Here is a 55,415-nt window from a genome sequence, read left to right on the forward strand (position 1 = left end):
TCATTACTTAACTGTGAGAAATTTTCTTCCTTTTTTCTGTTGCACAAACCAACAATATTGCTCCATGACATACCTTTCATTTCACTACTCATTGTAATGATGCATATGAACTCTTGTCCTCCAGTGAACTGGACTGCAGATCTACGTAAGCCTCGGGAGACCGCACACTCCCAGAGCTGAAACATTCTGCAAATGTCCAGGGGAGTGAAGTTCTAGATCAGTCTGATGATTAATTTAACTTGGTCCTGTTTACACAGTTAATTTCATAATGTGTCTCATATTAAGCTCTAGATTAGGATATATGTTTTCTGTTGTTCTTGTGGAGGACAAATCTTGTGTTCTAAAAGAAAATTGCTGACACACAGAATATTATCTAAAAATCACTTTATTTATTGTCATTAACAAAAAAAAGTCAGAAAAGATTACTTAATATGAATCAAAGCACAGTCAGATGATAGATGTGTAGCTAACAATCAAGATTACTGAATATTTTAGTATCATTGCAATAGACTGAATAGTAAGTAAATCGATCAGATGTGAGAAATATTCAGCCTGGCCCTGCCATTAGATCAGACATATCCTGGTCTCACCACAAAGCGGTAGATGTACTGTTCAGTAGGACAGGGATAGGCAACAACTTCAGTCCCATTCACAGTGATGTGAGCCAGCTGGTCCTTGAAGTCTTGAACGTGGCAGATGTACTTGCCTTGGCATATCAGCAGGACCTGGTTATGGAAGAGGATGTCGCTCCTCTGACCAAGATTGGTTTGGGGAACCAGCCTCGCCATAGGTAACGAATCAGACCTGCATGACAGACCTCGGTTTGAACACTGATGTTGGCGATGGAAGACATAGGCCACCCAGGAAATTCTGTTGTCCTTGAAGACCAGGCTGTTGTGGAAAGGTGTGCTGAACGACTGATAGCAGCCATAACTATACTCCTCGGATCGGACTGGATCAATAGCAGAGCTCCATGGGTCAGCGGTGTAGATCCTGGGCTGGTAATCATCATCTGCTTTGTTGAACTTTGGGTTGGATGGAAGATTGCTGAACAGCAGAACATTAAACTGGAATGCTTTCAACATATTTTCGTTATACATATTCTTATGAGTTTTGTAGAGAGAAGAGTTGGAGTCCAGATCATACAGTTTTATCATTGGGATCATGGGGAAACGAATGCGGCTCAAGAGGTCAACCTGGGCTTCCAAACTGGTCAAGTTACCCTTCTCTGTGATCCAGCTCTCCACAGTCTGAAGCACAAAATATTCATCTGGCACCACCAGATCTGAGCGGGACAGAAGGGCTTTGAGGAGCTCAACGGAGAGGCTGGTCCAAGCAGGGGACTTGGTCAGATTTTGGTAGTTCCAGGCCAGATACTGAATACAGTTCTCCTGAAGGACCAAATCACCAGTCTCCACTGCATATTTGTGAAGTGACAACGGGTTGTGAAACAAAGCGTCCTCTGGGAGGATTTTAGAGAACAGCCGGCCTACATCCTCCATCAGCTGCTTCACCCCAAACTCAGAAGCCATCCAGTGGAGGCACTGCGCAGAGGAGAAGGTCACGTCCATCTTGCGGGTGTACATGTACCTATAGAGAACAAGATTGTAGATTATTTTTGTCTATTTTTACAGATGATTTCCTTTTGCTTCCTCTTTATATGCTCAATGTGAGTTAAAGTAGATTCAGTTTACCTGATGAAGGAGGTGAAATGTGGTAGGCAAGACTGGCTGATGGTGACCGTGATGTTAGTGGTCTCCTCTGAAGCACTGAAGAAGGGGAATCGTGAGAGGATCAATTTGTGCGCGCAAATCCTTGTCTCAACCATCTCCAGGGTCCCATCCTCCTGTCTGTTTCCAGTTGGACTCTGGACTAGGATCAGGAAGTCACAGCCATCCCCACTGTCAAAGATTTGGCCGAGCTCATCAGACAGACTGATGCTGTGGTCAAGTGAGTGTGGAGAATCATCTTTGGTCAGATTTGTTCCTGGAATCACAAATCAGTGGGATAAACATAAGACAGAAAATGAGAATAAAGAGTGATGAGCAGCAAATCTATTTATTTTTTGCAGAATCAGATTTCATCATGCGTTCATTATAAAGGAGTCTTTGCTTTGGAAGAAGTTAGATACACACCGGCTGGTTCACAAATGACTCCAACGTCCTCTTTGTGGGAGCAGTCAGTTAATCCCCAGCCTCGGAAACCACAAGTGGACAGATAGTTCTCTGTGCCTTTACAGTTCATATCATCCAGCCAAATAGGTCCAGATGCTATGAGGGAAAATTAAAAGAAATAAACGTGTTATTTCTGACTTATTTGATGACTCTGTTTGTGGTGTTAGTATGTAAAACCTCAAGTCACAACTCCTCAGTCATTACAATAACTGCCCTGCCCTCTGGTGGGGGATAAATGGAAGTCACCTTCTCCGTAGTCCCTCCCAAAGACAACAGATTTGGCTCCGGGGAAGTGGAGCTGACGACACACCACCTGGGCCTCAGCCATGTCCCAGTTGTCATCACACACAGTTCCCCATTTTCCTTCATGGTAGATTTCCACCCGACCCTCTGAAACACTCCCAGAGCCAAACAGCCTCACGTCACCTTCCTGCAGCTCAGGGTTTCTCCCTGTGTAGCAAGGAATATTAACCAAGGCCATGACAGCAGAGAGGATAATTGAATGAGCATGGTCAGAATATATTTGTAAAAGCACATAAAATCATTTCAGGACTATATCAAAAACTGGCTATTTTTTTATTTAGACCTTTCCATTAATTATTTTCAAAGTAGAATTCTATTTTATCAGTTTTCACACAGATATGCCTCGGATTACTTACTGAATAGGTTCCACTTTCTACTTGCAGCAACATGGAAAAGTAGAAGAAGCCACAAGGTGCACACATTTAGTTGTGTGAGCATTTCCAACCATAGGTGTGTAGGACTCTGATAAAGACAAAAGATGCAAAAGAAAAAGCAGTGTCAGAAATATGCTTATTCTACTTACTTTTATAATTTAAGATAATGCCTAGAATGATTTTTAGAGTACCGAGAGTAGAAATGTTGTGTTGTTTTTTCATCATTGCTTCAAATATAAAACACTGAAGCTTTTGCCTGCACTTAATATGTTTTCATTGTAACAGAATGTAATTTATTTTAATATCTATTCAAATTGAAACTGAGAATTAATTAATTGATATGAAATCATTACCTTCTGGTTACAAAATGCTGTGTCGTCCTCAAATCTGCTTCTCTGTCTTGAAGTCCGTGACACAAGTCTCACTCCTTTTAAGGTCCTGCAAGAAACAGGTGGGGTTAAATGTACGGGGCTCCTTCTCCACTCTCCACTTGTGCTGCAGTCCCTAAGTTTCATTTCCCATTACAAGCAGAGAATCTGGGTATTGCACAACAGTTTCTGGCCCAGTCTCAACTTCTTTGATCTAGACTTGTTGAAAGACGTCCCATGTGAATTAACTGGTAAGAGTCCAACATTACATTCAATCCCAATTCATACATATATTCTCAATGGGAGACAGATCTGGACTGCAGGCAGGTCAGTTTAGTGCTCAAAAGTCTTTTACTATGAAGCCACACTGTTATAACACATGCAGAATGTGTCTCAGCATTGTCTTGCTAAAATAATCAGGAACAGAGGTCACGAGGTCTATGATTTCCAAAAGCAATCTGAAATGTGGACTCGTCAGACCACAACACACTTCTCCACTGAAAACATTTGTAAAGTTTTGCCAAGCCTATGTAGTATCCTTTACCCAATCTTGTGGGTTTTTAATGCAATGTCCCCTGAGGGGTCAGGGGTCACTGGCATTCAGTGTTGTTTTCAGCCTTGCCCCAGTTTACCTGTGAAATCCTCCAAACAGGTGCTTGGTGTCCTTTGTTGCAGCTGTGGCAACTTATTTTGGAACATGTTGCAGGCATTAAATTAAGAATGAGTGTATATTTGCAGAGAACAAGTTTATCAGTTTGAACATTAAATCTCTTGTCCTTGTACTGTATTCAGCTGAATGCAAGTTGAAAATGAGCTAATCTAATAATAAGCTATTATTTCAATAACATTTAGCAGAGTAACTTCATGATCCAACACCTAACTCTAACTGTGCAAGTACATAATATTGCTTCCTGACGGAACATTTATATCACTACATATATTAATGATATATGCATGTGAACCCTTCTCCTTCAGTAAACCAGACAGCAGCAAAATGGTTGCGGTCATGACAGCAGCAGATATAGACAAACATCAGCAGAATACACATTTCTACATTACAGCATTTATTTGGCTTTCTGCAAACTGAAACAGTCTGTACACGTACAGGGGAAGGAAGCAACACTTCTCATTTCATATACAAACCCCAATTCCAAAATATTTCAGACACTGCAAAACATGAAGAAAAACAGAATGCAACAATTTGCAAATCCTTTTCGACTTATATTAATCGAATACAGCACAAAGACAAGATATTTAACATTCAAAAACAGATACATTTTTTGTATAACTTTTGTATATAGAATATAACTATATGGTCTTAGGAACACTTCAGAAAGCTGTTGTCGATAAACACAATTTGAAAGGGGGGTTAAATGTTCAGGGTCACTCTCCGTTTCTGCTGCAGTCTCTAAGTTTCATTTCCCATTAAAAGCAGACAATCTGGGTCTTGCACAACAGCGTCTTGTCCAGTCTCAACTTGTCTGAGCTAGTTTTGTAGAAAGACCACCCATGTCAATTAAATGGCAAAACTTAGAAAATAGGAATCAAGATTTTACTCATCCAAACAAAAACATTACATTCCACTTGCCATTAGTCCATCTCAGATAAAAATGGGCCCCTGAGAAGTCGGAAGTATTTTGGGGTGTTACATATGGATATATGGCTTTAACATGCATGGTAGAGCCTTAACTTGAATTTGTAGATGCAGCCTCAAACTGTGTTCACCAACAAGGGTTTTCCAAAGTTTTTTAAGTTAATGTTTTTGATGTACTTTTTAGTGCAATGCCACAACACACAACTACAATGAATTCAGGGTTTTCAGCATCTACAAGTCATGATATCATTAAAACATTCATAACATCCTGAGAAATGTCTGCATGTAAGGGGTAAACCTACATTATATTCCCATGACCTTTGAACCCTCAGGGAGTAGTGCATTAAAAACCCAATTGATTGTATAAAGGACATAACTACACAGTCTCAGGAAAACTTCAGAAAGCTGTTGCCAGTAAACACAGCTTGTTGCGACATCTACAAAGGCAAGTTAAGAAAAAGTGAAAGCTACATATCCACAAAACCCAGATGTACAACTGAGTTTTCTGGGCTTAAGCTTATCCGAGATGGTCTGACACAAAGTGGAAAAGTGTGCAGCGGTCTGACAAATGAACATTTCAAATTGTTTTTGGAAATCATGAATGCCATCCAAACAAGGCCTTTTCAGAAACGTCCCTGCTTATTTCAGCAAGACAGTGCCAAGACACATTATGACTGTGTTATAACAGTGTGGGTTCGTAATAAAAGAGTTCAGATACTGGACTGGCCTGCCTGCAGTCCAGGCTCGTTTCCCTTTGAAAGTGTGCGGTGCATTATGAGGCAAAAAAAAAATAACACCACAGAGACCCTGGACTGTTGAGCAACTGAAGCTGTTTATCAAGCAAGATTAAGAAAGAATTTCACTTCAAGTTTAGTGTCAGTCTGGGTTCTTTAAAACTGGCAGAATAAAAGACAACATGACGTATCACAGAGTTAAACATGCCTCTCATGCATCAAATTCAGAATGAGTGTATTTTTACAAAAAACAATAAAGTTTATCATTTTGAACATTGAGTATCTTGTCTTTGTACTGTACTGAACTGTATACAAGTCAAAAAAGTGTTGCAAATCATCAATTTCTGACTTTATTCATGTTTTATGTGTCCCAACTATTTTGGAATTGGGGTTGTACGTGTCTCATGTAAACTCCAGATTATCTATATGATATATTATATTTCCCATTGCTCTTGTGAAGGAGAAACCTTGTAAGTCTTGTAAAAGAAAATTGCAAAGACACATGAAATTATCTAGAATTTGCTTTATTTGGCAAAAAACAACTTGATATTAATTAAAGCACAGGCAGGTGATAGATCTGTAGTTAATCAACAGAGATTAATTAAAAATATCACTTAGATAATATTTTAGTATAATTGCAATAAATCAAATTATAAGCAAACAAATTGATCAGATGCAAGAAATATTCATCCTAGCCCTGCCATGGGTTCAGATATACTCTGGTCTCACCACAAAGCGGTAGATGTACTGTTCAGTAGGACAGGGATAGGCAACAACTTCAGTCCCATTCACAGTGATACGAGACAGGTTGTCCTTGAAGTCCTGAACATGACAGATGTGCTTCCCTTTGCATATCAGCAGGAGTCGGTTACGAAAGACGATGTTGCTGTACTGGGAGAGCTGGCTTTGGGGAGACAGCCTGGCCACATTGAACAAGTTGCATGTCCGATCTCGGTTTGTACATTCACGTTGGTTCTTCGAGATGTTTGTGTCCCAGTAAATCTTGTTGTTCTTAAAGATCAGGCTGTTGTGGACAGGCGTGCTGAACGACGTCATGCTTTGATGGTATGGACTACCAGGGGAATAACGACGGTCATATCTAGAATTGTACATTTGGACTGAAGGGTCAATAGCAGAGCTCCATGGGTCAGTGGTGTAGATCCTGGGCTGGTAATCATCATCTGCTTTGTTGAACTTTGGATTGGATGGAAGATTGCTGAACAGGAGAACATTAAACTGGAATGCTTTCAACACATATTCGTTAAACACATTCTTATGAGTTTTGTAGAGAGAAGAGCTGGACTCCAGCTCATACAGTTTCTCAGCGGGGATCATAGGGAAACGAATGCGACTCAAGAGGTCAACCTGGGTTTCCAAACTGGTCAAGTTACCCTTCTTTGTGATCCAGCTCTCCACAGTCTGAAGCACAAAATATTCATCTGGCGCCACCAGATCTGAGCGGGACAGAAGAGCTCTGAGGAGCTCAACAGAGAGGCTGGTCCAAGCAGGGGACTTGGTCAGATTTTGGTAGTTCCAGGCCAGATACTGAATACAGTTCTCCTGAAGGACCAAATCACCAGTCTCCACTGCATATTCATAAAGGGACACTTGAGTGTGAAACAAAGTGTCCTCAGGGAGGATTTTAGAGAACAGCCGGCCTACATCCTCCATCAGCTGCTTCACCCCAAACTCAGAAGCCATCCAGTGGAGGCACTGCGCAGAGGAGAAGGTCACGTCCATCTTGCGAGTGTACATGTACCTATAGAGAAGAAGATTGTAGATAATTTATTTGATTTTTAAAGATGTTTGAAGATGTAATTTCTTCTTTCTATTGACACGCTCAAAAGCCATGGCTGGATTACTGAACAGGTCTACTGGGCCCAGGGTCCCTTGAGTCAGAGCATCTGTCTGAAGAGACTTAATATTTCTTTGAGAAAATAAATCATAATTGTTGGAAGTTTTGAGAGTAACCAATCACTGATGTGTTACCAGTGTAGAGCTTTGCACAATGCACAGCAGCCATTAATAACTTTATAAATTAAAAAAATAATCAATGTGAGTCAAAGTAGATTCAGTTTACCTGATGAAGGAGGTGAAATGCGGTAGGCAAAACTGGCTGATGGTGACCGTGATGTTAGTGGTCTCCTCTGAAGCACTAAAGAATGGGAATCGTGAGAGGATCAATTTGTGCGCGCAAATCCTTGTCTCAACCATCTCCAGGGTCCCATCCTCCTGTCTGTTTCCAGTTGCACTCTGGACTAAGATCAGGAAGTCACAGCCATCCCCACTGTCAAAGATTTGGCCGAGCTCATCAGACAGACTGATGCTGTGGTCAAGCGAGTGTGGAGAATCATCTTTGGTCAGATTTGTTCCTGGAATCACAAATCAGTGGGATAAACATAAGACAGAAAATGAGAATAAAGAGTGATGAGCAGCAAATCTATTTATTTTTTGCAGAATCAGATTTCATCATGCGTTCATTATAAAGGAGTCTTTGCTTTGGAAGAAGTTAGATACACACCGGCTGGTTCACAAATGACTCCAACGTCCTCTTTGTGGGAGCAGTCAGTTAATCCCCAGCCTTGGAAACCGCAAGTGGACAGATAGTTCTCTGTGCCTTTACAGTTCATATCATCCAGCCAAATAGGTCCAGATGCTATGAGGGAAAATTAAAAGAAATAAACATGTTACTTGTGACTTATTTGATGACTCTGTTTATGGTGTTAGTATGTAAAACCTCAAGTCACAACTCCTCAGTCATTACAATAACTGCCCTGCCCTCTGGTGGGGGATAAATGGAAGTCACCTTCTCCGTAGTTCCTCCCAATGACAACAGATTTGGCTCCGGGGAAGTGGAGCTGACGACACACCACCTGGGCCTCAGCCATGTCCCAGTTGTCATCACACACAGTTCCCCATTTTCCTTCATGGTAGATTTCCACCCGACCCTCTGAAACACTCCCAGAGCCAAACAGCCTCACGTCACCTTCCCGCGGCTCAGGGTTTCTCCCTGTGTAGCAAGGAATATTAACCAAGGCCATGACAGCAGAGAGGATAATTGAATGAGCATGGTCAGAATATATTTGTAAAAGCACCTAATATAGACATTCAGTACTTTATAGATCTATATCAAAAAGTAGTACAGTATTAAGACCTTTCCACTAATCACTTTCAAGGTACAATTCTGAATAATTTATCTATTACTCACCATACAGGTTCAATTTGAGTGCACTTCCAGAGACATGGAAAAGTAGAAGAAGCCACAGAGTGCACACATTTTGCTGTGTGAGCATTTTTAAACCACCAGTGTAGGACTCTGACACAGAAAGACGAGGACACAGAAGAAGCAATTTGAGAAATATGCTAATTCTACTTAACAACTTAAGATTATGCCTTGAGAGCACCAAGGGTAGAACTGTATTGTTGTTTTTGGTCTTTTTTTTGCATAGAAATCATTACATCTATTGTTTCAAAAGCTGAATATAAAACCACAGGAACCTTTTGCCTGTACTTAAAAATGTTTTCATTATTAAGATTAAGTACATGCTTTAATATCTATTCAAATTGAAACTGGAAATTAAAAGTCTTCAAAGCTTAAATGTGCTAAATCCATATCAGAAAACTTCACATTACCTTCTGGTTCTCAGAAAATGCTGTCGTCCTCTAAAGTGCCGCTGTCTTTTTAAGTCTGTGACACAAATCTAGCTCCTTTTAAAGTCCTGCCAAAAATAGGGGTGTCAAACGTCCAGGTTCACTTCCCTGATCCTGCTGCTTTCCCTAAGTTTCGTTTCACATTAAAAGCGGAAAAAGAGGGGGGATTTGCACAACAGTGTCTGATCCAGTAGCAACTTGTTTGAGGGCAAGGTCTAATTCTTGTTGAACTAGTCTAGTAGAGACACCCAAAAGTGAATTAAATGGCAAGACACAGAAAATAGGAATCAAGGTTTTACTCATCCCACCAAAAACATTACAATTAATTAATTTTTCACCAAAATATCCTTCAAATGTTGAGTATTATGAAGAATAAAAACAGGTCTTTAGTTATTCCACAGAAAATAACATGTTTGGTGTGTACAGAATGACGCAGTTTAACATGGAGCAAAGGGGACAAAAACCTTTGACCTTTTCAGAGTGTACAGTATGTGCATGAAAATGTTTGCTTTAGGAAAAACCCATCACAGTCTGATAAATCAATCTTTTGTACATTCATTGTATGAAAGGCTACAGTGCTGTTGAGGCCCACATTTGGCCTCGGAAGGAGACGACCCACCACGAGACATGCTGGCATTGTCTGTTTCGACCGGCACTTTCTCAAAACCCAAAACAGGACCATGTTGTACAGTCTCATCCCATAGCTGTTCTACTCACTAAAGATGATCCTTAAAGGGTTGGAGTTGTGTCTCTTAAAAACTCAATGAGGAAACAGCGAGTACAGTTACTTCAACAGTGACAGGATTGTAAACAAAATAGAACAACAGTGCAGTGGCCTCCAGAGCGAGTCTCTCAGTCTATATGAACTCCAAGCCCTCATATTTAACATCCCCGATCTTGGTTTCTGGTAAAAGGATGCGTCCGTCAAGTGTGAAGGCCATGATGTAAGTAGCGATCTTTCCAGCGTCTTCCTCCGATTTAAGAGCCAGAATGATCTGGTCGTCCGTGTTGGGGACAAACTTGAAGGAGGAGAAACCATGAGTGGGGATAAGAGGACCCACTCGACTAACAATGATGTCCTTAAAGTCTGGTGAGCAGCTGAGGACGAGGTTCGTGCCACGACGCTCGTCTGCCGTCTCCTCGTAGCGCTCCTTGCTGGCGCGGCGAGGGAGGAAAAACCAGCGCTGCAGGGTGTCGCTCCACGCTGCTGACTCATGGATAAGATACCCTGCAAGAGATTTGGGAGAAGACAGCAAAGAATGAACAAAGAGAAAGACAGTGAAGTGATCGCAAGTAGGACCGGACTTAAATCCTCACCTGGAGCCTCTATCCCTGCAGCAGACTTCAGAGAGTGGTACTTGGGGACCCAGTTCTCATGTTGTACATCCCCTCTGAAACCCACTACTTTCACCCACTCTGGGTTGTTGTTAACGAACTCGCCCTCGATGGTGGTCCACTCTTTCCCCAAACCGCCAACGTACAGGTGCTTGTCCTTCACTGCGAGCCACTCAGCTTTAAACCCTAGAAGAAGAAAGCACATTTCACTAAAAGTATGAATTAAGCGCATAAAAATACAAATAAGAGTCCTGCATACAAAACCCTGTCAGTTAAAGCACTTATAATGCAGAAACATGGCAGCTGTGACTGATGGATTATTATATGTTAACATTATTAAATGTTAACACTGATGCATTCATGTAGAAGTAGAATTTCACTATTGTAGCTTGTCAAGGTGAAGCTAGTTTCATCTACTTTATATACTATTAATTAGTTGTAATACACAAATTTATATTCATTTTTTTGGACTGATCCAGCCTCTTTTGGGCCTTAAACTGCTATTCAAATGAACACGTGAAAAGATTAAAGGGGAAACCTCTCTTGGGTGGACAGACATCTGAAAACTGGAGTTTGAGGAGGTGTCACACGCCTAAAAGGTTGTAAGTATCTCAAGACAATGAGTAACCCTCTCAGAATGAGTTAATATTTCAAAATGATGACTTTGTATTTCTAAGTAATGAGAAACATTATCAAAATAATGAGTTAATATTTCAAAAAGACTTCGTATCTCAAAATAACGGAGAATCTTTTTCAAAACAACCAGAAACTTCAAGAAAGTTTCTCATTATTTTGAGATAATTATTCATTATTTTTCAAAGGTTTTATGAGCAACTTTCTCAAAATAACGACTTAGTATCTCAAAATAATGAGACTCTTTGAGAAAGTCTATCATTTTGAGAAAGTTTTCATTATAATGACTTACAGGATCGTCTTTTTCTGTTTGTTTGTTTGTTTTTCTTCACATTGGCGGATAAGGGGTTCAATTAAAGAAAGCTGTCAGAAAAGCTGTAAGGTAAAAAATCAACATTTCCCTCTTAATGTAGGGGAGTAGAAGTAAAGTAAAGCAGCATAAAATGGAGAAACCCAAGTAATGTATTGAATTACAGGATGTAAAAGACCAGGGTAATGCAGACCTTTGGCTACGTTGCCATCACCGTCAGTTAAGATGACCCAGGGTACAGCCTTGTCACCGTCAATGTGGTAGACGACACCCGTCCTGTCATCAACGCTGTACAGCTTTCCATTGAACACCACCAACTCTGACAGCTCCATACCCCTGCCCTTCTCAGACAGGTGGCTTTCCAGCACCACCTTGTCCGCGTCCCATTCAACTGCTACCTTGTCACCACTTTGGGACACCAACAGGTACCCTCGCCGCATGTAGCTGAACCATGTCAGCTTCTTGTCACTACGAGAGCTAGTGTCCAGGTCAGCGATGACCCCAATGCGGTAGCGGGTGCCCTGCGGCGTGTGCTCGGGCGGACTGAGAGGGTAGGTGTCGTTATAGCGGGTCTCAGACTCGTGGGTGAATCTCCAGCCGGGTGAGCCGTGGGAGTGGGAACGCATGCCCGAGTTCAAGTGCATGAAGAGTAGCAGAAGCAGGGCCAGGGAGACGGCCACCGCCGCGATGGGCTTCCACTTCAGGCGGAAACGAGGATCAGAGGTGTTGGCCATGGAAGCCAACATGGGGAGGCCTCCTACAGAGATACGCAGATTGTTCATAGGTTCATTCTGCTCCAGTCGAGTGTAGCCTGGGGGAGCAGGCATGGGGGACGGAGGCCTGGAGTGACCTGAAGAAAAACAGAGACAGATGGTTAAGTCCAGTTTTACGACACAAACACAGCAGCAGACTGCCAAAAAAGGAAAGATGAGGCCTCTGATGTATTCAGTCATGTATTGACTCACTCACATGATGGATTACAGTTTATACCTAATGTATAGTATCTTACATTTAAGATCCCATTATAGCAGGTATATACAGTTGAAATATTTTGTTCTTGTGTTAACACGTCAAAACCATTCCAATTTGTGTTAAAAAGATGTCACACAGTTCCTTACAAAGCGTTTTCTGGAGTCAAATTCACACTTTTAAAGACACAATGACATTTTTCAAGTTCTAATCCTGTGTCCTTATGTTGTATTTTTCAAATTGGACCCTATTTTTTCAGGTTTTTGTGTTAAAGCGACTAATGGGAGTCAACACTTTTTGAAACTGGCCCGCTAGCAGGAGCACAACTGAGCTGCAACGTAATCCCTCCTGGAAAAAGAGTCGGCCTGGGTTGGCCTCAGTCTTACTGACTTTATTAGGCCTAGTATTCTTTTAGTAGTGTGCTTCTCTGTGACCATCAGCTGGGCGCCTCTCTCCAGATGTCTGATCTGGATTTTCGCCCTCCTTGTATACATGTTGTCCTTGTCTCCATCTCTCTCGGTGCGTGTTTGTCCTTTTTTCTCCCATCTGTGTGACTCGTGTGCTTCAGCTTTGCGTCTTATGTGTTTGTGTTGTCTGTCTTCTTCCCCGGTGTCCACGGAGGAGAGGAGTTCATGTGGCTCAGGTCCTCTGAGGACCTGACCTTTTGGTGACACCTGGAAGTTGCTCGACATCCATAACTTTGTCATCCTGAGTGCAATTTTACTATTATTGATCCCTCCTCCTCAACAGCGTAATTTGACAGTAATAAGCAACAACGAGTCCTACACTGTAAGATGATCAGCTGTTCAGAACTGTCAGTTGTCTGTCTGTGTAAAGTTAAGCCCGTTATCCTAAAAAGAAAAGCCCACTGCTCTGAAAATACACACACACTTCAGTGACTCCACTAAGAGATAGTTCAATTTAACAGTTATAAACATCTGCTTCTTCTAAAAGATTATAAAAGATTTCATATGACTCATAAACAGACACTAAATCATTCAGCGAACAGTTAACATTAATTTGAACTCTAATTAATTTGAAACTGACAACAAAAACAGGCATTCAGGCCCTGAATAGAACAATGATAATAAAAATGATTATGATTTATCGCAGTAAATATATTACAGATTTCTCCTTTAACTTCTGTTTTTCTGGCCACTGTTGCCTCAAGTATTGGGCTAATTGCAAATGCTGAACAACAGCAAAGTGGAAAACAGTCATAAAGTCAGCAATAGAGGTTTGCTAACATTAGCAACATTTAGCAATGAAAACTACTGGTCATACCAGACCAAGTAAGGCTGTGGCAACAAAACCCTTGAGCATATTAAACTGAGCAGTGGTGTGTTTTATTGCTTATGAATTCAACTTCTCATTTGTAAGATGAAGAATAACACAGGATCATCATTCAGGTTATACAGGGTCATTTATATCAGGCGGTTCCAGACCAGCTGATCAGAATTAGTTCAAGCAGCTGAGTATGTTCACTCTGAGTTAAGTGTGTGCATGAATGTCATCATCAACAGAGCACTGATATTATGATTCACATTCAATAAAAAAAAACAGGAGAGGAAAAAAGGACATAGCACATAAATATTCAAATTATTTAAATCATCTCCAACGTGATAGAATAGGAATGTTCCATTGGTGGGATCAATCACAGTATGACAGATGATTTATCACTGATCATTGTTTTACACAAATACCACAGTAATGTGGAGTAAAAGTTTCTGTGCTGGGAACAGGTCGTCAGCCTGACAGCTGCCTTCGTGTCCACAGTCACAGCATCTCAAGAAGGATGAGGTATAGATTTTATTCGGCGCTAAGAATGAATCTATGATGTCATAGATCACTGTCTCCGTCTTTACACTGATGACTGATCGAATATAAAAGCGTCCTTGGGTAACAAACTAATATCTAACCAGAATTTCGTGTTTTTAAAAACGTATTCAAATTAATGAATTCCAATATGTGCTTTGATATATAAAATATCTGACTCTAAGAATGAGAAAATGAAAAAGGAGGAGTGTCAGACAGCTACTTCAGAGACTGTTGAAGAAAACCTGCCGGTGAGCAGGTTAGTTTCACAGTGACAGAACCAGTGTTAAAATTATCTCTCTTTGTGAAACAGAAAACACAGAGTTTCACTCATCTCAGGTTTAACAAACTCAGAGTTTTCACTAAAGCTTTCTGAAATAAGGCCCTGATTTACTCTGGAAAACAAAAAAGTTCTAAATGTTCCTTAACCCTGTATAATACTCCCTCATGAGCTAAACATTAGGGAGGGGCTGATCTGTAAAAGAAAAGTAAACTAATGGAATTGCAAATAAATCTTTAAACAATTCCAAGTTATCTGAAGACAAACACATTTCTTTCAAACATTACTCTGACCCAGCTTACAATACGACAGCGCCAATGAAAGACAGATAATATAATAGAACTCAGTCTAGTCGTACTCACATGGACTACTCTCCATAAGCAGACTGCTTTCGCCTCAAACTGAATCAAACCTTTAGTCCCGACGGCAGGCAGATCATTTGATTCATATATTCTTTTAAGAGCAATTTAAAAATCTGGTGAGTCACACAAGTGAGCGTATGCTGGGTTACATAATGACAAGAAGCAGGAAGTGACCCGGCTGTGGCTCGGGTGAATATCAGGTGGCCACATTGTCAAGGTGGAGGCTGGGAGGGGCCATTCAGTGACGATGAAAGGACGGCTGCTGTGAACAGGTCAATCAGGTAAAACACAACCAGCAAGCTGATGTGGCACTTGAGCACATTACTGATTTGTTAATTGACATTAAAAAAATAAATTCCCAGCCACTCCTTAAGAGAAAACAGTTAATTACTGAATCAAAAGATAATAATGAGATTAAAATAATCGTTCAGTTTATCAACAGAAAATGGATCTGCAATTATTCTGAAATATTTTCAAGCAAAAGTGTCCAAATTTTGTTTCTTTTCTTTGCCTTACATAACAGTATACAGAATATCTTTAGATTTTTCTGGACTGTTTGGAGGAAAAAACATAAGACATTTTCACTATTTACTGATATTTGATAGACCAAATGATTAATTGATTAATCAAGAAAATAAAATAAAGATTAATGGTTCAGTTAAATAAAGTAATTTAGATTTAACTTAACATAACTGGTAAAGAGCCAGTTAAAGGACGACTCCATAATCTCTGACAACAATGCTACAGATGCAGTGTTTCACGTGACTGAGAGTTAAAATTAATGCCGAATGTTTGCTGAATGAGTAAGTGCCTGTTTCTGAGTCCTAAAAAAATCTTTAATAATCGTTAAGAAGAGGTAAATGTTAATTGCAGTTAAATTGAACAAAATGTTAATGGAGTTTGGCTGGCAGCCACTAAACTCAAACTCCAGACAGCGTATTTTCAGAGCAGTGGGTTTTTGTTTTCATGATAACAGACTTCCCTTTACATCGACAGTTATAAACAGCTGATCATGTTGCGCTTGTCTTGAGCTCCTGCAGTGTTTCTGCAGCTTGTCTTCCTGAAGTCTGTGGAGGAGAGGGCAGAAGGAAACAACTCGCTTCAACCATATATCGTATAGTAAATAGGGATTCAACCTATTAAATATATCGCCCATGGTTCCAACTCGCAACTTGAATTGCAGTACTCATTTCTGAAATAAATGACCTTATTTAGAAAGAACCTTTTCAAGAGCAGAACATCACAAAGTGCTTCATAAAAGAAATAAGGCAGCTGACATAAATACTGGCCCAGGAAGAATAAAACACAAGGGCAAGTCTGAACAGGTGGGTCTTAAGCTTCTTTTTAAAGGTGTCAACAGAAGTAGAGCAGATACTCAACTTTAGCACCCAAAAAGAAACATTTTACAAGCTCATCACATTTGATGTTGCAAGCAGAGAGGAACTGTGTACTGTATACCTACACTGATACACTGCACAAACTAATGTGACTTTATCAGTCTGTTGTGAAGGGTCACTGAGCAGGAATTGTGTGTTATCTAGTCCCAACCAAATTCCAGGGACCTCTAAACTCAGCCTCAGGAGCGTCACACTCTGTGGCCTAAACATGGAAGCATTTCTCTGAAAGGAGCGCAGGAGCTGAAAGCCTCTTTCATAAGAGGGCCCAGAGCCAAACAGCAGTCCATTATAGCAGCAAAATCAGGGCCATATTGATGAAAACTATGCCAACAAGTGGCCAAACTTACACGTTTGGTTTACTTCTAAATGCAGCAGATTTTGTCCAAATAATTGCACAGGCTTACCCCGTCGTCTCCTCCTGCCAGAGCGCCGATTCTGTGTCATGAAATCTACCTTTAAAGCAGACCTCCACAGTCACTCCTGAGCTCCGTACTCTCGCTCTGCTCACACATTATTTGCAGCGTAACCATGACTAGGGTTTGTTACAATGCTTGTGAACTTTAGCTAGACTTCGAGGATTACAGATTCAGTCCAAAGGGGCAAACCCTGCAGGAGGTCAGCACAATTCATAAAGATATTCATCACGGCGACCTTTGGACGGCCAGGTACCAGAGGTTAGGAAAACATTTGTTACCTGCACAATAACTCCACCTGCACAAAGAGTGAGAAGTCCTGCAGGCTGAATAGAAGTTAAACACAAACCTGCAGGTCACTAGAAGAATTTAAATCCTACATAATGGAGGTGTTTCTGTGACACAATCAGTACTGAGACTGGACTGATTACAACAGCAGAGCACTATCAACAGGGAAGCTTCTTGAACACATGCTTACTTTAATTGTAGGAACATCTGTAAATGGAATATCTGATTCAACTCATTCTGGGCTGTAGTTCAAAAAGTTTCAAGAACTTCAGGAAGGGAATACTTAATCGGCAAGCAAATTCTAACTAATATATTAAATGATAGTAGCCAGCCATGACCAAAAAAATATGCCATGATTTGTCTTTTGCAATGAATGTTTGAATTATGCATGTACAATTGCAAAACAAAAACAATGCAGCAGTCAGTGACAGTCCTCCATGTAATAACCATGACAACCATGTAATATCACAGTAGATATCATCACAACCTGGTACGATATCTAGACATTTTTTATCTTGCAATATTTGAAATGTTGTTCCATACCCATTTTGTCCATATTACCAGTCATTTTCTAGAATTTAATCATAAAATTTTAATCTCTAATCATTAAATCTTGCAGTTTAGTGAAGAAAACTATGAAAATGCCAACAGAATTTCTTAGAGTACAAGGTGACATCACCAAAATATTTATCTAATCACATGTTCAGAACCTGTAGAAATTCAGTTCCGGCGGTGCCACGATTCTCCGAATCCACGATTTGATATGACTTTTGATTTTAATGTCACAATCCGATTTAAACATTCTTTTATATTGCACTGAAACTGACAGCTCAGTTCAGTCCATCTGATTTAATACTGAAATTGTGACACCCCGGTTTAATTTACAATGACATAAAACTGAGAAAAGTAGAAGATCTTCACCTGGAACGCCTGGAACTAAATATTTTCTTTTAACATTTCTGCTTGAAAATGGTTTGAAATTATTATTAAAATGAAACTGTTGCCTGTTAATTTTCTGCTGAGCAACTTATCGATTAAAGGACCAGTGTGTACAATTTAGTGGCATGTAGTGGCGAGCTTGTATAGTGCAATGGCAAACGGATTATTCGTGAGCATGAAAACATACTTATGAATTCCATTTCTGCCATATTCTGTCAAACCCAATAAATCTTACACACTGGACCTCTATTGGACTAATTTTTTTCAGCTCTGGTGAAGTATGAACAACTAAACAAGCAACTGTTGAGCATCTCAGAGAAATAATTTTTTATCACTGAAGTTTATAATCCTACCCACACCTTTACAATACCTTCTTAACAATATAATCTACTGTTGTATAATCTATGTAATTCTGCATGAACACTTGTTCAGCCAGACAGTTTTTAGACAGAGCTGCTGAAGATAAGGCCCTGACAAATGTATACCTGACGTAAATGTGACGTGACAACATGAGTATCTCTGTTGTAACCTTGCTAAGCTACTCTGTCCTGCCATAAAGGGTGACATCTGGGGAGGGAGAGCTTCAAAGGAGACAGGGAGTGTTTGTGAAGCCCATAAATAGCTAACTTATTGCTGTAAGGCAGATTCACAAACCTCAGCACGCCCAAACAAATGTGCATTACACTAAGGACCTGATTTCATGTGCTTTCATCCAATAGGAAGAGACGGTGTGTGGCGGTATTTAAGAGTGTCTCTTTTAAGTTGCGTTTCCACCCGAAGCAGCAGGAACTTCTTATCAAGGAACTAAAGGGTTCATTCAGCCCTTTGCACTCTGCACATTCGAAAGACCCATGAAGATTAGGATTATAGTCTGCTAATGTATGAAAAAGCAACAACTGGCTGCACACATCAAACACCATTTAAAACATGCATTTAAAGATATGCATCAATACTTTACGTTTCTAATTACTGCTGGATTTTGTTTGAAGCGCAATGATGAAAAACGAAACAAACAGCTACAGTTTCAAGTACTGACCAATTAGAAAGGTTTCGCACCACAAAAAGTTCCTGTATTTTTGGAAAAAATAAATAATAATAATATCCTGAAACTCTCAAACTTAATATAGGCCCCAGCCGCTGCAGCACGTTCCTCCAAAAGTTCCTAGTTGCTGAGGAAAGTCCGTGTTTATTATCCCCTGAGAAGAGACTTTTTGGTGATTAAAATAATGTCCCTGGAACCTATTTTAAACCCTGGTCCCTGTGGTGGAAATGCAGCTTATTACCTCTCAAACAGAGACTTTTTGAGGAGTAAAGTAATGTCTTCAGAACTTTATTTGGACCTCGGGAGCAGTGACTTTTGGGGGGTAAAATAATGTGTCCAGAGTCTAATGACAGCGAATCAGATGTAACAAGGCTGTGTTTACAATTTCACAATAAAGTTTCCAGTGCGTAGTATGTTAGCTGGTCAAAAAGAAGGTGAAGGACATTTTTATTTGGATAAATTCATTTTTGACGTTATACTTTGTAGTTATTAAGGTGGAAATGCTACAGTTTCTGTCCAATGGGTCTTCCAAAGTCAAAACAACATTTAAGTTTTTGTTGTAGTTCTAATTTAGGCCCCAGTCCCTACGGTTCCTGCTCCCAAGGCAAAGTTCCCATGGTGGAGACTCAGCTTCTTACCTGCTGAGCAGAGACTTTTTGAGGGATAAAATAATGTCCCCGGAGCTTAATTTAGACCCTGCTCCCTGCGGGGTGAACATACTGAGTTCCTCCACGGGTTCCTAGTCCCTCAGGAAAGTTCCCATAGTGGAAACATAGCCTCAGTTGCAGACCATCGGGACCATCTCAAGAGGCCCCCAAAGTGGATCATTGGCAATTCATGATCCAGTAACGCTCTGAGCTCCTACAGCCTCATTAATCATACTATCCATTATCACATGCCGGTTGGTTTGTGGAGTTATTTTGTTACGGAAACATGCAATCAACGTACATGTGGGTAAATGTAACGGATGTCCCTGTCCTGCCAGCAGCGCAGAGGTTAACGCACAGATGCCATCACAAATCGATGAGGCGTCCTGAACCGTCAGCGGTCCGGCGGCGGTCTCTCGTTACTCACCGCAGATGTTCAGCTGGATGTCCGGCTCACGGTGCGCTCGCTGCTGGCTGGAGCTCAGATGTCATTGTTGTGTTCTTCCTTCTTCGGCTCCTCTTCCTCCGCTCCCCGTTCGCCAAACAGCCTATCATTACTTCCTGTATGCACTGGTGACGACAGCATCGGGCACCGTGTGCGCGCAGTGGTTGGAGGAGCGTTTGTCGACCGGTGCCTTCAGATGCTGTCGGAAATTTGACAACTACGAGCCGACGCTTATGGGCTCAATAGTGAGACATTTTTAGGTGAAAATAAAACGTTGTTAATTCAATTCTCTCCATTTTGAAGTGGGCAATCTGCACAGTAAAGATAAATATAGTATTCTACTTGTTCCGGAAATGAAAACTAAACAATAAATAACCATACTTGCAAGAGACCTCAAAAATGGGGAGGATGTTGAAACCCCAAAAAAATAGTTTTGGAGACTTGCATTTTGGTGACATTCAAAGAATGAAAATAACTAAATAAAAATGTACATTGACATAACATGTTTATATTGAATACTTTTAAATTTACTCACATTCATTAGTTTTCTTTTATTTATTTATTTTGTCCACCCTAAAAGAAAACTGACATGGCAGATTTTACAATATCCAAGCCCCTTTCCTTTAAAACTTTTGGCGGCTGACACTTTCCTTAAGAAACAGGAGTTTGTCTTAGTCTGGTTTGGTGTAGTTGTGTTTTCTGGGTGGAAACAGTACAGATTTGGAGTCATAGGCCTTATACACACTGTACAGGGCCAGAAAGTGAAAAGGAAATTACAAAAAGGAAACAAAAACTTGCTAAAATTTGTCATAAAGTGGGAGATATACAGGAGGCTTGTAAGGCAATGAAAAACGGGAGTCTCCTGGGAAAATTGGGGGCAAGAAACTAATAAAGAAACCTTCTTTGTAATAACAATGTACTGTTTGTTACTATTTACATTGTTATAACACAACTTTTACAATATTATCTTATTATTATTATCCTAGTCATTTTTTTCCAGACTTGTAACATCTCACTGACTGTGTGAACTCTCAGTAACTCAGGCACAATACATTCATGCACCATTGTGTGTTGGTTTAGTACAACCTTTGCTTCACTCATCTGTAAAGTATGCATGTACAATTTCATATTGTCTTCGTGTCATTACTGCGTTGTCTACACACTTCACAAGTTCCTCCACCTTCGCCAACACAATCACTACTCAAATATTTACCAAAGGAGCGCAGCCCTGCAGAGTCCGGCTCTTTTTTTTAAAAAAGAGGATACAAATTATGGGCGGAACCACAGGTTCAAAACAAGAACAATTTTTATTTGGCAAGCCCTGTGTGATACAGAATACTGTATAAGGCACTTTACTGGGGAATTATTGTAAAGCCATTGAGTAGTGAAACTGCAACTCATGTAAAGGTACAACTCAAAAGCAAGAGAAAAAAAGCAATGTAGAAAACAATTAACGTTTGATTGTCAAAATAATAAATATATCAATTTACCCCAATATCACTGAATTCCTGAAATCAAAATATGGCTGAAACATTGGCTGAATTTGCTATTTCTACAAACTGAACTCAAGAAACGCACATTAAACCTCTACAGAGGTAGCTGATATAAATGAACGGTTTGGCTACCTTAAAAAAAACAAGGGATACACGATTTTTTTTTTTGGCCAAAACAACAACCAATAATTACAGATAAGACTTTACCAATAATTTTTAGTTTTTCTAGATAAGTTTATCAAAAAAAGGAACCATTGGATTTTACAGTGCATTTGCCTGAAAACTCAAACTTAATGCTTTGACTATCTGTCATCTGTCAGATATTAGTTTAGCCGATATTTGTAGACTAATACGTGCCGATACTGATATAGCTGGATAGGCTAATATTGGCCGATAATTCATCAGCCCTGTATCGTGCATCCCTAAAAAAAGAACTTAAATGATTAAACTGTAGCAGAAGTGGACTTAAAACATTCAAATTAGCAATCTTAGATCAGATATCAACAATTAACTGCCCCAAAGAAATTAACAGTTCATTTTTCAGTGCATAAAAGCAATTTTCAGTGGTTGATTATTTTTAAAAAAGAAACAAAAACATTACAGTAGTAACAGAGGGAACACTTCAGATGCACCCATGAATTAAATAATGTGGGTTTGTTTTGTGGTCAAATAAAGTGTGCTGAACTGTATCACCACATCACCGTTGTTGAACTGCAGTTTAGTAAATATATTTAGTGTACTAAACAGTAACATATTCATAAAAAATTCAATTTTTGCATTTTAACAAATCAAACTGCACTAAAAAATGAAACAGAAGGGCCACTGAAACAATTACAGCTGGTTTGGTACAAAGACAACAATGATGCTGTCATCCTCTCTCTCTTACCAAGACAATCTCTGTCAAAGAAAAAAAAAAGTCTCACCTGCTGTGAACAACGCAGCAAACATCTTACAACCAAACTTGAAAACACATCAGTGCACCCACAAATATGCAAACACGTTCTGCAGGAATAAAATGGGAGTGCAGAGAGCAGTCCGAGTTGTAAATGAAAACATTGGCACACAATCTTTTGTTTAAAAAGAAAAACTCCCCTGTTGGATTATTGTGTTTGAATGAGTCTTTCAGTAAGCTGGAGGCTGGTACTCCCCTGGCTGCTCCTGACTGTGGGAGAAAGGCGACTGCTGGTAGCCTGTAGGGCCACTGCTGCTGCCAGGGTACTGAGCAGGCGGGTATGGACTGGTGTGGTCGTTGGCTGGATCTCTATAGTCCTGGTCGAATTCACCGGAGACGCCTTCGCGGAACCTGCCGTATGCCAAGTAGGACAGGATAGCCTGTTGGGAGAACTCTGAGTCAGTAAGTGGACCTTTCACATGATTCCCTGGTAAATTTTCAACCAGCTGAATTGTGTGTTATCATGTGATTTTGTTAGTCAAATGCTGGTTACACGCGGAGGCTTACCCAGGTGACGATGGAGAAGAAGGAGAAGGTGATAACAGCTCGGGCGGCATCACCGGGGGCTGAGTTATTGTTCGTCTTGGACCACTGGTTGGCCAGGACACAGAAGCAGATGAACCACAGGAATGTCCACACCGCTGTCCCATGTTGAAAAGGTCAAAGCAGAGAAATTAATCAGGATTAAGATCCAATATGATGACAGTACTAAATGGATAGATCAGATTATTTACCCTAGTAGGTACATTTGTTACAAACTTTGTCACTTTATAATGTAGTTATTGTGTATTTCATGTGGTACCTTGTATTGTGCAGCCTGTAGGTACTGTTTTTATTGTGTAAGGCATAGGCACTAGTAAGTTGGTTACTGAAAATGTAGTGATTGTATATTTCATATTATATTTTGACTGTGCAGTGTGTACTTACTGTGTTTATTATGTATGGCACACGTATTTACTGCATTCTGTATTGCACTTTACATTTTATTTATGGTATTGGCTTATTATGTGTAGGACTACAGACAGACATTACCGTCTCACTAAACATGGTGCAACCATGTTTTCCTTTCATGTAAATGATCGCTGTCATTGTATGCTGTCCTTTTAAAGTTAAATAAACTAAAATAGGTGGGGTCGTAGGAGGTACTTATCAGTGTATTTCCTACAGCAATTGGCAGTCGGCATGTCCCCAGTGCAGAAGCTAAGCAATGTACTGCTGTGGACAGGGTCAGCAGTGTAAGCTTTATTTTGAATATGACAGCAAGGTAAAGCAGTGAAAATAAGTAAAGTGTAGTGTAGAATCAAACTATTACTTTTTTTTTCGATGGACCATTTTTAAAAGGAGAAATACACAACAATTGCCTGTCTGCTTCAAAGTAAGCATTTGTGGCTAAAATACAAGTACACTGCCTAGCTTCTGTGCTGGTACTCTCATGCAACTCCACTTCAAATAATGTGTACTATCCCTTTAAATTCAACTAGGTTGCACTTCCTGTTTGCACAGTTTCCTTATTCTAGTATGAGCAGTGAAGCCTGACTCTCACCTGAGAAGGTCAAATCTCCTAAAACAATGTATTTTCTCTCCTTGGCATTGCTGATCCGAGGGAAGTAGGCGTCCAGTATGAGGAAGATAACACAAGCCAAGAACGCCAGGATGCCGAGTCCGACCCCGTAACTGCAGGCACTGTCATTATTGTTGAATATGCAGCTTGCCTTGACCTCGGACGACGGGTTAACATAGCCTTCTGCTGTGATGGTTGCAAAGACCACAATGGAGAATAACTGCAAAGAAGGGACACACACTGTTAATGCCATGGGGAGGTGGGGAAAAATGCACACTGGGGCCACATGATTCTTATCACATGATTTACATAACATGAAACCTTTCATCATAAAAACAAACAAACATCTAAATTCATATTAAAACCGCAGTCAAGCCAGTTCAGACACGTGGAGCTGAGCAGATGACACTGGAGAAGTTTCAGTTCCTGATCTATTTGAATACTGTAAATTACATTAACTAGAGTGACATCTTCTGTGAGTGATCCTTGTTCCTGATCCTATTTTCACTCTACTACGAGTAATTTAAATAAATAATCTTTAGTTTCGCCAAGCAAATATAATCTAGTTCCAGCTTCTCAAATGTGAGCATGTGCTGCTTCTCTGTGTATGAAATCATTTTAAACTGAATATCTTTTGGACTTTGGATACCTAAAGATGTCACCTCGTGCTCTCAGAATTTTTGACACAGTTTTTTTGACATTTCAAAGGTCAACTGATTAATCACTATTGAAAACACTTGCAGCTCTACATTCAATCATATGGAAACAATTACTGGTTTCACATTAAATCAGAGGGAAACTCCCAATGGCTAGTATTGCTGCTTCAAATTTGAATTATCATTATAACCATGCTTGATTATAGCACTCCAAAAACTCACAGTAAGTACTGTCTAGTGTCAACCAAAGTTAGCATCAGTCCTTCAGATGCAGAAAAGACTCCTCGGTAGGGGACACTACATATACTGCATATAGTACTTAAATGCAAAACAGAAGACAGACCGATAATAATGAAATGACACCAACACCCTTTGAACATATTCAGCCCATTTTAAGATTATTCAATAATACTGATAATGGTGCTACTTTTGGTCACTAAACTTGAAACTGGTCCAGTGTTGAGGGAGACCACTGCAGCCAGCAGAAGCGAAACTGAGGTGCAATGTAATCCTTCTCAGCAATTGCCCATAAGGATTATATCGCACCCCATTTTGCCACCGACTGCAGCCGTCTCATTCAATAAGGGACCAATTTCAAAAACTGTTTACCCCATTAATCAAAAAGATGGCACAATATGGTCCAGGTTGGAAAATACCTAAGCTAGCCCTTAACTTAGTTGTATGTTTTTGTTTCACTAATATATTGACTTCATACACAGATTTTATTTGTCTTATTATAATGCTCTTTGGAAATGTAATTTTGAAGAGTGTAATATAATAAAGCCCAACCAACAATATATGGGCGATGCACTATTGAGACCTTCTTTAAAAAATAATAAATAATTAAGAAATAATAAAGTCCTTTGCTGATCCTCTGCCTCAATGCAAAAGCCTGCATTGAAAAAGGCAACACCTAACCACAAAGTTGGCCTTGACTGCTTCATCTCAACTACAAGCAAGGCAGTGCTGGCCTTCAGGAGAGTCTAGAGTGATGATTTTTGCTCCCACCCACTAAAAATCAAAATATGATTGGTTAATGTCACTTTCTAAACAAACACATAACTGTGGTGTGGACTGGACTGTCTCAGTAATGAAGTCCTACCCAATGTGTCAGCCAGCTCTAATCTTTTCTCTGCCTAGAGACAACAACAAAAAAATCTGATTGGTGCACCCTATTCTCATTATTTCAGGACAGTAATCCTTTATTTTATCAGCCCTATCACAGCTCTGTGGGTCTACATCTTTATCGCCATATGTATCTGACATGACATGCACCTAAAATAGAACTTTTTTTTTTTCAAAAACAGAACATAATGCATATTGTTTTAATTAGTTTATATTCGCTTTATAAGCATAATTCTGTGTAAATCTAATGAGTTTTCTTTATTGAGGTTGAAAATATACATATATTTCGCTATATTAATTTTTATTTAATTATTTATTTATTTCATTTCAGTGCCCTACTTTGTCCAAAACCCAAATATATTCAGTTTGCTGAAATAGAGGAGTAAAGAAACCGACCAATATTCGCAATTCAGAAGCTAGAATAATTATTTTTTCGCTCAAACTGATAAGTCTTTTATCATACTAATTGGCAATTAATTTAATTCTTGACAATTGATGGATTAATTGATGCAGCCCTACTTGAAATAATCTGACAATAACATTTATTGTTAAACTGTAAAATATCCTGCCTCCTATACAAGTGTTAACCGAATTAGGGGAATCGTTGCAAAAAAATTGTTTATGTAGATATACTCTATATTTAGTAACTATATTATACTATGTACAAAAAAATAACAACTAATATATCTATATCAGATTTTTTTTACTCCCTAATAAAAGTATCGAAATCCAGTATCAGTCGTACCCTAACGTTTAATATTATTCATATTAGACATTACAGTTTTCACCACAACAACTTGTGACTAATTTGACTAATTTGTCAACAGCTACTGTGCAGACTTGATGAGCTCAACAGATGACGCTGGAAAGGTTTCAATTCCTGCTCTTTTCTCACGGTGCAAAACATTTAAGATAAAAGACTGAAAAATTCTTTAAGTTGCAAGTCTTCAATGTCTACTTTCCAAACCAGAGTAAAGCAGAAAAACGTCAAACAAATGTCTCATCATCATCAGGTGGTAAACTGGCAGTTGGTGCGGTGACACAGCAGTGGGCATGCTAGCTAATATTAGCTAACATCAACAAGTGCTAAAGAAAACATCATTTTCACTTAATGTCACGTTTATTTAACAACTTAACCAAACATCCAGTTCAAGTGCAGTGTCAGCAGCTTAGAAAGCTACCAAGCTGTATAACTGACAGATTTGTGTCGACCCTGGCAGCTCACAGCTGTTAACATAAAGTCTGCTTGATGTGACAGCTGGCTAACTTTGATGCTAACTAACGTTTCCGTGTAACTCACCCAGCTCAGGCACCGCACAATGGTCTGAGGCTTTTTCACAAAACTCTCCAAATCGAAAGCACCGCCAGCCAGCGCGGCCCCGTAAGCACTGCTCTCCATTTTTACAACCCTAAAAAAAAACACAGCCTGTCAACCAGATTTAAAGACGAACTGGAAAAGTCTTCCAGTCAAAGTTTGGGGACAGTTTCGTTTCGTCAAACAGCTTCCTGAAAACTTTTCAAAGACCGCCCCTGCGCTGAGGCGTTCAAGCGCTCCTCGTAAACTGCAGCTCTCATGTTATTCGTGTTGTGTTTTTTAAATGAAAATAGAGGAGACAATGGAAGGTTTCAACACTTTGTGCAAATCTCTGTTACTCAGAAACTATTTATACTAGAACAACCAAATATTTATGTACTAAATGTATATCTGTCTGCTAATTACCCATTAGGACTGCGCAGTTAATCGCAAACACAATCAAATTTTAATATGGCCAAGGGCAATCTCAAAATTACGTAACTTTTGTGGTAGCCGGTGCTGGGTGTGTTTTTGAAGCATTTATTTTAAGTCCCTTCATTTTACCTTTGCTTACTATCTTGCCATCACAGTTTAGTTTGTAACTACTTGTAATCATGTAAGTTGATATTTAAACAAAAATGTAGGACAAAACTTATTTTAACTTACATTTCAGTGTTCTCATATTTTACGCATTTTCATTCCAGATTTAGCAGCATTTTGGTAGTATTATGTATTACTAAAATATTTTTATTCTATTTCAAGAAAATAAATAGTAGGAGCTTGCGTACCACCAGTGGTACATGTACCACAGTTGTACCACATCTCTCTACATTGCAGGGTGAGACCAAAGCAATTTACAATGAAACAAATTGTGTAGCGATTAAGAAACCCCCCGCCCCATCAGCATTATGAGTCAGGCGCAATAACTTGTTGCAACCGTCCCCACCCTATATGCCACAACAGAACACGACGTGGCAACTAGACATACTGATCTTGACAAAAGGTCAGGCAAATAGGACAAAAAACAGTTAATAAAGAAAATTAAAGTTTAAACAAGTGCAGCCACAGATGTGGAATGTGAAATGTGTGTATTGCCTTTGTGGGGAGAGGATCCAACTGAGCAGTATTATAGTCATCAGTGTAGCATGGTTTTGATTGGTGAATAAAACTTGTGGCAACCATCCCCAATCTACCCTGTCAGATGAATAAATCTAAAAAGAAATATTAAAGGTCTGGTGTGTAAGATTTAAGGGATCTATTGGAAGAGTATTACAGAAATAAAATATATTATTCACATGTTTTTAACGATGTATAAACACCTAAAAGTAACTGTTGTGTTTTTGTAACCTTAGAATGAGATGTTTTATCTACATAGACCATAGATCCTCTTCTACAGAGTCCACTATGTTGCACCTCTGGGCTACAGTAGCCCAGACTGGACAAATTAAAAACACCAACTCTAGATGGGGCATTTTTTTTTGAGTGTTTGGCGAGTTCAGTGACCACCATAGTTTCTCATACACGCTTGGTTGCAGTCTGCTATTTCACCACTAGATGTCACTAAATCCTACACACCGGTCTTTTAAATTGCTGTATTGAGTACTAGGGCCACATTAAGGGAAGAAAATAAAGTTAAAATTTATATTATATATAAATATAAATATATATATATATATATTCAGTAATAGCCCTAATATTCGTCTGCACAGTAGTGACTTTTAGTTACCTGTGAAAAATGACAGTGCATGAGGCCACGGGGCAGAAAACATTCACAACAGATGGTGTTTATTGCAGTACTGTTTATTAAAGGAGGCACTAAGTTCATATTGTCTGATAATAAATCATACTGAGTTCAGTTTAGTTGGGTTGATTTGAGTTTACTTTATTGCAAACATTATTGGGAAAGCACAAGTGCAACAGGATAGACAGGACAACGTTCAACACAACTGACTAATAATAAAAGCATCGTATACAGGAAAACATATCAAAATAGTGTGTAGGTTTACTGTTAACATGAGGTCTATGCTCTCCTGAATACACTAACTGATGCCTCAAAATAATAATAAAAATCAGCATAAACACAAAGCACATCGAGTTATAGTCTTTTTTTAAATATATGTATGACAGTGACACACTGACATGACAATATATGTCGTGTTTTTACGATGCAGTGTAACTGCTGTCAGGTCTTCAATGACACCAGTTTGACAAGTTAAATATAATGTTGCAGTTCCCAACAATGACCACTAGAGCGCATTAAGCACTCATGATTCTATATGCTCACAGGTCAAACAGTTTGCTCCAACCACATCAAGACAGACACTATATCACACTAAGTTATCATGTAGTTTTTGTTGTTGTTTTCTTGAAAAATATATAATTATTATCACATATATTTATGAATTTGCCACTGGGCTTCCCATACAAGGCATGCCAGAGATCCTTCACTGATTGCACTTCATCAGATCTCTTTGTACCAACTGCAAATGAGGCTCAGCTGTGCTCAGAGAGACAGCAGGAGAGAGAAACGGAGAGGAAGTGTCTATCATGTGTTTTGACTGTTATAAGAATAGACTGTCAGCGATAACCCACTGCTTTGTAATCCACTATGTGCCAATACTGTTTGTTTGCAGTAACAGAGATAATTAAGGACCATGGCCTGCAGTGTGAGTTTCAATGTCGACATTTGTGAAACGGATTCTGACTATGAGTAAGTTTTAATTTAAAAGATTTAATTTGAAAGTCGCTTTTGTTGTTGTTTACTTGTATATGACATTTACCCTACATCTTTCTGCTCGAGAGGGCTAATGTATGTTGCTTTAATTTTGTTTTTTGAAGCACTAAGGTAAATTGTGTTCATAAAGTCAATTGTAGTTTCATTCATCCATTCTGTTTACAGTCCACATAAGTGCAGGCTCCTACCGAGTGTTTGGAGAGAACATTTTAAGCTCTTTCATAGCCGTAGCCTCCAGCAATTGAAGTATAACTGCATCGTGAATTTACAGGATTTAAAATATTCAAGTTTCATCAGGAAAAAAATCTGTAAAATCAAAAGTCTCTAAATTGCAATTCACCATGGAAAAATAATACATTTAAGAAATTTCTAATATACATGCTGCTGCACTGACGGTGCTCTGGCTGGTTGTTATTTCTTCTGATGGCTGCTTTCCTTCAGGAACCTTGGGGAAGATGAACCGCATCAGGAATCCTTCAAGCTTGCTGGAGAGCCAGCAGCCAGCACCCAGAGATACCCAGAGATACAGATGGATGTTTTTAAGGAATGCACAGGTACAAATACAGAATGTCTGCCAACTGCAGTTTCAATTTTACAAATCCCAATTCCAAAAAGTTGGGACATTGTGTAAAATCTAATAATAAAAACATAATGCAATGATTTGCAAATACTTTTCTACCTATATTCAATGGAATACAGTATAAATGCAAGGTATTTGTTCTAACTCATTAATGTATAATATTTATTGATATAAACATACACTCAATCTGAATCTGATCCCTGTAACAGGTTTCAAAAATGTTGTTTGGAAGCTGAGGACACTGAATATGGAAGTTTTGAAAGTTAAATAATTTCCTATTCTTTCATAATATACAATTTCAGTAACTCAACAGTCCATGGTCTCCATTGTAATATTTTGCGCTCCATTTATTTGCAACACATTTTCAATGGGAGAGGTCTGGGCCCAGAAAAAGTCAGCTGCATCCCTGGATGTTGTTTATATACAGCTTTCACTTTGCATGGTAGAGTCTTAACTTGCATTTGCGGATGCAGTGACAAACTTTGTTCTCTGACAATGTAGCATCCTTGATACAATCATGTGAAAAAGAAAAAGTTTTGCGAATCATTGCATTCTATTTTAATTTCTATTTTATACAGCGTTCCAACTTTTTGGAACTGGAGTTTGGAATATTAAACTAGCTTAAGTAACATTTGCTTCTGATTAGACAGCGTAATTGATGAACACATGGGAGACAAGGCATTTGACAGGGAGCAGAAGAACTCCCTGCAGAGGTCTCACTGGTCGGCTGCCACCCTTAAGGTCCTCTCCTCAATGCCCAGTCGCACTGCTGGTGAGACAAAACCTTCCTCTGCTGTGCAAATGTTAATTGACGGTGTTCATTTATACATGTGAACTATTACATTGAATGTTTAAAGTTATTTCTTGTCCACACAGGGACAAAAAGCGATGCGGTGACTTCCTGGCGTGCCAGACGCTCATCTCAGTTACACCGACACCAGGCTTCCTCTCATAATCCTCCTCACCCCAGCAGACCAATCCAAGATGACATGGAGGAGATCAGTACTGAAGGTGGAAGGAAATTGCTAAGCCAATAATTGCCCCAAACATTCTACATTAGCGATTTTAACTTGAACAGAATTATGATGTTGTGTCTTTGTAGAGTAACATTAATCAGTGAAGCCCCAGCCTGCAGCCCATATGCTCCATGTAGCTAAAGGAAGCAGTCCAGTGTAAAACGCCTTGTGCATAGTCTGCTGTTACAGTGACAGTAAATAAATTCTAGCCAGCCAGTTATTTTGGGGAAACAGAACCAGGTTTGAAGTCATGAAAATCTTGGAAGACATACTGTTGCCATACTGTTGCTAGCTAACTATTGAATCTTAGTCTTAACTCTGCACCGCTAAAACTTGAAGATTGACAGGTGAATGTCATGATATGAGTGGTTGAAATTATTAGGTTCTAACTCAAGCAAGCATGTGTCTGTTTTCTTTTACAGGAAGTAAAAATGAACTTGAATATAAAAAATGGGCATATATCGCTCAATAGCTGCACAGTATGGCTGGGGATGTGATCTAAAAGTGTCAAAAAGTAACTTTTCATTTTATCTCGACTTCAAGACAACTGCACTTGATCAGGTACAGCAGATAATTTCACTTTTTTGATTTACAGAAAACAAGAAGGAGCAGTTGTTGTCCAGCCTCCAAGGTCTCTCAGTGAGTGAGGGCATGCGCAAGCTGCGAGCCATGCCGCTCAGCCTGGCAGATAAGATGGAAATCAGGTACTGGAAACCTTCAGTGGCCTGCAAAATAAAGCACCTAGACATATGGTAACAAGTCCTTCACCTGTCTTTCGTTAGGCGGCTTGCTTTCAGAGATGTAGCTGAAAGTTCGCTCATCAACAGAAATATCCCGTGCTGCAGTCGACTGAGCGTTTACATTTCGAGGGTGAGTCCAAACACTGTGCTGCATGTCAAAGCTTTTTCGTTTGTGCCTATCAGGCATACGTTCGTGTTTTTCTCCCTTCAGACTTGGCGTCACTGCACGTTCAGCTGCCTCCCCATCATCAGTTCCCTCCAGTTGTGGCATTCATCCATGAAGAGACTGAGTGGAAGTTACGGGACAGGGGTGCTCTCCTACTTCCTGTTTCTCCGGACTCTCCTGCTCTTAAACCTTGTCCTCTTCGTCATCACCGGCCTGTTCCTGGTGTTCCCTCAAGCAGTCTACCCTCCTCCTCACGGCTCTCGTCTCGACACTTTCACTGGCCTTGAGCTCCTCACAGGCACAGTAAGATGATCGTACAATACATTACACCCAGACAAGTGCAGACAGAGGTGGGAAAAGTCCATACATTTCTACTCAAGTAGAAGTACAGATACTTGTGTAAAAAGAAAAAAGAAGAACAGATTTAACTTCTTTACTCAAGTAAAGAAATAAAAAAGTAAAGGCTGTGAAATGTACTCAAAGTATGAATGTAAAAAGTCACCCTCCGAAGCTAATTGAACCTCGCCTTTTGTCCACAGTCATCTTTGACTCATGTCTTTTTTGTCTGGTTAAGTCCTTAACATCTTTTTCCATCTTCTTTTTGTCCTGTCACATCTTTTTTGTCTTTTTGCATTTTTTTTGTCCTGTATGTCTTTTTGCCATGTTACTTTTTTGTCTTATGTCTTTTGCCATTGGTGTCTTGTTTCGCCCTTTTCCCTCTTGTATCATCTTTTTCATCTATTTTTTTTATGTCTTGTTATGTCTGTTTTTGTCTTCTGTTTTTTTCATCGTGTGACATTGTTTTTACATTGTTTTTGTCTTATGTCTTTTTTGTCAAATGTTTTTACATCGTTCTTGTCTCATTATGTCTGTCATGCATGATATACACTGATGAAATCGTCAAAGACATCGTCTTTTCTGTGTGGTATTGTCTCATCCATTTATCCATTCAAATTGTTAAAACTAAAGTAACAAGCATGTTGGACTATAGACATGATATTTTTCTCTCTTAAACCAGATATTATATCTGTTCTCTCTGGCAGGGTTACCTCTCTCAGAGTGTGATGTTTTACGGCTACTACACTAACACGATGACTGATCTGTCAGGTATGCTAATAATGTCATACAGCATACCTGCAGCCTATATCTTTACCATCGCCATCGCCGCCTTCATCATCTGCATCGTCCTGGTGTGCAGGTTGGACAATAAGTGAATTACTCTTGCATTTATTTTCTTTTAATGCATTTGTTGTGTGTATTTTATGGCTATGTTCTTCTCCTGCAGCATTTCCACATCTTTGGGGAGGAGCTTTCGTGTCCTCAAGTCTAATGGGAACCTGGCGGTAAAGGTTTTCTGCTCCTGGGACTTTAAAGTCAGCAAGAACACATCCGTCAGACTTCAGTCTGAGAAAATCAGCACTCAGCTCAAAGTATGCAATCATTTGAATATTCAGTTACACCCACAGTGTAAACTCATTTTCTATGTAGATACAGCCAAGACGATAACTGAAAAGTGATGAATGAAAGCATCGCTGTGAACCATGCAAAACTAGACCAAACGGATTTAAAGAAGAAGCTTTGATGATCCTCCATAGACATTTGCTTCAGTCACTGTCACACCATCTTCACACTTAGTTCTTGCAACACTTGTTTACACACAGGAAGCTTTTAAGAAAGCAAATTCACACCCATGTGACCTATTTATTGTCTTGTGCTACTTCTGCAAATGAGCTGTTTAGTCTTTCATTAACTTCAAATTCTGTATATATATTTTCTTTTTTAACCAGGATTTTGAAAATTAAAAAAAGTTTCACGTGAATAGTTGCAGTCAAGATTATATACAGTATTTATATACATGTAGAATTTAGGTTCTAGAAAAAACAAAATACACTTGATCAGCGTTTCACTTGATGTTGCCCAGTAATAATCCAGAATCTCAAGACACTGGTGTCTAAAAAAAAATATTGACAGGACAGAAGTAGAGTAGAAAATGGCAAAATCAGCTGGTGCAGTGAGGTTGGGGCATCAAGGCACGGTGGCCATGCCCAAACTGTGATGCCCAGATGTCAATCAGATTGCCATAATAACAGACAAAGGTGTTCCAGTAACATATGTGATTTATTTATCATGCGATATTGCATTTTTCAACTGCAAATTATATCCCCAAAGGAAAACATCTGTTTTATTTAGTCCAAGTGTCTTCTCACTTGAATCATTTTGATGATAGCAAAGTGTGATTGTCGAGAGACTGATCTCACACTTACATGAAAACCTTCCACTCCCACTGACTGTGACTTCTGCTGCCCTCACCAGAATGAAACAAAGCACCATCTAGTCAACTGAAAAAGCAATGGATTTAAATAGTAATAATTTATACAATAAAAGATCAATACTTGCTGTCTGTGTAGTGATAAAATATTACCATGCAAAATTTTATGATACCGTCCTGTATCGATTTTTTTTTTTTACCCTCAACATGCACATAAAGAGGGACATTTTCCTGTTTTATGGATTTTAAAATATCTGTTCTAAAAAGAATCAGTGGCTGCTGTTGCAGTTGACAGACTTGTGACACACACAGGAAGACACACCATGAAGATCACTCAAATGTCGGCCGACTAAGACATTGCAAACTGTTGCCTTTCCAACAGGAGCTGCTGTCTGAGATGATCGGTGGAGATGACGAAAAGAGCTTCATGCAGCGACTCTGTCGCCTCATGGTGCATCTGATAACATGGGCAATATGTCTGGCCAGCATCACTCTGGGCGCCATGGGAGTCTACTACCTGTCAGAGGTTAGAGGAAACAACTGCAACAGCTGTTCTGCAGCTGGACATGAGCCATTTCACACACATTTGAGCAGCCATAGGGGCCTGACTACCACAAAAATAACTGACAAAAAAACACCTTCCCACCACTTCTCTTTTTTCTTTCCTGTCAGATGTTTTACACTCTGCACATTTTTTTTACCCTCTGCTGTTGCTTTACAAAACTACAATGCCCAAAAATCACCCAAAATTATCTTCACGATACTGGAAGAAGAGTTAAGCAGAAATCGTTCCACCCCACATGACAGGCAAATATCTACTCATAACAATACTGGTGGAAACTAGTAACAGGTGCCAGGTGTATTTCACTGACATGAACAAAAGCATGTTTCTCATGATTTTTGCAAATGAAATAGGCAAGTCAAACCACCAGACTCACCAAAGAGTCTTGTGCTGGATTGATGTGGAGAGCAAGATTTTCCACAATAAACACTTAGAAATAGAAAGAAAAGCAAAGAGTTTTTGATGTTCCAATTATTGCAATGCAACACAACCATCAATTAGGTAAAACTGCTTTGAAAAAGATCTTTTAAACTCTCTCCGTGTTTTTCCCTTGGTCATGAGGTGTTGGTCTGCAGTCCTCACTGTGATTCGTCCGTTCTTTCACAAGCTGCCATTAATCCAAGTGGAGAAACTGAGCTGCTGCTCATGGCTGCAGTTGTGTCGGGCATTAACCTTCTGCTCCCTGGCCTCTTCAACCTGTGTGCTTGGATGGAGAATCATGACTCACCCTGTGTGCGAGTCTATGTCTCCATCTTCAGGTGAGAACAAGAACTGTGAAACCACGTAACAGTAAACACTCATTCATTCAGGTGGACACAAGATGTCTCCTGCTTCACAGAGAAGTTCATTCTCAGTGGATGTAATACTGGAGGCTTCAGGTTTCAACATCACACTTGTGTGAGTTGCAAATTAAACAACACCTCGCTTCCAAACTTGTGATGATAAGAGCCCTCTAGTGTCAAACTCTGCAATAACAGAAGGATTCTTGTGGCAATTCTGAATAATAGTCAATTGTCCCTTTTTCCTTTTGAAATATTACTGTTGAACTATTATGGATGACAGATGAACAATCTGATCTTTGTTTTCTCAGGAACCTGTTGCTGAAGGTCAGTATTGTTGGAGTGCTGTGTTTCCACTGGCTGGGGAGAATTGCTGTGGAACCAGAAAGTCGTGGTTTACAGGTTACAAACATCCTCACTTAACTTCTCAAAATTATAGTTGTTGGACAACACTGAACTGTGTAAAACGTCATCCCTGTGATCTGATTTGAAATATGAAACAACTAGAATCCACGTCTTGATCTATGTGTCTGTTGTCCACAGTGTTGGGAGACCTTTGTGGGGCAAGAACTGTATCGCTTGCTTCTGATGGACTTTGTCTTCACGGTGCTTTACACTTTTTTGGGAGAGTTCCTGTGGAGGCAAGTTCGTGCTTCATCCACAAATCATATAACTTTGACTCTGATGTTAACTCTTTATAAAACCATTCACTGACTGCTGAGCGTCTTCTCTCTTTAGGCTCTTTTCCAAGAGAGTGCTGAAAAGGAACAGGAAGCCGGTGTTTGACATTGCTCGCAATGTGCTGGAGCTCATATATGGACAAACTCTTACTTGGTGATTGCACAACATTACAGCACATCCTTGAAACCCACTACATATTTAAAAAAAAAAAAGAATTAATATTAATGGTGGTGGTTCTTTGCAGGATTGGGGTTCTGTTTGCTCCTCTGCTTCCTGCAGTCCAGATCATAAAGCTGTTTGTGCTATTTTACATGAAGAAGGTTGGTATAGCCGGTGTCGTTGTTGTTGTTGTTGTTGTGTGTGTGTGTTTACTCTGACTTACATAACAAACTTAACATTCTTCCTCTGGTTTCTGCTTCAGTACAGTCTACTTCTCAACTGTCAGGCCTCCAGAAAGCCCTGGAGGGCCAGTCAGATGACGACCCTGTTCATCTCTCTTTTGTGCTTCCCTTCATTTCTTGGAGCTGCCGTGTCTGTCACTTATACAATTTGGACGTGAGTGCAAGAAATGTCCCCTCTCTTAATGACAGTGATGCTCGAAAACAATTTCAAAGTCAAAAGGCACACGTAAATTCCACAGCCTCAAAGACACACAGCTTTCTAAAAACAGGTTTCCAGCACAGTGACAGTCCCTCATTGTGTTCCAAGCGTATTCACCATACTCTACTTGAGCCTGTTAGATTTAAAATAAATCAGTGACTTTTAGGTTAGAGTCACATTTTAGCTTTAATCTGAGTGTGTAGGGATTGTAGCCCCGTTATAGCCCACCTCCACTGTTCAAAAACTGGAAAAAGGATTACAAGTTCTGCACTTTAAAACAGATATTACTAATAAAGTATAAGCCTGGGTATGTACATCTTTATTGCTTATTGTCATAAATCCCATGGAAAGACCAAAACCAAGTATGGTCTGCATAACCAGAGCTTGATACAGAACATCTTTTTCCTTTGTGCCATAGAGCACCATTGTTGTCTCAAACAATGGAGTTGCAAGTGGGTGCTGCAGGTTAAGTCAATCATTCAAGTTTTTCACAATAAATGCAGAACTTATTCCTGTAAGAATTTTTTGCTGAACACTACAGCTTCAAGCTGTTAAAGGAAACTTACATATTACTTTTTTACAAGTGAAACTTCATATTTTTTTACCCATTTTTAAAGGAACAGTTTGACATTTTGTGTATATATATGGTGCTCCATAAATTAATTCCCTGATAATTTAATTTCACCCTTGGACCATCTTTTTGGAATAGGAGTTACAGTTGATCTAAAGGGAACAATATTGTAATCAAAATACATTTTGTAGGCAGATTCTAACTTTGGACAGAGCACGGTTAGCTGCTCCCCCCGTACCCGCAGGTACTAAGCTAAGCTAACCACTTGTTCAGGATTGCTGATTTGCCAAACAAACATGAGAATAGTAGCAATCTTCTCATCAAACTTTTAGTAAGGAAGCTGGTAAGCATATTGTATACAATTCCTTTACAGATTTATGTCTTCAGTAGATATGAATGGACTTTGGGCCACAGACAGTATAGGGGAGCTGGAAAGTATTGTGAGATGTACAAACACATTTTGTTCTTTTAATTGTTGAGTCTTTTCTTTATTATCTTTAAATCCAGTGTTCTTGAGTTTGAAGGCCAAATAGTGAAAAATTCAAATTCTTCCAGACTGCACTGCATGTTCAAAATCCATCTGTCTGTCCTTCACAGGATTAAACCCTCGACAGGGTGCGGCCCTTTCAGGAATCTCACCACAATGTCTCAGTCAGAGCAACTGTGGGCCCGGGGGCAGAACAGCGACCACCCGATCCTGTCTTGGCTCAGCCGGGCCTACGCCTCTATGGTGGAGAACCCACTATTCTTATTCCTCGCCAGTGGAGTCTTTCTGTGAGTGGTGACATGATCGCAAAACAGTACATGTCCAGTTTGTACAACTACATTTGCTATGTAGTTCATTTTGTGTTGGAGATGCTGTTAAGAACGTGTCTGCCGCCTTGAAAGATTTTGAGCTGCTGTATGTGAAAACCATTTATGCTCTTTAAATTGGAATTGATTTCTTATTCTTTTTCTTTTCAGAATGGTGATATACTTTCACACTCAAGTTGTTGATGGCCAGAGAAGAATCATCACTCAGTTAGAAAAGCAAATTGAAAATGTATGCATATTCAATCATTTTCTGAAACAAGGCTAAACGGTCGTCCACACCAAGAACGATAACTATATCAATAACAATAAGGATGTGAATGTCCACATTGATGAATGGTGATGTTCTGTAGACAAGACAAACTTTAATCGTGTTTTTGTACAAGTCAACATAAATCTGATGGTATCCTGAAGCTTGTCAGAGGACGTCCGTAAGGACCAAACAAACTTAAGACTCACTTATCAGTGCCGAAAACTGTTTTACAGTGTATGATATTTGCAATCAATGATTTTAATTAGCTGACAATATTGCCATCATTCAAATCACTCTAAAATTGATCCCAACAATATTGTTCACCACTGCTTTTGGTGTTATAGTTGTGGTGTGGATTCTGCCATCTATTTGAGCAAAAAAGTTTTTAAAAACAATACACTTACTGTTATTTTTCTTTGTGTGAATGGCCTTTTAAATTAATACAGCCATGCTAATGGCTCTGTGAGGGTGTACTGAGGCACAGCGTTGCTTTGAGTTAAATGCTAACATCAGCATGCTAACAATTAACACAATCAATACAACCAATTAGATGATGAGATATTTCACTGGATGTGTGAAAACTTTGGCCTGCTGGTGGCGCTTGAGTAAAGGTCACAAAGGATTGATCCTCCGAGCACCATGAATGTTTGAACCAAATTTAATGGAAATCCATCAATTAGTCATCGAGATATTTTAGTCTGGACCAAAGTGGTGTTCAGACAAACCAACAAGCCATCATTGTCATTCACAGAGCCATACACTGAGCATGGCCCACAGACCAATTACATATATTGTACAGTACTGATATTGATATTAATGTAAATTGTGTATTTTTTTCTCTTGTATACAGGAGGGCAAAGACAAAAAGTTCCTCATCACCAAATTGCAAGACCTTCATGAACAGAGTATGTCGTCATAGATGAGGTGGGTGTTTTCAGTACTGTATATCTCGCTTCTGATTGTAAAAGCTTCTTTGTTTGCTCATTTATAACCTGCAGAGATATTTCTGGGTCTTCCAAATACAATATTTTCCTCTTTCCCCTCCAGTCTTTGGCTAAACAACAGTCACAGCATACTGCAGTAGTGACGAGATATCATCTCATCAGTGACACACAACTTTGCACTGATACGACGTCATCTATGCCAAGATCAGGAATGTCACCTGCAGACTACAATGAGAGCAAAACCAAAACCAAAACCAGGAACAGTAAAGTATATTATTTGCAAATCTGTTTGTGGAGCAGATGAGGACAAACTAAATCTAGCTGTTGGCAATATAATGGGACTATGAATATTTATTTATACAAGCAGCTCATATTGTATGTCAGGATATGTATTTTTATATTTGTAGTTACGTTTAAGTTTATGAATAATGATCTTGAATGTGTCCAAAAAGAAAAAAATAAACTTGTTTGATCATATCTGCTCTGTTGATGGAATGAGGAACCGTTTTGATTTGCTGCTGGGAAATCTGACAAAGATCCAATTATCTGGAAAGACTTTTATCCTTCATCTGAACCTCCTTTGCTATGAAACTAATCCTCCATGTTATTCATCCAAACACAACGGCGACCCTGATTCCAAAAAAGTTAGGGCACTTTATCAAACATAAACAAAAACTGAATCAGAATTTGTTCGAATCATTAAAAACGATACTACTTGGAAGACCCTAGTCTGCAGTTAAGACTCTGCCATGCAAAGCAAAACCATACAGTATGTAAGTACAATAAGTTTGAAAGCATGGTATCATGGGTAATTTACACATCTGTGAAGGCTTCTTTAGTGCTGAAAGGTACATACAGATTTTGGGGAAACATATGTTGCCATCCAGATGACGTCTTTTTCAAGGACATCCCTAATTATTTCCATAAGAGTTCGGGTACGAGGCTGGCCCGCCTGCAGTCCCGACCTGTCTGTTGAGCAACTGAAGTCATGTATTAAGCAAGAATGGGGACGTATTGCAGGCATGAAATTCAGAATTGGTGTATTTTTTACAAAAAGCAAAAAAGTTCAACAATTTCAATAATAAATATCTTGTCTGTGTCCTGTATTTAATTGAATATCAGCTGAAAATAATTTGCTTTCTTTTTTTTATTTACATTTACACAAGATCCCAACATTTATGGAACTGATCTTGTAACAATCACCACTTTTGTATTGTATTTGTATCGTATTTACAGTATTTTATTCAGATTTTGCACTTGTTTTGTGATGTTTCCTGCTCAAAATGGGCTGGTGAATGTAAATCTAAATGTGGGGCATCAATGTAACTGATTTACTAAAAGTTCATCCATAATAATAAGCAATAACACACAGAGAGACAGACATGCTAAACATTTGTGTAACCTGCTCCTTGCAGCTGTGACCCAGGTTTCCCTGAAGTGCACTTTGCAAGCAAAAATACTGAAAACAAGCTTTTAGCGTCACACCAGAGCTATTCAGTTGATCTGTCTTAAAAGATATCTAAAATCCAAAATGTACTTTGATGGCTTGTGATTATAACATTTCAGTCATTCCACCATGAACTGTCACAGCAGCTCCATTACCAAGTGCTCAATAATTTCAACAATTCCTTATTGGCATATTTTGGCTTATAACCCCTGGTGACTGAACAAGTTGGGTAACTCTCTGGCCAGACACACACCAACCTGTCCAGCTAAACTTCTCAAGAAAAATAACAGTAGGAGGAGATTGACTTGTTGTGAAAGACACTACATGAAGCCACTCCACAGCAGGTTGCTCTGCACTTTGTAGTTGGTCTACTTGGAACAAACATCTCGGCTCTAACTTCTGGTAAGCAACAGCTTTCTCAATTTCATGCCTCATTTGCAAATTGTAAGTTATCATTTTCCTAATTTTACACATAATTTTGACTTTTCTCTCCAGGCAACATGGAAGTGAAGACAGCACCTACAAAAAGAGTGTACATCAGTCTTCCAAAGAAACACATGGCTGCTTTAGCTGAACATTATGAGCTGGTAAACAGTTTCTCCAGAGGAACATTTATTTTCTCTGTTTGACCAAAGCTAAACTGTGAATTTAAACTGTTAAAAAGATGGGAGCAAGAAAGCTGCCTTAAGATTTTAAGTTGACTGAATTAGAAAAGACAAGGCGAGGTAATTTTGTACAAATAGACTTTTTTAGTCAAATAAACGAGAAAATGTGTTCAAGAAGCTTAAGATAATTGACAATTCAATTGACTGACTGACAAACAACTTTGATTTCCTTTTACAATTTCAAAGTTTGAAACCACAAACTATGAAAAAGAAGGGCCTTAGGAAAGTTTTAACAAAAATGCATGCTGAGAAGTTTCTCTAGAAACTTAATTTAATGAGTTGATTGAACTGTGTACAGCAGTGTTCTCCAACCCTGGTCCTCAGGGCCCACTGTCCTGCATGTTTTAGATGTTTCCCTGCTCCAACACACCTGATTCATATGATCAGTTCGTCATCAAGCCTCTGCAGAAGCCTGACAACAACCTGATCATTTGAATCAGGTGTGTTGGAGCAGAGAAACATCTAAATCATGCAGGACTGAGGACCAGGGTTGGGGAACACTGGTGTTCAGTCATTATTTCAAGTCAAAAACCCAAAGATAGAAGAACTAATGTTTAAATTCTTAAGTTTTCTGAAAATAACTACTAAAAAAATCAAGTTCAATTAAATTGCATGAATAAAATGTAAAGATAATAACAAGAGATTTTTTTTACAGTGCACAACACATAATGAAGCTCATACTTTTCTATCGTTTAACAGGATCATGGACTGGTGATAAGAGAGCTGAATCCTTATTTAAATGAAGGATATCTTCGAGCTTACTTTAGAGAGTGGGGCACCGTCACAGCATGTAAGGTAAAGAATGCCAGCAACCCCTTTATCAGTGCATGCTTATATTTATTTTCATATTTTATCTCCTAATTAAACTATTTCTCTTGATCTGTTGAAATGGACCCCAGATTAAGAAGAGCCAAGTCTCTGATAAGGCTATTGCCTTTGTGAGGTTTTCTACAGAGGACGAAGCAGACAGAGCAGAATGGGCTAGTCCTCACTACATTGGAGGCGATGTAGAAGTGAAACGAATTGTTAGTCCAAAGGTGAGCCCACGTCTTTGCTTCTCTCCTTTTGTTGGAACAGGTTTGATTTGATTTGACTTATTTCTTCACACACATGCGTTCTTGAGAGTTGGGACAAAATGTATTTTTTAGGTGTTTTTGATTTTTACTCTTCAATTATGTGGGGAAAATATATTTCGAAAGATATAACTCTTGGCAATTAAATCTTTGTTACTGTACAGCCTCCTAGCAATTTGAGGACTTGAAGCTGAGGACTTGAATTTTGTCAACTCCATCAGACACACAAAAAGTCATAGTATTATAATATAAAACATGTAGAAAATGTTTAATGGTTTTTGTTGCATTAAATACAAGTATTTATATGGCCAGCTGATGGAGCTGATGGAGCTGATGGAGCTGATGTCGCGTACATGGGCGTGTCCACATTGTTTTGACTAGTGGCCCAACTCACTGAGTTATGTCCCCCTCTGCCTATATAGGTGTCAACTCCGTAAGGTGAAAATCTGTTGACATCTTATGGATTTTTTTTATTTTTTTTATTTCATGGCATAGTCATAGTAAGTAGCCATTTTATGTTTTAAAGTAACTAAGAGTCCTCTTAATACTAATCAAAATACATTTTTAAATCATAATTATTATTTGTATTGATCTAAAAGAGTAACAGTATTGACTTGTTATGGTTGAGACACATAACTACAACACATTGATAGCAATAAGCATTATAATTTAATGAATTTGTTTGCTTGAGCAGTATTTTCACCTTTTTTTAAACCAGGAAGTGAGACAGGGGGTCCTTGAGGTATAGCTAACCCTCTTTATGTCTGATAAAATCATGTTTTTTGTAAAAATCTGGCAGAATTTACACAGCCTTAAAGGGCCAACATTTTCATTAAAATATATATTTTCAAACAAAGGTGATTATAATGGCACACTTTTTACACCAATGTTTTCGGTAGGCTTGAGTTAGTTTGAAGGATTTTCTAACACACTTGTTAAATTGTTTGAAGTCGTAAATTCTTGTCTGGGTCTTGGGTGTTTTATGGCACAGGGCAGGTTTGGAACATTTTATAAATTACATATACATTTTATAGGACATGATTTGTCCCAATGCTGGGGAATTGGTTATATCCACAAAATACAACTTAATATATACATAAACAGATAAAATGTGATGGAGGTGCAAAAAAACACTGAAGAGGGGCTTGATCAGGGCTCTCTCCACTGCAAACCTAAATCCATTATAAATGAGATCAAATTTAAAAGAAAAGGAAAAGTAAGACAAAAAAAATAAATAAAGGATGCGATTGCACACACTATCAGACATTTATGTAAGTACACAAAGTAACTGAATAGAATACATTTTGATAAACACTGATGAAGCCTGTCTTCATAACATAAAAATAACTGAACTATCTTGAAGAGAAATGATGACTGGCAGTATTTAAATTTGCTATCTGCATTTTCATCAGCTGACTACAAAAATTTGTCTTACAGGTGGAGGGGGACACAGATGCAGAGGAGGTCACCCCAGTCGCTGCTAAGCCTCGACCACGGCGTTCAATGGGTTTGGGCTACATACTGGAAGATGCCCAGTGGTTGGATGATGAGTTGGAGGAATAAAAAAATACTGTACAAGTTTTTGTTTAAGTTTAAAATCATAAAATTGAGTGCACATTATGTTTTGTGAACTAATGTGGGTCAATTATGAATTACTATTGAATTGCAGTTAAAAACATTTAAAACAAGGATATAAATACATACTCTAGTGTTTTGTTATGTTGACAACCCACAAAGCTCTTAATTGTCCTCATTAGAACACATAGGCTACACCGATTTGTTTATCTGTTTATACAGCTTTAATGTTTCTGTGATACATTATTTTAATGTACTGGCTTTATGGTGTATTTGGGTGGATAATAAAGTTTTATTCTATTCTGTAGAAATAGTTTAATTGTAGGTAGACATTGCTGCTTTTATACACATCTTTTTTTTTCCACCATGTAAATTGCAACCACAAATTCATTATATGTTTATACATACTTATCAATAAAGCTAATTCTGATTAATGTTTGTCAAGGTCACTGGGGTGTGATAGGACCACATTAGACATTCTCTCTTCTGTTGGTAAATGTAACATGATTTTATAATTTAGGCCACACAACACTCTGCAAAGCACAGTGAAAAATAAGTTGTGTAAGGTGTTTTTGCTCTTTCCTTCCTCGTCTCTTGCATTTGTCAAACAAATATTAGCTATACAGGGCTATGAAAAATATTAAGATATACTATGTACGTAAACTACGAAATAAGGTACTCAAAAATGTAATCAATTCTTAAATATAGATTTATTAAAGTAAAACTTTTATAATTGCCTAAAATTATTTAAATCACCCCCCAAAAAATGTAATCTGTTATTTTAATTTTCAAATAAGATGTAAGGCTAAATGTTTGCTGTTAAATTGTTTTAGCCTTTTTTTTAAAAAAAAAACATGAACAATATAGGTTAATATTAATTAGAAGTAAGGCATGATTTGATTTTCTACTGGTCCATTCATTTTATCTATCTAGAATTGTATGAATTATGTAAAAAAGTATAAACAATTTGATTTTTAAAAAGTTACATCTTTTTTAAAAAAAGAAAAAAAATACCACCATAAAGCATGAAGTTCTGCACATCGATTTTGGAATATACGAATTGTAAAAGTTTGTTTGTTTAAACCACAGAAATCACTAAAATAATTAATATTTATATTTGTCCACCGTTTACGGAGGGCGGTGTGAATGACGTCAGAGACCATTGGCCAATCCCGTGCAGAGCGCCAAGTTTCTCTCACAGCGTCTCAAACATGGCGGAGACAAACACAGAAGTTGGGTTCAAAAAGGTAGGAGCGATAATATCACTACGTTGATTATGATTGTTCATACGTACTGGGGTTACCTTGTGACTGAATTAAAACGAGGTTTGCTTCTTCTTTTCCGCTGAATTACATTTTTTTTTTCACCTACGTTAAATATTAATGCCGTCAGAGCATAACGTTAAATTGTTCCTGGTGTGTCTTGTCAGGCGATTAAACTTTACACCTAGCTCAAATATTAGTCAGTGGATTAGCGATGAATGTACGCCGATTGAAAGAGCGATTCATAGTGATTCAAAAACATGTCACTTTTCTGGGAAAACATCAGGTACTTTCGCCCAAACATTAGAGCTCAGTAAATTGACATTTTTCCAAAGGTAGTTTGGTACTAAGAAGGCACGTAGGAGAACGCATCAGCTGGTTGTAATTTAAAATGATTTGAGACTATTACAATTGAGAAATCTATTAGAAAGATATTAAACATGTATTAAATGTCAACACAGAATACTCATAACAGTCACACACACATCAAAAGAGTGTGTTTCACTCTTAGTGCATATTTATAATTAAATGCGGTTTCTGGTGATACCAGAGCAGTGAAATAATAAACTTTAACCAATATTTAAAAACACAAATAAAGCAGAATATGTTTATATATTAAACCTGAATAAAAAATATAAATAAATACAAATATACATAAAATGCTGCCTATAAAGCTAGCAAATAAATATCGTCTGTATTAAGATCTGCTTAAAATAAGTTTTCATATCAGTGCATATTGGACAGCATATATTTTAATACTGATATAAACTGATATATCTGTGATAGGCCAAAATCAGGCAAATAATATTGTTTGACCTCTATGGTTAGGCTCTAATAAATAGAGGCCAATATAAAATATTAAACAAGCCTAATGAAAATCAAGTGATTATTAAATCGATTCATAAAATAAATGCAGGCTATAATGAAGCCCTGAATCATGATATTTTAAATGAATTAATCTGTAATCTTTTCATAGGCTCTGTGACAGAGCCCTATTGGGGAACCACTGCCACTAGAATACAGTTACAATGTTCTTTATTGTCCTCATTTACAGGAGACAGTGAGCAAACTCTTGTCATGTTCCTTCAAGGAGGACAAAACCAGACGTGAGTTAAATAAATATATGATATAGTGACCTCCCCCAGAACTGTCTTGTTTGTTTATTCAACAGCTCTCTCTCTGTTACAGTAAGTGGTGATGCTGCCCTGCTCATGGCAGAGATGCTCAAAGTATTTGTCCAAGGTAAGGACCTCAGTGGGGTGCAGAGTATACGGATTGCTTGGTGTTAAAACTCTTAATCTGTTGTCTTATTTTTCCAGAGGCTGCGGTGAGGTCACAGAAACAAGCTGAATCTGAGGACTGCGACCAAGTAGACATCGAGCACTTTGAAAAGATCCTACCTCAGCTGGTGCGTAACTCAACAAATTTGGGGTTTTAATTACTTATTTAAAGGGAGACTTTGGATTATTTGATGTTGGGTTGTATGAGGTACTTATCAATTGTCAGTGTATTACCTATAGTAGATGCTGGTCAGCACGCCTCCAGTTTGGAGAAGCAGAGAGGGGTGCCAGCACAGAATTTAAGCAATGTATTGCTGTGGACAGGACCAACAACAAAAGCTATTTTAGCCACTTAAAAAACAGGTCCATCTAAAAAGACTCCCCATATTAAGGGGGAAACAATTCGCCTCAACCATAGACTGTATATTAAATAGGATTTCAAACGATATAATATACTGTCTATAGCTCCAACTCTTGTACATGCAATTTCTTTATAGTTCTCCTTTAAATTAAATCCATTTTCCTGAAATCCCATGCTGGACAGGCCCAATCTCCTCCTTCTATTTTTTTGTGACATTAAATAATAATTAAAAGTATTTTATAGAGTTGAAACAGGATTAAAACATTTAAGAACTGAGGCAAATACAATCAGACACTTAATATAAAAATAAAAATGAATAAAATACCCAAAAATGAAGATAAGAGCAACAGTGATAACAATAAAACAGACGTGACATGTTGGAAATAAAACAGAGTGGTGGCAGCATTAATAAAAGTCTGGTTTAAGATGAATTTTGAGAAGAGATTTAAAAGATGTCACTGATTCTGCAAGCCTCAGATCCTGAGGCAGGGAGTTTCAGAGCTGAGGGACTGTCAAAACTCGGTCACCTTTAATCTTGAGCCGGGACTTGAATCCTGCCTGAGGCCCAGAGGCGCTCTGGCTCATCAAGGAGCAGAAATTCAGCAGTATAACTGGGAACTAAACCAGGTTCAGGTTCAGGTTACTTTATTTATATCTGGAGGTAGATTTGGTTTGCAGTCAGAGAGAGATGGGGCATCCATCTTGATTCATTTACAAACAACAAAAACAAAGACAAACATGATAAAAGTATTCAAAGGCTCCAAGGATTTAATAAAATTGAGAAACAACAATAAAAACACTTGAATAAATAACCCCAAGAATAAATAAGATTGAATTTCTCTTTGAGTATTTGTTAAACACAAAGAAGCTGTGTTTTGTAGATAGATAGATGGACTTTATTGATCCCAAATTGGAAAATTCTTGTGTTGCAGCAGCAGTTATCCAGACATTGCATGGGAACGGTAAATGTACATATCAACTTTGGAAGAGAGAAATATGTATCAAGAGAAAACCACAAATAGCAAATGAATTAAAATAGCTCAACAAGAGAAATATTAATTAAACGAATATTAAGACATAAGACACTTTATTTGTCTTGTAGTCATGCAACAAAATTATATTTGAATGGTCTCAGAGATCAGCAGCAATAGAAAACAAGATACAAGATGAGCGATTAGACAATCATTTAAAAAAAAGATGAACAAAATAGATAGACAAGATGAATGAGAAGAGGTAGCATCCTCTGTTTACAGCATGTATTGGAAATCAGGAACTCAGATGAGGCAGTAACCAAAGGTATTGCACAACAGTTAAATAGTAAAGATATATGTATGAATGTAAAGAATACACTGTAAATGTAATAAAATAAAATATAAACACAGGATAACACACTGTATACATTAGACAAGTGTGCAAAGTAAACAAATTACCAGCTATAGGTGTGAAAGGTGTGATCAACATTTTTCCTCCTTTTCTGACATGTTATGAATCAAACAACTAATTGATTAATTGAGAATAATGAATAATGAATAATGAAAATAGTCATTGGTTGCAGCCCTATTGTTGAGATGCTCATTAAAGTAGAAAAAGTGTAATTTTCACTATTAATCTCACAGCCTTTTATTTCTTTCCCACTGCAGCTGCTGGACTTCTAACACCGTGATGCCACAAGATGGAGCCAGAGTGCTGCCTGCACGCCGCTCCTTCTTCAACCCCCGCCACCTCAGTTCCTGCTCTCACAAGTTTAGTTTTACTGATGTTTATGTTTTCTGTATAAGTGCAATTTTCATTATCACTTAAATCTGAGATTACATTTAGAGTCTCGTTCTGTATTTATTGGAGTTGTTTGATTTTAAGTGGAAAGCAGCAGTGCCGTCCGCACGCCTCCTCGCCGCCACCAATAAGGCCCACCTGTGCTCCTCTGTGCAACAACAGGTGCTTCCAGCATGCTCCATGGCGCCCTTCATCAAAGCCTCCTGGAGCAGTTGGAAGCAATTAGAGTAATAAGGGGAGCAGCCAGTCCCTTAGATGATGACAAGTGCCAGGAAAAAAGGAGTACCCCCTCCGGCCACTTTGAAGTTCCCTTTTGCTGTCCTGCGATGTTTAGTTAGAGGTGGGGGGAAGGGCAAAGGGGACCTCTGGCACAGGGGGAAAGTTGAATGGGAGTGTGCGTGCACGAATGTGTGCATGTGTTAGCCAAACACGGCCAGAGACCACACGCATAGATATTCTGTTTGAAAGGAAACATAACAAAACACATTGGAACATGGTCCAAGAAGAGCAGGGTGTAATTCTGAAGGTAAATAAACAAAAGAGGCGAGTAGTAGAGGTGCTTTCTCTCCTTTCATCACAGCAGAGGGGGGAAGTTGGGCCTGAGAGGGAGAGGGTAATGTGGGGTTTTCTAACCCAAGTGCCTCTGATGGTTTTCCACCAGCGGTGTATTTGACCAACGTGTCTTCACTGTGAGTCAGCATAGCTGCACAACACCTCACAGTATTTATTTGTGTGGCCCTCGGGTGACTCACTGCGCTTACAAATGCTGCTCACATACAGCTGGAAGCAACTTAAAGTCGGGAGTCTGGGCTCAGATAGGTGCTCAAGGACACAGCACCTGGAATTTGACCCAGCACCTTTTTAGTAGAGCCAAGACTGGATTTGTGTTTCCCAGGAGTAACGTCCACAGCAGGCAGGCCCTCAAAAGGAGAAGGTGTGTTTGGTTGAGTTCGGTTTAATGATGCCATGAGAACCATTAGCACTAAAAATACCTTTTTGTGAAGAAAATATTTGTTTGGTTAATAATTCCAGTCAGGTCAAAGCTTTTATCATCATATGCACATTAAAACAAGTTTTACCTTCCACTGTGAGTGCTGTTACACAGTCAAACATAAAAAGTGAAGAAAAATAATATAAAAATTTGAAAATACAAAGCTAAAAATACAGGGGACTTCATAAAAATATCAGGAGAGATAAAAATAAATGAACAAAGTAATCAAGGAAAAAAAAAATTGTATACATTGTTTAAAAATCCAAAAACAGTAAATGTAGCAGCAATATGAGTGTAAATGTAAAAGCAGTGTAAACGTAGAAGGGCTGCAAGTAATGATAGTAATTATTTGCATTATCTATTAATTAATTGTTTAGTCTATAAAATGTAAAAATGTAGAAAATGTTCAGTGACGACTTCAAGTTGCTTTTTTTGTCCAACCATCTGTCCAAACCCCAAAGACTCTTCTTTTACTGTCATAAATGACAAAGAAAGGAAAGTTGTTACATTTAAGAAGCTGGAAACCGTTTTTCCTTAAAAAATGAGTGGAATGATTAATTGATTATTAAGACAAAAACTAATGTTCTCTTGCTCAACTAATTTTTGGAGCTTCACCGTTCATTCAGTTGAAGTGCTGCAGGCAGACTCAGACTTTTTATTACCAGATTGGTAAATTCAGCAGCAAGTTACCAAGGCTTTGCATGGGAATCATAAACATGCATATCAATATTAGAAGAGAGAAGTATACATCAGCAGAAAAATAAACATCACAAATAACAAGTAATTAAAAAAGCTGAATAAAGAATGAGAAAAGCCCCTGACATACTCATTAATATTAAGATATCTATAACCCAGACTCTTCATTTACTGTCATAAGTGACAAAGAAAAGCAAATCCTTTATTTACCAGTTTACCAAAATGTATTGTCAAAATAGTTGGCAGCTTCTTTTCTTTCTTTCGACTAACTGATTTATCGATTCATCGTTACAACTCTACTGTTCACTCAGTTGAAATGCTGCAGGCAGACTCAGCTTTTAGAACCAAATATGAGACCAAATGATCTTTCTAAAACAGAATGTACCATGGTAAGAAACACATTTGTGCAAGGTGAAGTTTTGGATATAGCAGTTGTAGTATAAAGCCTTTGTGGAGCCTGTATTAGAGATGAAGTGGATCTTCTCCAACTGTCAATCCTTGCAGATGAAATAAAAACAATTATTCTGTTGGATCTCTCACAGATTGTTTTTTTTTTCCCTTTTCCACAGTATGAGCTGCTGGAAGGTCTCCGTATTGGCAGAGTAGAGCACTACTGTACAACTTTTCTCCTTATGCATCTTAGTGGAACAAATTACATCTGAAGGCAGTATTATTAAACATACGAAAGCAGTTAGGACAAGAATGGGGAGGGGCGTTGAAGAGAGTAATGAGTTAAAGCTTTTCTTGATCATACATTAAAGGCAGGGAGTGTCGACAGCCAGTCCAGACGCTTTGGAGAAGCTCCGGAGTGAGAGGCTTTTCCCAGGAGACAGAGACTGATCTGTCTCCAGCCTTTCTGGCTGGTCTTTGGACAGCGCTGCACATGGGATAAGGTCCTCATCATAGCTTGAAGATATCTGCCTGATTCTAGCCACTGATATCAATAGCAACTGATAGTGACTGGCAGGATGATTCTCAGGGTTTTATTTGAACTTTAAGTAAAAATGGGCAAATAATCCTAATTTTTATCAGTGTGACTGTGTTGTGTCAGGGCATGTTTGCATCTCACTTTCATGATCAGATAAAACTGACTGTCCTCATATCTGGGAATAACTGTCTACTGTAGGCTTAGTCTACATTTTTTACAGAGTTGGTGAAATAACAAACATTCAGTACTCAAGTAGAAGTAGAGATACTTATGTAAAAAGAAAGACTGGTAAAAATAGAAGTTAAAAAAAAGTATAAAAGTAAAGAGTCGCCTTCTGAAGGACATTTTTACTGATTTTTTTTTCCATAGTCAAACCTCACTGTTTCATCATGTTATGTCATTTTTCCTCTTGTTGTGTTATTTTCCGTCTTGTTACATCTCATATGTTGTCTGTGTCTTGTATGTCTTGTTCAGTCTTTTTGTACTATGTCTTTTACGTCTTGTTACATCTTTTTTTGTCTTGTTAGATCTTCTATGTCATTTTTGTCTTGTATGTCTTTTACATTGTTTTGGTCTTATTACATCTTTTTCCACTGGTTGCATCATTTTCACGTTACGTCTTTTATGTCATTTTTGTCTCATTGTGTCTGTCGTGTGTGATATGAACTGATGGATACACCAAGGTCTCATCTTTTCTATGTGTTATTGTCCTATCCATTTAGGTTGGATAAAAATAATAAATTATTCCCTTCAAATGCATTAAAACTATAGTAACAAGTCTGTTTTAAAAATGTAAGGAGCAAAAGTAAAATGTTGTCAGAAAAATAATATACTCAAGCAAAGTACAGATACCTGAAAACTCTACTCAAGAACAGTAACAAAGTATTTGTACTTAGTTTCTTCCCACTTCTTCTTTTTTTTAATGGAAATATAAATAAGTCTTTAAGTCTGCATGGGTTCCTGTGAGAGTATGTGAGGATTATGTCAGATTTCACTCCTTAATTCCCCACTCACTTCTCTACGGTTGTTTTTTTTTTTTTTTTTGTTAGAATGACACAGATTCTCCCATTTCTCCAACTTTCTGTCATCTCAAAGCTTTATCCTTTCTTCTCGGGCCCAAACTAGAGGCTTGACAAGTGATCATAATACACCCATTTCCCTGACTGCTGGCCTTTCTGAGATGGCTGTAACAACGTCGTCCAAGCAGGCAAAGTCTGAAGTCTATGAGCTACATCAAAGTTTATAGGCTTATAGGGCACATAAAACATTCACTTTTATCATGAATGTGGACATAAAAACATTTACTGTACCATATATATCATTTTCATTAGTAATGCTGCAAGTCTTTGCTCTTTTTATCTGACAGACCTTGTACTTTATTGAACCTGGGTAAAACATTTGGTTGATAGTAGGAAGTCTGGGGAAGACAAACAGCTTCTACCATCTTGCAAACACTTTTATTTTATTTTTTATTTCTTGTAATGAACCTTTTATTGAACACTTAAGCACAGAAATAAGACAGACATGGATCAATTTACTTAATTGGAGAACTATCAAAATTAAATACCACCCATTTATAAAATAGGGAAATAAAGCAAAACTTATAAAAGACAAAAAACATACCACCACATTGAGTTTCTCAGTGCATAAACACGACAGATTCAAGGAAGCTCAGGCAGGCTGCAGGAACATTGCAAGAGTGCATCATGAGCACAACATTGTAATTAGACAATAACAAGCGACAGCAAGTCCTAAACTGTAAGTTGATCAGCTGTTGTCAGTTGTCTGTCAATGTTCAGCCTGTTATCCTAAAAACAAAAGCCCACTGCTTTAAAAAATACACACTGGAGTTTGAGTTGTGTGTTGAGTGTGTGTTGTTCTTACTAAACATATTCTAGGTATAACCCTTTATGTTGATAGAACTCTCTGAAAGGGTTCCAAGAGGAACCTCTACAAAAAGGTTCCACAAAGGAACACAAGGGACCACAAAGAGTTCTCCTATGGCGACAAGACAAAAAACCCTTTATTGTCAAGTCAGCATCTTCATTTCTAAGAGTGTAGGGAGTGCTTGGTGCCACTATCAAATAAATGCAAAACATGGCTGTTGAAGCACTTTTATAACATTTGCAAAGACAGTAGATGACAGGAAATCCACAATAAAGCTAAAGGTGTCATCTGCCATCATTTCAATTACACATTTGTCAGTACTTATGCAATAAATATGTGATGGCATGCATCTGTTTTTGGATGTTTGTGTGCATGTATGTGCTCGCATGCATGTTGTTCTTGATCTGGGGCTGTGACGCATTAGTGCTCAGGAGACAAGAGGCCCTTGTGGCCCCCTCATGGGCACGGAGCTGTCTAACCATAGAGGAATGCTGCAGGGGACACAGAGCGAGTGCATTCCTCTTAGTTGCTCCACACGCAACTCCCGCACACATGAAAGTTACAAACATTTACAGCGCTGTCAAAAAAAACAAACAAAACACGGTTGCAGGCGGTTTTGTGCGCATGCGTTTTTACAGAAAGCTCGCTTGTGTGTGTACATGTGTGGAGAGAATGCAAATACAGAGGCAGCATCTCTGTTGACGGTATATACTGCTGTGACATGTGGGTTTTCTGGAGGCCCCGGGCCTCTCTGAGGGGCCTGGGGTCCTCAGGCTAAGCTTTGTTAAGGAGCCACGGGGCCCACGCCGGGGATGATTAGAACATACCTGGCAGTTTGAGCCACTTGGGCGCTCTGCTGGGATCACTCCTAACTGGTTGTGGCGCTTGGCTGTTAGTCTGAGGATGAAGATGGTCTGCTGCTGTGTTCTGTGTATCGGCCGGGGCTTTGGTAGCCACAGGGGGCGGAAAGGATTCTTCCGGAACCAGTGAGGTGGATGATAAGGTCAAAGACCTTGGCATGCGGCTGAAGAGGGAAAAAGGAGCAAGAGAGATGTACAATTAGGCCCGCAGCTGGGTTATTTCTGGAGCCCTGTACTACTACCTTAACTACATTACCCTCCTCTTCCACCCCAAGTCCCCTCTCCTCTGTCTGTCTCCACCTCCCTCCTCAGTGTGGTGGCCTACATGGTCAGGGCATAGGCAATAACAACAGAGTAATCCCCTTACATAACACTGCACAAACTCAACGAAACAAGACCCTTCAATTAATTTTGTGAGCGTCTAAAAATAAAGAAGCAGTTCGGTCGAGGTGACGTCAAAAGGGGTGTGTGTGGGCGGAGGTGGACTCGTACCCCGAACGAGCTGACTGGAGCGGAGGTCAGCAGAGCACTCTATTTTTAGGTCGCATCAAAGGCGGTGATATAAAAATAGTCCAGCACCGACCCTCACACGATCCGTCAGTCACGCTTAGAGAAGCTGTGAACCTGAAGGTCACGGACTCAGAATGATGAAAGGGCTGATGTTTGATGATATTTAAAAAGGAGCAATTAATGACCAAAATCTCTTTAGCTGGTGGCAGGCGGCTCAGTGTGAGTTTGGCCTTTGTTAGACTTGTTAA

At 38.8% G+C, this 55,415-nt stretch overlaps 7 protein-coding genes across 10 annotated transcripts; 3 read left to right on the top strand and 4 right to left on the bottom strand.

Annotated features, from left to right (window-relative positions):
- Positions 1-367: 367 nt before the first annotated feature.
- LOC146309474 (galectin-3-binding protein A-like) lies at positions 368-3,397 on the bottom strand. The gene is made up of 5 exons (XM_084744970.1): positions 2,834-3,397; positions 2,421-2,624; positions 2,136-2,270; positions 1,695-1,986; positions 368-1,590 (listed from the first exon to the last, which is right to left on the bottom strand). Exons 1-5 carry the CDS (start codon positions 2,913-2,915, stop codon positions 570-572), a joined length of 1,734 nt encoding a protein of 577 aa, XP_084601096.1. The 5' UTR covers positions 2,916-3,397; the 3' UTR covers positions 368-569.
- Positions 3,398-6,054: 2,657 nt separating this feature from the next.
- LOC146309475 (galectin-3-binding protein B-like) lies at positions 6,055-9,336 on the bottom strand. The gene is made up of 6 exons (XM_084744976.1): positions 9,181-9,336; positions 8,756-8,863; positions 8,354-8,557; positions 8,069-8,203; positions 7,628-7,919; positions 6,055-7,306 (listed from the first exon to the last, which is right to left on the bottom strand). The coding sequence occupies exons 2-6, from the start codon at positions 8,838-8,840 to the stop codon at positions 6,256-6,258; spliced, it is 1,767 nt and encodes a 588-aa protein (XP_084601102.1). The 5' UTR covers positions 8,841-8,863; positions 9,181-9,336; the 3' UTR covers positions 6,055-6,255.
- A 143-nt stretch (positions 9,337-9,479) lies between these two features.
- cant1a (calcium activated nucleotidase 1a) lies at positions 9,480-20,213 on the bottom strand. 4 transcript variants are annotated; one of them, XM_084744973.1, is made up of 4 exons: positions 20,056-20,213; positions 11,670-12,326; positions 10,516-10,719; positions 9,480-10,426 (listed from the first exon to the last, which is right to left on the bottom strand). In XM_084744973.1, exons 2-4 carry the CDS (start codon positions 12,301-12,303, stop codon positions 10,056-10,058), a joined length of 1,209 nt encoding a protein of 402 aa, XP_084601099.1. In that variant the 5' UTR covers positions 12,304-12,326; positions 20,056-20,213; the 3' UTR covers positions 9,480-10,055. The 4 variants fall into 4 exon arrangements, with proteins under 4 accessions (XP_084601099.1, XP_084601100.1, XP_084601097.1 ...); XM_084744974.1 differs by having other exon boundaries at positions 19,930-20,067; XM_084744971.1 differs by lacking the exon at positions 20,056-20,213 and adding an exon at positions 16,704-16,855.
- Positions 20,214-21,361: 1,148 nt separating this feature from the next.
- syngr2a (synaptogyrin 2a) lies at positions 21,362-27,386 on the bottom strand. The gene is made up of 4 exons (XM_084744977.1): positions 27,161-27,386; positions 24,062-24,299; positions 23,026-23,159; positions 21,362-22,898 (listed from the first exon to the last, which is right to left on the bottom strand). Exons 1-4 carry the CDS (start codon positions 27,257-27,259, stop codon positions 22,689-22,691), a joined length of 681 nt encoding a protein of 226 aa, XP_084601103.1. The 5' UTR covers positions 27,260-27,386; the 3' UTR covers positions 21,362-22,688.
- A 2,365-nt stretch (positions 27,387-29,751) lies between these two features.
- Positions 29,752-40,336, top strand: tmc6a (transmembrane channel-like 6a). The gene is made up of 19 exons (XM_084743925.1): positions 29,752-29,864; positions 30,330-30,457; positions 31,115-31,240; positions 31,345-31,479; positions 32,080-32,188; positions 32,267-32,693; positions 33,434-33,588; positions 33,676-33,820; positions 35,042-35,185; positions 35,783-35,979; positions 36,312-36,402; positions 36,544-36,641; positions 36,739-36,834; positions 36,926-37,001; positions 37,103-37,236; positions 38,450-38,626; positions 38,816-38,894; positions 39,766-39,839; positions 39,963-40,336. Exons 1-18 carry the CDS (start codon positions 29,809-29,811, stop codon positions 39,832-39,834), a joined length of 2,442 nt encoding a protein of 813 aa, XP_084600051.1. The 5' UTR covers positions 29,752-29,808; the 3' UTR covers positions 39,835-39,839; positions 39,963-40,336.
- Positions 40,337-41,560: 1,224 nt separating this feature from the next.
- Positions 41,561-44,729, top strand: LOC146309479 (heterogeneous nuclear ribonucleoproteins A2/B1). Its single transcript, XM_084744387.1, has 5 exons — positions 41,561-41,708; positions 41,802-41,893; positions 42,671-42,766; positions 42,871-43,008; positions 44,482-44,729. The coding sequence occupies exons 2-5, from the start codon at positions 41,807-41,809 to the stop codon at positions 44,605-44,607; spliced, it is 447 nt and encodes a 148-aa protein (XP_084600513.1). The 5' UTR covers positions 41,561-41,708; positions 41,802-41,806; the 3' UTR covers positions 44,608-44,729.
- Positions 44,730-45,815: 1,086 nt separating this feature from the next.
- Positions 45,816-50,374, top strand: cenpx (centromere protein X). Its single transcript, XM_084745187.1, has 5 exons — positions 45,816-45,866; positions 46,936-46,987; positions 47,070-47,123; positions 47,201-47,289; positions 49,163-50,374. Exons 1-5 carry the CDS (start codon positions 45,831-45,833, stop codon positions 49,175-49,177), a joined length of 246 nt encoding a protein of 81 aa, XP_084601313.1. The 5' UTR covers positions 45,816-45,830; the 3' UTR covers positions 49,178-50,374.
- The last annotated feature ends 5,041 nt before the right edge of the window (positions 50,375-55,415 follow it).

Source organism: Lutjanus erythropterus, chromosome 19 (genome assembly GCF_056507025.1).
Source record: "Lutjanus erythropterus isolate fLutEry1 chromosome 19, fLutEry1.hap2, whole genome shotgun sequence".
In the NCBI taxonomy this organism is placed as follows: domain Eukaryota; kingdom Metazoa; phylum Chordata; class Actinopteri; order Lutjaniformes; family Lutjanidae; genus Lutjanus; species Lutjanus erythropterus.

What these genes read in the sequence shown, in the direction of transcription:
- LOC146309474 (XM_084744970.1), bottom strand. Translation starts at nt 2,915, where the DNA reads ATGCTCACACAACTAAATGTGTGCACCTTGTGGCTTCTTCTACTTTTC. An exon ending in AGTCATTTGTGAACCAGCCG is followed by an intron (nt 1,987 to 2,135) that starts GTGTGTATCTAA and finishes TTGTGATTCCAG; the next exon opens with GAACAAATCTGACCAAAGAT. An exon ending in CATTTCACCTCCTTCATCAG is followed by an intron (nt 1,591 to 1,694) that starts GTAAACTGAATC and finishes TGTTCTCTATAG; the next exon opens with GTACATGTACACCCGCAAGA.
- LOC146309475 (XM_084744976.1), bottom strand. Translation starts at nt 8,840, where the DNA reads ATGCTCACACAGCAAAATGTGTGCACTCTGTGGCTTCTTCTACTTTTC. An exon ending in ACTCAAATTGAACCTGTATG is followed by an intron (nt 8,558 to 8,755) that starts GTGAGTAATAGA and finishes CTTGCTACACAG; the next exon opens with GGAGAAACCCTGAGCCGCGG. An exon ending in AGTCATTTGTGAACCAGCCG is followed by an intron (nt 7,920 to 8,068) that starts GTGTGTATCTAA and finishes TTGTGATTCCAG; the next exon opens with GAACAAATCTGACCAAAGAT.
- cant1a (XM_084744971.1), bottom strand. Translation starts at nt 16,743, where the DNA reads ATGACACAGAATCGGCGCTCTGGCAGGAGGAGACGACGGG. An exon ending in TGATGGCAACGTAGCCAAAG is followed by an intron (nt 10,720 to 11,669) that starts GTCTGCATTACC and finishes TTCTTCTTCTAG; the next exon opens with GGTTTAAAGCTGAGTGGCTC. An exon ending in TGCAGGGATAGAGGCTCCAG is followed by an intron (nt 10,427 to 10,515) that starts GTGAGGATTTAA and finishes AATCTCTTGCAG; the next exon opens with GGTATCTTATCCATGAGTCA.
- syngr2a (XM_084744977.1), bottom strand. Translation starts at nt 27,259, where the DNA reads ATGGAGAGCAGTGCTTACGGGGCCGCGCTGGCTGGCGGTGCTTTCGAT. An exon ending in TTGTGCGGTGCCTGAGCTGG is followed by an intron (nt 24,300 to 27,160) that starts GTGAGTTACACG and finishes CCTTCTTTGCAG; the next exon opens with TTATTCTCCATTGTGGTCTT. An exon ending in TCTTCTCCATCGTCACCTGG is followed by an intron (nt 22,899 to 23,025) that starts GTAAGCCTCCGC and finishes TTCTCCCAACAG; the next exon opens with GCTATCCTGTCCTACTTGGC.
- tmc6a (XM_084743925.1), top strand. Translation starts at nt 29,809, where the DNA reads ATGGCCTGCAGTGTGAGTTTCAATGTCGACATTTGTGAAACGGATTCT. An exon ending in GAAACGGATTCTGACTATGA is followed by an intron (nt 29,865 to 30,329) that starts GTAAGTTTTAAT and finishes GCTTTCCTTCAG; the next exon opens with GAACCTTGGGGAAGATGAAC. An exon ending in GGAGGAGATCAGTACTGAAG is followed by an intron (nt 31,480 to 32,079) that starts GTGGAAGGAAAT and finishes TTTGATTTACAG; the next exon opens with AAAACAAGAAGGAGCAGTTG.
- LOC146309479 (XM_084744387.1), top strand. Translation starts at nt 41,807, where the DNA reads ATGGAAGTGAAGACAGCACCTACAAAAAGAGTGTACATCAGTCTTCCA. An exon ending in TAGCTGAACATTATGAGCTG is followed by an intron (nt 41,894 to 42,670) that starts GTAAACAGTTTC and finishes ATCGTTTAACAG; the next exon opens with GATCATGGACTGGTGATAAG. An exon ending in GCACCGTCACAGCATGTAAG is followed by an intron (nt 42,767 to 42,870) that starts GTAAAGAATGCC and finishes AATGGACCCCAG; the next exon opens with ATTAAGAAGAGCCAAGTCTC.
- cenpx (XM_084745187.1), top strand. Translation starts at nt 45,831, where the DNA reads ATGGCGGAGACAAACACAGAAGTTGGGTTCAAAAAG. An exon ending in CAAGGAGGACAAAACCAGAC is followed by an intron (nt 46,988 to 47,069) that starts GTGAGTTAAATA and finishes TCTCTGTTACAG; the next exon opens with TAAGTGGTGATGCTGCCCTG. An exon ending in GCTCAAAGTATTTGTCCAAG is followed by an intron (nt 47,124 to 47,200) that starts GTAAGGACCTCA and finishes TTATTTTTCCAG; the next exon opens with AGGCTGCGGTGAGGTCACAG.